General features: G+C 43.4%; 17 non-coding genes across 17 annotated transcripts; 1 reads left to right on the plus strand and 16 right to left on the minus strand.

Annotated features, from left to right (window-relative positions):
• Positions 1-4,032: 4,032 nt before the first annotated feature.
• Positions 4,033-4,114, minus strand: trnas-aga (transfer RNA serine (anticodon AGA)). The gene has a single exon. It is a non-coding gene; the product is annotated as a tRNA-Ser (tRNA).
• A 287-nt stretch (positions 4,115-4,401) lies between these two features.
• trnal-cag (transfer RNA leucine (anticodon CAG)) lies at positions 4,402-4,484 on the minus strand. Its single transcript has one exon. It is a non-coding gene; the product is annotated as a tRNA-Leu (tRNA).
• Positions 4,485-7,220: 2,736 nt separating this feature from the next.
• On the minus strand, positions 7,221-7,302 carry trnas-aga (transfer RNA serine (anticodon AGA)). Its single transcript has one exon. It is a non-coding gene; the product is annotated as a tRNA-Ser (tRNA).
• Positions 7,303-7,591: 289 nt separating this feature from the next.
• trnal-cag (transfer RNA leucine (anticodon CAG)) lies at positions 7,592-7,674 on the minus strand. The gene has a single exon. It is a non-coding gene; the product is annotated as a tRNA-Leu (tRNA).
• Positions 7,675-21,751: 14,077 nt separating this feature from the next.
• trnas-aga (transfer RNA serine (anticodon AGA)) lies at positions 21,752-21,834 on the minus strand. The gene has a single exon. It is a non-coding gene; the product is annotated as a tRNA-Ser (tRNA).
• Positions 21,835-22,122: 288 nt separating this feature from the next.
• On the minus strand, positions 22,123-22,205 carry trnal-cag (transfer RNA leucine (anticodon CAG)). The gene has a single exon. It is a non-coding gene; the product is annotated as a tRNA-Leu (tRNA).
• Positions 22,206-24,958: 2,753 nt separating this feature from the next.
• On the minus strand, positions 24,959-25,040 carry trnas-aga (transfer RNA serine (anticodon AGA)). The gene has a single exon. It is a non-coding gene; the product is annotated as a tRNA-Ser (tRNA).
• A 279-nt stretch (positions 25,041-25,319) lies between these two features.
• trnal-cag (transfer RNA leucine (anticodon CAG)) lies at positions 25,320-25,402 on the minus strand. Its single transcript has one exon. It is a non-coding gene; the product is annotated as a tRNA-Leu (tRNA).
• A 2,709-nt stretch (positions 25,403-28,111) lies between these two features.
• Positions 28,112-28,193, minus strand: trnas-aga (transfer RNA serine (anticodon AGA)). Its single transcript has one exon. It is a non-coding gene; the product is annotated as a tRNA-Ser (tRNA).
• A 289-nt stretch (positions 28,194-28,482) lies between these two features.
• On the minus strand, positions 28,483-28,565 carry trnal-cag (transfer RNA leucine (anticodon CAG)). Its single transcript has one exon. It is a non-coding gene; the product is annotated as a tRNA-Leu (tRNA).
• Positions 28,566-31,298: 2,733 nt separating this feature from the next.
• On the minus strand, positions 31,299-31,380 carry trnas-aga (transfer RNA serine (anticodon AGA)). Its single transcript has one exon. It is a non-coding gene; the product is annotated as a tRNA-Ser (tRNA).
• Positions 31,381-31,669: 289 nt separating this feature from the next.
• On the minus strand, positions 31,670-31,752 carry trnal-cag (transfer RNA leucine (anticodon CAG)). Its single transcript has one exon. It is a non-coding gene; the product is annotated as a tRNA-Leu (tRNA).
• Positions 31,753-41,741: 9,989 nt separating this feature from the next.
• trnas-aga (transfer RNA serine (anticodon AGA)) lies at positions 41,742-41,823 on the minus strand. The gene has a single exon. It is a non-coding gene; the product is annotated as a tRNA-Ser (tRNA).
• Positions 41,824-42,112: 289 nt separating this feature from the next.
• On the minus strand, positions 42,113-42,195 carry trnal-cag (transfer RNA leucine (anticodon CAG)). Its single transcript has one exon. It is a non-coding gene; the product is annotated as a tRNA-Leu (tRNA).
• A 2,684-nt stretch (positions 42,196-44,879) lies between these two features.
• Positions 44,880-44,961, minus strand: trnas-aga (transfer RNA serine (anticodon AGA)). The gene has a single exon. It is a non-coding gene; the product is annotated as a tRNA-Ser (tRNA).
• A 296-nt stretch (positions 44,962-45,257) lies between these two features.
• On the minus strand, positions 45,258-45,340 carry trnal-cag (transfer RNA leucine (anticodon CAG)). The gene has a single exon. It is a non-coding gene; the product is annotated as a tRNA-Leu (tRNA).
• Positions 45,341-48,270: 2,930 nt separating this feature from the next.
• Positions 48,271-48,342, plus strand: trnaa-cgc (transfer RNA alanine (anticodon CGC)). The gene has a single exon. It is a non-coding gene; the product is annotated as a tRNA-Ala (tRNA).
• The last annotated feature ends 23,112 nt before the right edge of the window (positions 48,343-71,454 follow it).

The following is a 71,454-nucleotide window of genomic DNA, read 5'->3' on the forward strand; positions in this document are numbered from 1 at the left end:
TGTTCTTCCACTAACCTCATTGCAACTCCCCTCCAAGTCTCCGACCACTACCTTGTATCCTTTTCCCTCTCGCTCTCATCCAACACTTCCCACACTGCCCCTACTCGGATGGTATCGCGCCGTCCCAACCTTCGCTCTCTCTCCCCCGCTACTCTCTCCTCTTCCATCCTATCATCTCTTCCCTCTGCTCAAACCTTCTCCAACCTAGCTCCTGATTCTGCCTCCTCAACCCTCCTCTCTTCCCTTTCTGCATCCTTTGACTCTCTATGTCCCCTATCCTCCAGGCCGGCTCGGTCCTCCCCTCCCGCTCCGTGGCTCGACGACTCATTGCGAGCTCACAGAACAGGGCTCTGGGCAGCCGAGCGGAAATGGAGGAAAACTCGCCTCCCTGAGGACCTGGCATCCTTTCAATCCCTCCTCTCTACATTTTCCTCCTCTGTCTCTGCTGCTAAAGCCACTTTCTACCACTCTAAATTCCAAGCATCTGCCTCTAACCCTAGGAAGCTCTTTGCCACCTTCTCCTCCCTCCTGAATCCTCCTCCCCCTCCCCCCCTCCTCCCTCTCTGCAGATGACTTCGTCAACCATTTTGAAAAGAAGGTCGACGACATCCGATCCTCGTTTGCTAAGTCAAACGACACCGCTGGTTCTGCTCACACTGCCCTACCCTGTGCTTTGACCTCTTTCTCCCCTCTCTCTCCAGATGAAATCTCGCTTCTTGTGACGGCCGGCCGCCCAACAACCTGCCCGCTTGACCCTATCCCCTCCTCTCTTCTCCAGACCATTTCCGGAGACCTTCTCCCTTACCTCAACACATTGGTTATAAGATTTAAAACACGCTCATCAACTCATCCCTGACCGCTGGCTACGTCCCTTCCGTCTTCAAGAGAGCGAGAGTTGCACCCCTTCTGAAAAAACCTACACTCAATCCCTCCGATGTCAACAACTACAGACCAGTATCCCTTCTTTCTTTTCTCTCCAAAACTCTTGAACGTGCCGATCCTTGGCCAGCTCTCCCGCTATCTCTCTCAGAATGACCTTCTTGATCCAAATCAGTCAGGTTTCAAGACTAGTCATTCAACTGAGACTGCTCTTCTCTGTATCACGGAGGCGCTCCGCACTGCTAAAGCTAACTCTCTCTCCTCTGCTCTCATCCTTCTAGACCTATCGGCTGCCTTCGATACTGTGAACCATCAGATCCTCCTCTCCACCCTCTCCGAGTTGGGCATCTCCGGCGCGGCCCACGCTTGGATTGCGTCCTACCTGACAGGTCGCTCCTACCAGGTGGCGTGGCGAGAATCTGTCTCCTCGCCACGCGCTCTCACCACTGGTGTCCCCAGGGCTCTGTTCTAGGCCCTCTCCTATTCTCGCTATACACCAAGTCACTTGGCTCTGTCATAACCTCACATGGTCTCTCCTATCATTGCTATGCAGACGACACACAATTAATCTTCTCCTTTCCCCCTTCTGATGACCAGGTGGCGAATCGCATCTCTGCATGTCTGGCAGACATATCAGTGTGGATGACGGATCACCACCTCAAGCTGAACCTCGGCAAGACGGAACTGCTCTTCCTCCCAGGGGAAGGACTGCCCGTTCCATGATCTCGCCATCACGGTTGACAACTCCATTGTGTCCTCCTCCCAGAGCGCTAAGAACCTTGGCGTGATCCTGGACAACACCCTGTCGTTCTCAACTAACATCAAGGCGGTGGCCCGTTCCTGTAGGTTCATGCTCTACAACATCCGCAGAGTACGACCCTGCCTAACACAGGAAGCGGCGCAGGTCCTAATCCAGGCACTTGTCATCTCCCGTCTGGATTACTGCAACTCGCTGTTGGCTGGGCTCCCTGCCTGTGCCATTAAACCCCTACAACTCATCCAGAACGCCGCAGCCCGTCTGGTGTTCAACCTTCCCAAGTTCTCTCACGTCACCCCGCTCCTCCGCTCTCTCCACTGGCTTCCAGTTGAAGCTCGCATCCGCTACAAGACCATGGTGCTTGCCTACGGAGCTGTGAGGGGAACGGCACCGCAGTACCTCCAGGCTCTGATCAGGCCCTACACCCAAACAAGGGCACTGCGTTCATCCACCTCTGGCCTGCTCGCCTCCCTACCACTGAGGAAGTACAGTTCCCGCTCAGCCCAGTCAAAACTGTTCGCTGCTCTGGCCCCCCAATGGTGGAACAAACTCCCTCACGACGCCAGGACAGCGGAGTCAATCACCACCTTCCGGAGACACCTGAAACCCCACCTCTTTAAGGAATACCTAGGATAGGATAAAGTAATCCTTCTCACCCCCCTCCTTAAATGATTTAGATGCACTATTGTAAAGTGGCTGTTCCACTGGATGTCATAAGGTGAATTCACCAATTTGTAAGTCGCTCTGGATAAGAGCGTCTGCCAAATGACTTAAATGTAAATGTAAGTCGTGAGTGAGTGTTTGTTTGCATTTGAACAAGTTTAAGTTTGGTTCGTTTTTTCCCCCTTTGCAGTTTTGCTGCTTGGGGGAGAGTTTTTGGGTCTAATTTTTGTTTACTATGACGGACAACATGGCAATGACTAACGGAATGGACAAGGACAAAGAAAATGCTCAACAGAAGAAACATGGAGATGAAGGAGGACTGAAAAATGGCAAAGAATTTACGGTGGCAGTGGAGTTGATGGGAGAAGATAAAGTTACAAAGATGGAGATACTACGTTCGATTAAAGAGGTGTGTGGGGAGGTGGTGGGATGTAGAATGAAAGGAGAAAGCAAGTACGAAATTACAATGCGAAATGGAAAAGGAAAGGATTGTTTAATGGATGGTTTAATGATAAAAGACACAAGGATCATGGCGAGAGATATGTTTGCAAATGAGCTAGTCGTATCTTTCATGAATCTTCCCGTATACATCAAAGACAGAGTTATACTGGATAAGCTGAGTAGCTGGGGTGTAACTGCTGTCTCAGAAATAAGGAGGATAGTTTGGCCAGGTATGGAGATAGTGGACGGGACAAGATTTTGTAAGGTAAAATTCACTGAAACAGTATAATCATTGCCATATTCGACAAAATTTGAGACACTGGAGGGAGGAGAGTATTTTAGAGTAATACATGATAAGCAGGTCAGGGTTTGTCGACTGTGTATCCAGCCTGGGCACATAGTCAAAGACTGCCCTGAGTTTAAATGTTTCAAGTGTGGTAAACAGGGTCATTATGCCAGGGAATGTGTTGGAGGGAAGGAAAGGTATTTTTGTGGTGGATGCCGAAAGAGACTAGAGGAGTGCAACTGTGGAGAGGTTTTGGCTGAAGAGGGGAGTCAGGAACTTTTCGAGGAAGCAGTTGTACCACCGCAAGAAGGAAGAAGATGGAGGAGAGGACGTGGTGGAGGGTGGAGAGAAGGAGAAAAGAAGAGGGGAGAAGATGGAACAGAAGACGAATGAAATAGGGAGCAGTATGGATTCAGAAATAAGAAGAGGGAGTTTTCAGGAGGAAGGGGGAGTGGGCTGGGTGGAGGCACTGGGGACTCACAGGTTTTGGGGGGGCCTCGGGCTATGTGGGTGCCTCGGAAGGAGGTGAAGTGGAGGGGAGTGGGACGCTGACAACGATACAGGAGACGCAAATGGATACAGGGAGCACAACAGGCACATGAAAGAAGATTTTGAGTATTTGGATGAGATGGACTTAGAGTCAATTTCAGATTCAGAAGACATGGAAAAGATTGATAGAACAAGGGGAGACTACAGGAAGAGGAAAGCATCGGTGGAGGTGAAAAAGGACGGAAAAGGAAGAAACAGGTCGAGGATTATGAGAAAATATTTATTTTTATTATTTATTGGAATGGTTCAATTTATGTCAGTCAATGCGAATGGTTTAAGAACAATGGAAAAATTCTGATATTGGTTTAAGAACAATGAAGAATTCTGATGTTTTGTGCCCTCAAGAAACACATTGGGACAATATATGTATTTTAGAATTTAAAAAAAATATGGAGAGATATTATTTTTGTTAACTCATGGTCTAGAAATCCCGTGAGGGGTCAAGAAAATGCATTTTCGTTGTCGGCAGGATTCGAACCTGCGCAGGAAGATCCTAATGGATTTCTAGTCCATCGCCTTAACCACTCGGCCACAACAACAGGCTTGATAGTAGTAAAAGGGCCACCAGGCATAGCCTACAGAAAGTGATAATTTTACAACTGAAAGAAAATGCAGTAACTCATTATAATGCAATAACATGAAATGTTCCCCTCATTCATTTGTTATTAAGTACAGCTGTTTTCTTATTTTCCTTGATCTTTGCTCAGCTCCAGAAGGTTTGCATTTGAGAGACTTTATTAGAAATTATTTTTTCACTGTGAAGTTGTTATTTCATCATCTTATTATTACTGCTAAGCAGCATGACTCCTGAGATGCACTAAACAACTGTCAGAAGTGGGATTTGAACCCACGCCTCCATGGGAGACTGCGACCTGAACGCAGCGCCTTAGACCGCTCGGCCATCCTGACTACAGCACAGTACCTGGGTATCGGGTTAAAGAGTATGGGGTAAAAGTAGAAATAGGCACAGCCTTCTAAAATCACCACAGAGACCAGTAAATTTATGCACGATTCCGACTTGCACTTTCAATAGTCATTTGTTTTTATCAATGAAAAACTCCCGTCATTGATTTAACCTCAATATGGACTTCAATGGAAAAGAGTAGTAAATCGTCATTGAATGAACGCTAAACTGGCCTCAGAATATGGCCATTCTGATATAAATGATAAAATTCCTCAGATAAAACCGAAAAAGTGTCTGGAAATATCAGCAACCATCAGGGTAAGAGTGACAACAGGTCCACATGGGGGAAATCTTAACAAATGGCTTAATTGGTATTTTTAACGCAATCGTGTTATTATTTATTTTTAGGGTTTAACAAGGCAGCTCACCTGTGACTTGACATTAGATGCGGCGACTTCGATTACCCTGCAGACGATATTTTTGTTCTTCCCGCCAATACAATCCACTGACAACGACCGACGAGTTGTGCGTTCCGAGATGCTTTTTGTTATTTGCCTGTTTGTGGCCCGCCTGTGAAATTGGGCGATTCTTGCAATTCTCTATCAGACTCTCATCAACGAGCTGTTTTTGCAGAGTGTTAAAAATACGATAGTTATTCACTACTCATATTAAATACTGGCCTGAGTACACCTGATCTCATCAAATTGTTGATCAGAACTCGGCAGCTAAGCAGGGTTGGGCCTGGTTAGTACTTGGATGGGAGACCGCCTGGGAATACCAGGTGCTGTTGACTTTTTGTCAACAAGGGGGTGGTCTTGCATCATTTCATCAGCATCACTGCCTTGTCGAATTAAAACTCTTTGTCCGTTTTTCCCACAAGGCTGAATAATGTGCCCTCGCTTTGAAATAAGTAAGCAAGCTTTGTTTGTATTTCATCCAATGATCTGTGCTACAAAGTGATGGCTACAGTATATGCAATTTCTTCCACTTTTTGAGTGACAAAAAGATGCTTATCTAATTGGTGAAAACGCAACATCTGTTAATCAGATTCACTTTGACTTTATGTAGTGCACCAAGAGATACCGGCCTGAGTGAGCACTTCCTGTTTGGAAAGTGAGACAGGTGTTGGTGATTAAGTCGTGAGTGAGTGTTTGTTTGCATTTGAACAAGTTTAAGTTTGGTTTGTTTTTTCCCCCTTTGCAGTTTTGCTGCTTGGGGGAGAGTTTTTGGGTCTAATTTTTGTTTACTATGACGGACAACATGGCAATGACTAACGGAATGGACAAGGACAAAGAAAATGCTCAACAGAAGAAACATGGAGATGAAGGAGGACTGAAAAATGGCAAAGAATTTACGGTGGCAGTGGAGTTGATGGGAGAAGATAAAGTTACAAAGATGGAGATACTACGTTCGATTAAAGAGGTGTGTGGGGAGGTGGTGGGATGTAGAATGAAAGGAGAAAGCAAGTACGAAATTACAATGCGAAATGGAAAAGGAAAGGATTGTTTAATGGATGGTTTAATGATAAAAGACACAAGGATCATGGCGAGAGATATGTTTGCAAATGAGCTAGTCGTATCTTTCATGAATCTTCCCGTATACATCAAAGACAGAGTTATACTGGATAAGCTGAGTAGCTGGGGTGTAACTGCTGTCTCAGAAATAAGGAGGATAGTTTGGCCAGGTATGGAGATAGTGGACGGGACAAGATTTTGTAAGGTAAAATTCACTGAAACAGTATAATCATTGCCATATTCGACAAAATTTGAGACACTGGAGGGAGGAGAGTATTTTAGAGTAATACATGGTCAGGGTTTGTCGACTGTGTATCCAGCCTGGGCACATAGTCAAAGACTGCCCTGAGTTTAAATGTTTCAAGTGTGGTAAACAGGGTCATTATGCCAGGGAATGTGTTGGAGGGAAGGAAAGGTATTTTTGTGGTGGATGCCGAAAGAGACTAGAGGAGTGCAACTGTGGAGAGGTTTTGGCTGAAGAGGGGAGTCAGGAACTTTTCGAGGAAGCAGTTGTACCACCGCAAGAAGGAGAAGAAGATGGAGGAGAGGACGTGCTGGAGGGTGGAGAGAAGGAGAAAAGAAGAGGGGAGAAGATGGAACAGAAGACGAATGAAATAGGGAGCAGTATGGATTCAGAAATAAGAAGAGGGAGTTTTCAGGAGGAAGGGGGAGTGGGCTGGGTGGAGGCACTGGGGACTCACAGGTTTTGGGGGGGGCCTCGGGCTATGTGGGTGCCTCGGAAGGAGGTGAAGTGGAGGGGAGTGGGACGCTGACAACGATACAGGAGACGCAAATGGATACAGGGAGCACAACAGGCACATGAAAGAAGATTTTGAGTATTTGGATGAGATGGACTTAGAGTCAATTTCAGATTCAGAAGACATGGAAAAGATTGATAGAACAAGGGGAGACTACAGGAAGAGGAAAGCATCGGTGGAGGTGAAAAAGGACGGAAAAGGAAGAAACAGGTTGAGGATTATGAGAAAATATTTATTTTTATTATTTATTGGAATGGTTCAATTTATGTCAGTCAATGCGAATGGTTTAAGAACAATGGAAAAATTCTGATATTGGTTTAAGAACAATGAAGAATTCTGATGTTTTGTGCCCTCAAGAAACACATTGGGACAAGATATGTATTTTAGAATTTTAAAAAAATATGGAGAGATATTATTTTTGTTAACTCATGGCCTAGAAATCCCGTGAGGGGTCAAGAAAATGCATTTTCGTTGTTGACAGGATTCGAACCTGCGCAGGAAGATCCTAATGGATTTCTAGTCCATCGCCTTAACCACTCGGCCACAACAACAGGTTTGATATTAGTAAAAGGGCCACCAGGCATAGCCTACAGAAAGTGATAATTTTACAACTGAAAGAAAATGCAGTAACTCATTATAATGAAATAACATGAAATGTTCCCCTCATTCATTTGTTATTAAGTACAGCTGTTTTCTTATTTTCCTTGATCTTTGCTCAGCTCCAGAAGGTTTGCATTTGAGAGACTTTATTAGAAATTATTTTTTCACTGTGTGAAGTTGTTATTTCATCATCTTATTATTACTGCTAAGCAGCATGACTCCTGAGATGCACTAAACAACTGTCAGAAGTGGGATTTGAACCCACGCCTCCATGGGAGACTGCGACCTGAACGCAGCGCCTTAGACCGCTCGGCCATCCTGACTGCAGGACAGTACCTGGGTATCGGGTTAAAGAGTATGGGGTAAAAGTAGAAATAGGCACAGCCTTCTAAAATCACCACAGAGACCAGTAAATTTGTGCACGATTCCGACTTGCACTTTCAATAGTCATTTGTTTTTATCAATGAAAAACTCCCGTCATTGATTTAACCTCAATATGGACTTCAATGGAAAAGAGTAGTAAATCTTCATTGAATGAACGCTTAACTGGCCTCAGAATATGGCCATTCTGATATAAATGATAAAATTCCTCAGATAAAACCGAAAAAGTGTCTGGAAATATCAGCAACCATCAGGGTAAGAGTGACAACAGGTCCACATGGGGGAAATCTTAACAAATGGCTTAATTGGTATTTTTAACGCAATCGTGTTATTATTTATTTTTAGGGTTTAACAAGGCAGCTCACCTGTGACTTTGTGGCGAAATCTGCACGGAGCCTTCACCGTGCACTGCCACTTTAAGAGCGCATGAGCACTAAGGAAGGAGGAGATAAAGAGAGCTCATTCAGCTCTTTGGGGAGGGGCTCTTGGCTGGCGCGACAGTTTGATTGTGTGTGCTGTGCTGCAGAAGTTTTGTTTGTTTTTCAGCGTTTGTAGTTTATAAAGTATTTAACTCAATCATCGGTGTGATCGCTTTAGATCGTGGTTGTTTTTGTTTGGGACCGCGCCCGTTATGGATCGCATGGATTAGTAGCAACATTGTTGCGAAGCTTTACCATACAAACCAACAAACCATCGGACAGTCAGACCGTACACCGGCAGGCCTGAAGACCACAGCTAAGATTTCTCTTTTTCTCTCTCTTTCTCTTCCCTCTCGTTCCAGTGCTTTACCCTGCAACAGACTCTCTATTTTTCAAATGCACTTCCCATTGAAGTTCATTAGAGCTGGACTATTATTGCCCTGCCAGAAGTATTTTGATGGATATTTCAATTAAAAGGGAGGTTGCTTGCAAGTTGTGTATTGTTATGTGAACTGTATTGAGGTGAGGTGTACTAATGACATGTGGCAGAGAAGACTGTGGACATTTTTAAGGCCTTTGTTGTGTCGATGAACACCCCCCACATTCATACCCTCTGCACTCATCCACTAGAAAATAATACAGATTATTGCAAATCCTCTGTTGATGACTGGGTTCGTTCTTGTATGAAGTTGCTGTTTAATTGCTCTGCCATTATTAGTATTAGTATTATTGTATGAGGTATTCTTGTTGGGGTTACCCCTGTGCTGTGATGTGGGTTTTATATGGTGTGTATTCTCTTTTCTCTCCACTGGCTATCTGGTAAACAGGCTACACTCTAGGCAGTCTCTTCTGCTGATGTGTGTGGGTCTGGTAGTGGTACTCTCTCTATTCTACTCTTTTCCTTTCGGCATGGTTAATACCTGCCTGGTGCCCGAACAAAATCTTTCTTTACCCCTCTCTAATAAATACCGCTACAGAATTGGCGCCCGCACAGGGACTTGAAGAGAAACACTCATGACACCATCCACACAAGGTTGAATCAAGTCTTTTGTTGGAACCCCATACTGTGTCAATGTGGACACACCTGATGGTAATCATGTTCGGGATTCTTTCATTGTGGAAGGACTTGATGGACTAATGGAGTTGGATAGCACTGACCCTAATCCCCAGGCTTCTGGTTCACCTATAACATCTCCACCATTACCCTCCCCTCAAACCCTTCCGGTTACCCTGTCTAGAGAGACTGGGAGAGGTGTCTCTGTGATCACTGGACAACTGGAACATCAATGGACACACACCAATCATAGTTTGACAATGCAGGAGAATGCCATTCGCAAACTCAGTGAATGTGTGGAGGCTCATCAGACAGATGTGCAGCGGAGGTTGGATTACCTTCCCTGTCAAATGGAGGAAAACCAACAACAAATTGTTCAGAGACAGAAATATTTACAAGATTCTCTGAAGCAGGATATTCAAGGAAAACTGCACCGGTTCAAAACACAAATGGAAACTAACCATCATCAAGTCATAGTCTTTCTTGAGGAGGAACAAAAACAGAGAGCAGAGGAGTCAGCCTCTGTTGTGAAGGGAGTGCGTTCTTATCTGAAGGAAGTTATGGAGGACATGAAGAACTCTCTCACAGGGGAACTACGATTTTTGATTGAACAGACTCAAAAGGACACCGTAATGAGATGGAAAAAGCACAGAAGGCCACAGACCTTCAACTGGAAGAGCTGCACCAGGAGGTAATGCAGTGCTGTTCCCTTCTGGACAAATCTTCTGCACCTCCCTCAGGTTTTACCTCTGCCACTGGCTTGGCCAGTAAGGGAATAGGAACAGGTAGTACTACAAAACCCCTCTGAAGATACTGTTAAACAACAGAACTCCCGCTGCCACTGTCATGCCTCCTCTAGAGCGCTCCCTCCCCATCAAACTACTTTTCCCCACTTTTGGCAGCCCAGAAGATGATGTTGATCCACTGTTTTTCTTATCTAAGTGTAACGATTTTCTTTCTATCCGGCCCCTTACTGACTTGGAGGTTCTTGCTACCCTCCGCAGTGTTCTCCATGGTACAGCAAGAGACTGGTGGGAGATAGCCCGTGAACAGGTGTCAACCTGGGAGGAGTTTCAAAATATATTCCTCTTAGCCTTCCTCTCAGAGGACTATGTGGATGAACTGGCGGAACGTGTTCGTAACAGAGTCCAGGGTGAAGCAGAGCCAATACGGGACTTTGCCTTCTCCTACCGAGTTCTATGTAGGAGATGGAAGGCTGACATTACTGAGCAGGAGATGATCAAACTCCTTCTTAAGAACATGGTTCCCCGCCTTGCTAGTCAACTTCGAGAACGTGTGCAAAATGTGGATGATCTGGTGCGTCTTGGGACTCAGTTTGAGAAGGACTGGAAGCACCACCTCCAAACTAAAAACCCTGTTCCCTCATCCCAGTATACCCATAACTCTCCTGGGGCTAAACCGTCTCAGATATTTGTACCCAAGATCCAGGACAAATGTCCAGTCGTGTGTTAGAGGTGTAAAGTCCAACATCCTCCAGATTCTTGCCCGCTCTACGTCCAGCGTCAGGATTCAGGAAAAGGTCAGAAAGGACCGAAGACTAAAAGTCTAGACAGACGTGGTGGCTTGCATACAATTGGGTCAGCCTTAATGCCCACCATGAAGCCTTTAGACAGCACAGCTAGCGGTCTTATTCCTATTCCGCAACAACTATTGGTTCCTCTGACTGTTAGGAACTGGAGAGGGAAGGCCATAATCGACACAGGGGCATATTACACCCTGATGCAAGAGGCCCTGTGGCAGAACATGGCATTACCTCATGAGGAGCTACAAACATGGGAGGAGGGACCATTGTACTTGGCCAATGGAGAACCTACCACCCCCTTGGGCTGGATTAGTATAATAATAAAACTGCATGGTGAGACTATTAACCTTCCTGTGGCTATTCTTGCAGATTCAAGCATTGCATTTGCTGTAGTCCTTGGCCTCGACTTCCTGTTCTTCAGTGGACTGACCATCTCGATGTCTGAACCCTCCTATCGGCTACACTCTGACTATTCCCAGCTTCATATATTTCAACCTGGTAATGCACTGATTTCAGGTTGGAGCCTGCTACATTATGCAGGGTCCGGACAAGGTCAAGTCAGAGACAGAGAAAATATAAAGAGACAAAGACAAAAACATGTTCCACCAGTGAAGTTCGAGAACCCAACTATCACCCTGATTACCGCCGTACCCCCCCTTCTATCCGAGAGCAAAAACAAACCTGATGCGGATTTCTACATCAAACAAGCAGTGGAACAGGCATGTCTGTCGGATGATGAAAGGTGGCAGCTCTCCCAGATGTTGGACATGAACAGTGAGGTTTGTACTCTTACACTCGGCCGTACAACCGTCTTCAAACACAAAATCTATACCCGGCATGAGGTCCCCATTAAGCAGCGTCCCTACAGGCTGTCCCCCGCCAAACTGGCAATTCTCAATGAACAGCTCAAAAGCATGTTGGAGAATGGAATTGTGGAGCCTTCTTTTTCCGGATGGGCTTCTCCGGTTGTCCTGATTCCTAAGAAAGATGGTGGATATCGATTCTGTGTGGACTACAGGAAGCCGAATGCCATAACAGAAAGCGATGCCTACCCTCTACCAAACATAAATGACATACTGGAATCTCTGGCAGGAGCATCCATCTTTAGTAATCTGGATCTGAACAGTGGCTATTGGCAGGTGTCAATGGATCCCACTAGTCAGGACAAGACTGCCTTTGTCACCCCTGCTGGTTTGTACTCCTTCAAAGTCATGCCTTTTGGTTTGAAGAATGCTCCAGCAACCTTCCAAATGTTGATGGAGACTGTCCTGGGAGATCTGAGGGGTAGAAATTGTCTTGTGTATCTGGATGACATCATAATCTACTCCTCCTCTGTCGCGGATCATCTGCAAGACATTCAGTCCGTCTTCGACAGACTAAAGGCTGCAGGTTTGACCTTGAACTTGAAGAAGTGTCGTTTCTGTCTGCCAGAACTCAAGTTCCTTGGTCATGTGGTTAATGCTGAAGGTATCCATGCAGATCCAGCCAAAGTTGCAGCCGTGCAGGAATTCCCAATTCCCACATCCCTTAAGGCTGTTCAGCGGTTTCTGGGCATGGCTGGATGGTACCACAGGTTTGTGCCTGACTTTTCAAAGGTAGCTGAACCCCTCAACCACCTTAAGAAGAAAGGTGTGAAATTCCAATGGACCCCTGCATGCCAAAGTGCATTTGAAGCACTCAAAAACAGTCTAATTACTCCTCCAGTGCTTGGACATCCTAACCTGAATGCTCATTTCATTGTGTACACGGATGCAAGTCAAACAGGACTTGGAGCAGTCTTGGCTCAACAAACAGGACTTGGAACAGAAGAAGTTCTTGCCTATGCAAGTCGCACCCTTAATTCAGCCGAGAGGAATTATTCAACGACTGAAAGGGAGTGCCTCGCTGTGGTCTGGGCTTTGGAGAAATGGAGCTACTACTTGGAGGCAATGATCTTCACCGTTATCACAGACCATGCTGCTCTGCAGTGGGTTCTGGCATCAGGCAAGACCAACAGCCGCCTTATTCGCTGGTCTATCAGACTGCAGAAGTTTGACTTCATCATTGAGTATCGCAAAGGAAAACTGAACGTTGTACCAGATGCCCTTTCTCGGATTACAGAGACTGCCAATGTTTGTCCTCCCTTGTGCAGTACTTATGCTACCGCTAAATGTCTGGATGATTCCTTTCCTCTGGATGATGAGAGTGTATGGAGAGCACAGCAGAAGGATGCTGCCATAATGGTGATCCACAAGAGTCTGTCTGAAGAAGACACCAAGAGTCGCTTCAATGATAAGTATAGCATAATTCAGGATAAAGTGTATCGAAAAACTCCAAAAGGAGATGGAATACACAGCACCCGTTATCGCGTCTTCATTCCCTCTACATTGTGTGACCAGATAATCCAAGCTTATCATGCCAATCCCATGAGTGGCCATCTTGGAGTTTTTAAAACTTATCGAAGACTACAAGAGGTGGTTTACTGGCCAGGCATGTGGGTTGATACCCGGAAGTTTGTACAGCAGTGTGAAGTCTGCCAGAAATACAAACCAGACATTGGCAGACCTGCCGGGAAAATGCAGCAGACTGTGGTGAACCATCCAAATGAAATGTTGGGAATTGACCTCATGGGACCTTTTCCTCCCAGCCGGGGGACACGGAATGAATTTTTATTGGTGGTAGTGGACTACTACACACACTGGGTGGAGTTGTTTCCCCTCCGCAAAGCCACTGCATCAGCCATTGCTCTAATTCTGAGAAGGGAGGTTTTTACCAGATTCGGGATTCCAGACCAAATCCTCTCTGACCGAGGTCCGCAGTTCATATCAGGAATCTACAAAGAGCTCTGTACCTACTGGGGTGTAATTGCCAAGTTGACCACAGCCTATCATCCTCAGACCAACCTGACCGAGAGGGTAAACCGAACCCTGAAGGGGATGATTGCTTCATTCGTGGGGGATCAGCACACAAGTTGGGATCAGCATCTTCCAGAATTTCGCTTTGCACTGAACTCTGCCGTGCAGGAGACTTCTGGGGTCACTCCCGCCGAACTCCACCTGGGAAGACCACTAAGAGGTCCGATGGACAGGGTCTTGCAAAGTTCGAATGTTTCACCTGACTGCCCAGCGTTTGATGCCGTACAACACCACCACACCTTGCTAGCCCGAGTGGAGGCCAACAAAACCAAAGCCAAACAACGACAGCTGAGAAACTATGACAAACATAGACGAGACGTGTGTTTTCCACCCCAGTCTCGTGTCTGGGTACGTTCACATCATCTGTCAAAGGCATATAAGAAGTTCACTGCCAAGCTAGCTTCGAGATGGAAAGGTCCATACCGTGTAGTGCAGCAGTTGGGACCAGTGAACTACTTGGTCTGTTTGGAGGACACTGGGGAAGATGTCAGGACAGTGCATGTTGTTGACCTAAAGCCCTGCTACCCTACGGCAGAAGAGCTGGATCGCAGGCAAAAGCAACACCTGCAGGACCTCTTCGTGGAGGACTCTGATGATGAGGACTTCCCTGGTTTTGTGTAGCAGGAACATGAACCTGTCAAAGCCTGCGTCCTCTCTGATTCTACAGGCTTAGTTTTTTCATGGGGGGAGGAGTGTGGCGGAATCTGCACGGAGCCTTCTCCGTGCACTGCCACTTTAAGAGCGCATGAGCACTAAGGAAGGAGGAGATAAAGAGAGCTCATTCAGCTCTTTGGGGAGGGGCTCTTGGCTGGCGCGACAGTTTGATTGTGTGTGCTGTGCTGCAGAAGTTTTGTTTGTTTTTCAGCGTTTGTAGTTTATAAAGTATTTAACTCAATCATCGGTGTGATCGCTTTAGATCGTGGTTGTTTTTGTTTGGGACCGCGCCCGTTATGGATCGCATGGATTAGTAGCAACATTGTTGCGAAGCTTTACCATACAAACCAACAAACCATCGGACAGTCAGACCGTACACCGGCAGGCCTGAAGACCACAGCTAAGATTTCTCTTTTTCTCTCTCTTTCTCTTCCCTCTCGTTCCAGTGCTTTACCCTGCAACAGACTCTCTATTTTTCAAATGCACTTCCCATTGAAGTTCATTAGAGCTGGACTATTATTGCCCTGCCAGAAGTATTTTGATGGACATTTCAGTTAAAAGGGAGGTTGCTTGCAAGTTGTGTATTGTTATGTGAACTGTATTGAGGTGAGGTGTACTAATGACATGTGGCCGAGAAGACTGTGGACATTTTTAAGGCCTTTGTTGTGTCGATGAACACCCCCACATTCATACCCTCTGCACTCATCCACTAGAAAATAATACAGATTATTGCAAATCCTCTGTTGATGACTGGGTTCGTTCTTGTATGAAGTTGCTGTTTAATTGCTCTGCCATTATTAGTATTAGTATTATTGTATGAGGTATTCTTGTTGGGGTTACCCCTGTGCTGTGATGTGGGTTTTATATGGTGTGTATTCTCTTTTCTCTCCACTGGCTATCTGGTAAACAGGCTACACTCTAGGCAGTCTCTTCTGCTGATGTGTGTGGGTCTGGTAGTGGTACTCTCTCTATTCTACTCTTTTCCTTTCGGCATGGTTAATACCTGCCTGGCGCCCGAACAAAATCTTTCTTTACCCCTCTCTTGACATTAGATGCGGCGACTTCGATTACCCTGCAGACGATATTTTTGTTCTTCCCGCCAATACAATCCACTGACAACGACCGACGAGTTGTGCGTTCCGAGATGCTTTTTGTTATTTGCCTGTTTGTGGCCCGCCTGTGAAATTGGGCGATTCTTGCAATTCTCTATCAGACTCTCATCAACGAGCTGTTTTTGCAGAGTGTTAAAAATACGATAGTTATTCACTACTCATATTAAATACTGGCCTGAGTACACCTGATCTCATCAAATTGTTGATCAGAACTCGGCAGCTAAGCAGGGTTGGGCCTGGTTAGTACTTGGATGGGAGACCGCCTGGGAATACCAGGTGCTGTTGACTTTTTGTCAACAAGGGGTGGTCTTGCATCATTTCATCAGCATCACTGCCTTGTCGAATTAAAACTCTTTGTCCGTTTTTCCCACAAGGCTGAATAATGTGCCCTCGCTTTGAAATAAGTAAGCAAAGCTTTGTTTGTATTTCATCCAATGATCTGTGCTACAAAGTGATGGCTACAGTATATGCAATTTCTTCCACTTTTTGAGTGACAAAAAGATGCTTATCTAATTGGTGAAAACGCAACATCTGTTAATCAGATTCACTTTGACTTTATGTAGTGCACCAAGAGATACCGGCCTGAGTGAGCACTTCCTGTTTGGAAAGTGAGACAGGTGTTGGTGATTAAGTCGTGAGTGAGTGTTTGTTTGCATTTGAACAAGTTTAAGTTTCCTTCTCTTTTTCCCCCCTTTGCAGTTTTGCTGCTTGGGGGAGAGTTTTTGTGGTCTAATTTTTCTTTTACTATGACGGACAACATGGCAATGACTAACGGAATGGACAAGGACAAAGAAAATGCTCAACAGAAGAAACATGGAGATGAAGGAGGACTGAAACATGGCAAAGAATTTACGGTGGCAGTGGGTTGATGGGAAAGATAAAGTTCAAAGATGCTTGATGCCTTGATTAAAGAGGTTTGTGGGGAGGTGGTGGGATGTAGAATGAAAGGAGAAAGCAAGTACGAAATTACAATGCGAAATGGAAAAGGAAAGGATTGTTTAATGGATGGTTTAATGATAAAAGACACAACCTTCATGGCAGAGATATGTTTGCAAATGAGCTAGTCCTCATCTTTCATGAATCTTCCCGTATACATCAAAGACAGAGTTATACTGGATAAGCTGAGTAGCTGGGGTGTAACTGCTGTCTCAGAAATAAGGAGGATAGTTTGGCCAGGTATGGAGATAGTGGACGGGACAAGATTTTGTAAGGTAAAATTCACTGAAACAGTATAATCATTGCCATATGCGACAAAATTTGAGACACTGGAGGGATCTCCTATTTTAGAGTAATACAATAAGCAGGTCCCTTTCTGCATCCTTTGACTCCTATGTCCCCTATCCTCCAGGGCGGCTCGGTCCTCCCCTCCCGCTCCGTGGTTTAAATGTTTCAGTGTGGTAAACAGGGTCATTATGCCAGGGAATGTGTTGGAGGAAGGAAAGGTATTTTTGTGGTGGATCCGAAAGAGACTAGAGGAGTGCAACTGTGGAGAGGTTTTGGCTGAAAGGGGAGTCAGGAACTTTTCGAGGAAGCAGTTGTACCACCGCAAGAAGGAGAAGAAGATTTGCCAGGACGTCCTGGAGGGTGGAGAGAAGGAGAAAAGAAGAGGGGAGAAGATGGAACAGAAGACGAATGAAATAGGGAGCAGTATGGATTCAGAAATAAGAAGAGGGAGTTTTCAGGAGGAAGGGGGAGTGGGCTGGGTGGAGGCACTGGGGACTCACAGGTTTTGGGGGACCTCGGGCTATGTGGGTGCCTCGGAAGGATGAAAGGTGAAGTGGAGGGGGAATGGACGCTGACAACAACCTGCCCGCAAATGGACAGGGATCCACAACCTCTCTTGAAAGACCATTTGAGACCTTCTCAGAAAGCAGAAACAGGCGAAATGGAGAAAGAAGATTTTGGTATTTGGATGAGATGGATTTAGAGTCAATCAAGATTCAGAAGACATGGAAAAGATTGATAGAACAAGGGGAGATACGTCTTCAGGAAAGCAGGTGGTTTTGAAACCCCTTCGGAAAAAAGAAACTCAATCGAGGATGTCAAAAATATATTATTTTTATTATTTCAAATTGGAATGGTTCCAGGTTTATGTCAGTCAATCCCGCTATGGTTCAGAAGAACAATGGAAAAATTCAGTCATTGGTTTAAGAACAATCATTCAACTGATGCTTTTCTGTATCAAGAAACACATTGGGACAATATATGTATTTTAGAATTTAAAAAGAATATGGAGAGATCGATTATTTTTGTAAACCATGGAGAAATCCCTCCAGGGGTCGAGTTGGGCATTTTCGTTGTTGGCCCAGGATTGCGTCCTACCTGACAGGTCGAAGATCCTACCAGGTGGCGTTTCTAGTCCATCTGTCTCTTCGCCACGCGCTCACCACTGGTGTCCCCCAGGGCTCTGTTCTAGGCCCTCTCCTATTCAGAAATACATAATTTTCACTTGGCTCTGTCAAAGAAAATGCAGTAACTCATTGCTAATGCAATGACAACATGAAATGTTCTCCTCATTCATTTGATTGACCAGGTACAGCTGTTTTCTTATTTTGCATGATCTTTGCAGACATCCAGAAGGTTTGCATTTGAGAGCTTTAACCTCGGAAATTATTTTTTCACTGGGAAGGACTGCCCGTTATTTCATGATCTCGCCATCACGGTTGAGCACTCCATTGTGTCCTCCTGAGAGCACTAAAACCTGTGAAGTGTGATTGGACAACACCCTGTCCATGGGAACTAACATCAACACAGCGGTGGCCCGTTCCTGTAGGTTCATCCTCTACAACATCCTGCAGGTATCGGGTTAACCCTGGCCTAACACAGGAAGCGGGCAGGTCCTAATCCAGGCACTTGTCATCTCCCTCCCTCTGGATTACTGCAACTCGCTGTTGGCTGGGCTCCCTGCCTGTGCCATTAAACCCCTACAACTCATCCAAGAAAAACTCCCGTCATTGATTTAACCTCAATATGGTCTGGTAGTTAAACCTTCATTGAATGAACGCTACCCTGGCCTCAGAATATGGCCATTCTGGATTAAATGATAAAGGCTCCAGATAAAAGAAAATGTCTGGAAATATCAGGACCATCAGGGTGAGTGACAACAGGTCCACATGGGGAAATCTTAACAAATGGCACTAATTGGCCCTACACCCAAACAAGGGCACTGCGTTATTATCCATTTCTGGCCTTTAACAAGGCAGCTCACCTGTGACTTGACTGAGGATACAGTTCCCGCTCAGCCCAGTCAAAACTGTTCGCTGTTTCCCCCCAATGGTGGAACAAACTCCCTCACAGACGCCAGGACAGCGGAGTCAATCACCACCTTCCAGACATAAACCCCACTCTTTAAGGATTACCTAGGATAGGATAAAGTAATCCTTCTTTTCCTTAAATGATTTAGATGCACTATTGTAAAGTGGCTGTTCCACTGGATGTCATAAGGTGATTCTTGCAATTCTCTAATCAGACTCTGGATAACTGAGCGCTGTTTTTGTAAATGTTAAATGTAAGTCGTGAGTGAGTGTTTGTTTGCATTTGAACAAGTTTAACCTCTTACACTTATGGTGGCGCTATTTCATTTTTGGAAGAAAAACGTTCCCGTTTTAAACAAGATATTTTGTCACAAAAAGATGCTCGACTATGCATATAATTGCTACTGTTCGAAAGAAAACACTCTGACGTGTCCAGAAATACAAATATCTTCTCTGTGCGTGCCCTTTAACGTGATTTTCAGGCAAAACCAAGATGACTTGGCATCCAGGAAATGACAAGGATTTTTGAGGCTCTGTCTTTCATGATCTCCTTATATGGCTGTGAACGCAAGAGGAATGAGTCTGCCCTTTCTGTGGTTTCCCCAAGGTGTCTGCAGCATTGTGACGTATTTGTAGGCAGATCGTTGGAAGATTGACCATAAGAGACCACATTTACCACGTGTCCGCCCGGTGTCCTGCGCCGAAATTGGTGCGCAAAAGTCACCTGCCAGTATTTTTCCATGGGGCACAGAGAGAGAAGCAAGCTTCCAGAACTGCATGTCAATGAAGAGATATGTGAAAAAACACCTTGAGGATTGATTCCAAACAACGTTTGCCATGTTTCAGAGGTCGATATTATGTAGTTAATCCGGAAAAAGTTTCACGTTGTAGGTGACTGCATTTTCGGTTGTTTCAGTATCCAGGCGCAATGCAGAAAACGGAACTGATTTCTCCTGGACACAGACGCTTTCAGGAAACACTGCGCATTTGGTATGTGGCTGGGAGTCTCCTCATTGAAAACATCAGAAGCTCTTCAAAGGTAAATGATTTTATTTATTTGGTTATCTGGCTTTTGTGAAAATGTTGCGTGCTACATGCTACACAAAATGCTATGCTAGCTTTGTTTGTACTTTATCACAAATTAGTACACAAATTAGTCATTTTGAAAATCTGAGATGGTTCAAAAGCATATTTTGAAAATTTCTTGAGATGACAGTGATTGAGTTAAAACTGGCCTGAACCTGATCTCATCAAATTGTTGAGAAGCAAAGCAGGGTTGGGCTGGTTAGTATTATTTTAATTTTGACTTTTTGTTGGTCTTGCATCATTTTTCAGAAATCAAGGCTGAATAATTCTTTGTTTGTATTTCATCCAATGATCTGTGCTTTGACTTTATCTGTTAATCAAAGTGCACCAAGAGATACCGGCCTGAGTGAGCACTTCCTGTTTGGAAAGTGAGACAGGTGTTGGTGATTAAGTCGTGAGTGAGTGTTTGTTTGCATTTGAACAAGTTTAAGTTTGGTTCGTTTTTTCCCCCTTTGCAGTTTTGCTGCTTGGGGGAGAGTTTTTGGGTCTAATTTTTGTTTACTATGACGGACAACATGGCAATGACTAACGGAATGGACAAGGACAAAGAAAATGCTCAACAGAAGAAACATGGAGATGAAGGAGGACTGAAAAATGGCAAAGAATTTACGGTGGCAGTGGAGTTGATGGGAGAAGATAAAGTTACAAAGATGGAGATACTACGTTCGATTAAAGAGGTGTGTGGGGAGGTGGTGGGATGTAGAATGAAAGGAGAAAGCAAGTACGAAATTACAATGCGAAATGGAAAAGGAAAGGATTGTTTAATGGATGGTTTAATGATAAAAGACACAAGGATCATGGCGAGAGATATGTTTGCAAATGAGCTAGTCGTATCTTTCATGAATCTTCCCGTATACATCAAAGACAGAGTTATACTGGATAAGCTGAGTAGCTGGGGTGTAACTGCTGTCTCAGAAATAAGGAGGATAGTTTGGCCAGGTATGGAGATAGTGGACGGGACAAGATTTTGTAAGGTAAAATTCACTGAAACAGTATAATCATTGCCATATTCGACAAAATTTGAGACACTGGAGGGAGGAGAGTATTTTAGAGTAATACATGATAAGCAGGTCAGGGTTTGTCGACTGTGTATCCAGCCTGGGCACATAGTCAAAGACTGCCCTGAGTTTAAATGTTTCAAGTGTGGTAAACAGGGTCATTATGCCAGGGAATGTGTTGGAGGGAAGGAAAGGTATTTTTGTGGTGGATGCCGAAAGAGACTAGAGGAGTGCAACTGTGGGAGGTTTTGGCTGAAGAGGGGAGTCAGGAACTTTTCGAGGAAGCAGTTGTACCACCGCAAGAAGGAGAAGAAGATGGAGGAGAGGACGTGGTGGAGGGTGGAGAGAAGGAGAAAAGAAGAGGGGAGAAGATGGAACAGAAGACGAATGAAATAGGGAGCAGTATGGATTCAGAAATAAGAAGAGGGAGTTTTCAGGAGGAAGGGGGAGTGGGCTGGGTGGAGGCACTGGGGACTCACAGGTTTTGGGGGGGGCCTCGGGCTATGTGGGTGCCTCGGAAGGAGGTGAAGTGGAGGGGAGTGGGACGCTGACAACGATACAGGAGACGCAAATGGATACAGGGAGCACAACAGGCACATGAAAGAAGATTTTGAGTATTTGGATGAGATGGACTTAGAGTCAATTTCAGATTCAGAAGACATGGAAAAGATTGATAGAACAAGGGGAGACTACAGGAAGAGGAAAGCATCGGTGGAGGTGAAAAAGGACGGAAAAGGAAGAAACAGGTCGAGGATTATGAGAAAATATTTATTTTTATTATTTATTGGAATGGTTCAATTTATGTCAGTCAATGCGAATGGTTTAAGAACAATGGAAAAATTCTGATATTGGTTTAAGAACAATGAAGAATTCTGATGTTTTGTGCCCTCAAGAAACACATTGGGACAATATATGTATTTTAGAATTTAAAAAAAATATGGAGAGATATTATTTTTGTTAACTCATGGTCTAGAAATCCCGTGAGGGGTCAAGAAAATGCATTTTCGTTGTTGGTCAGGATTCGAACCTGCGCAGGAAGATCCTAATGGATTTCTAGTCCATCGCCTTAACCACTCGGCCACAACAACAGGCTTGATAGTAGTAAAAGGGCCACCAGGCATAGCCTACAGAAAGTGATAATTTTACAACTGAAAGAAAATGCAGTAACTCATTATAATGCAATAACATGAAATGTTCCCCTCATTCATTTGTTATTAAGTACAGCTGTTTTCTTATTTTCCTGATCTTTGCTCAGCTCCAGAAGGTTTGCATTTGAGAGACTTTATTAGAAATTATTTTTTCACTGTGTGAAGTTGTTATTTCATCATCTTATTATTACTGCTAAGCAGCATGACTCCTGAGATGCACTAAACAACTGTCAGAAGTGGGATTTGAACCCACGCCTCCATGGGAGACTGCGACCTGAACGCAGCGCCTTAGACCGCTCGGCCATCCTGACTACAGCACAGTACCTGGGTATCGGGTTAAAGAGTATGGGGTAAAAGTAGAAATAGGCACAGCCTTCTAAAATCACCACAGAGACCAGTAAATTTATGCACGATTCCGACTTGCACTTTCAATAGTCATTTGTTTTTATCAATGAAAAACTCCCGTCATTGATTTAACCTCAATATGGACTTCAATGGAAAAGAGTAGTAAATCGTCATTGAATGAACGCTAAACTGGCCTCAGAATATGGCCATTCTGATATAAATGATAAAATTCCTCAGATAAAACCGAAAGTGTCTGGAAATATCAGTCTGGAAATATCAGCAACCATCAGGGTAAGAGTGACAACAGGTCCACATGGGGGAAATCTTAACAAATGGCTTAATTGGTATTTTTAACGCAATCGTGTTATTATTTATTTTTAGGGTTTAACAAGGCAGCTCACCTGTGACTTGACATTAGATGCGGCGACTTCGATTACCCTGCAGACGATATTTTTGTTCTTCCCGCCAATACAATCCACTGACAACGACCGACGAGTTGTGCGTTCCGAGATGCTTTTTGTTATTTGCCTGTTTGTGGCCCGCCTGTGAAATTGGGCGATTCTTGCAATTCTCTATCAGACTCTCATCAACGAGCTGTTTTTGCAGAGTGTTAAAAATACGATAGTTATTCACTACTCATATTAAATACTGGCCTGAGTACACCTGATCTCATCAAATTGTTGATCAGAACTCGGCAGCTAAGCAGGGTTGGGCCTGGTTAGTACTTGGATGGGAGACCGCCTGGGAATACCAGGTGCTGTTGACTTTTTGTCAACAAGGGGTGGTCTTGCATCATTTCATCAGCATCACTGCCTTGTCGAATTAAAACTCTTTGTCCGTTTTTCCCACAAGGCTGAATAATGTGCCCTCGCTTTGAAATAAGTAAGCAAGCTTTGTTTGTATTTCATCCAATGATCTGTGCTACAAAGTGATGGCTACAGTATATGCAATTTCTTCCACTTTTTGAGTGACAAAAAGATGCTTATCTAATTGGTGAAAACGCAACATCTGTTAATCAGATTCACTTTGACTTTATGTAGTGCACCAAGAGATACCGGCCTGAGTGAGCACTTCCTGTTTGGAAAGTGAGACAGGTGTTGGTGATTAAGTCGTGAGTGAGTGTTTGTTTGCATTTGAACAAGTTTAAGTTTGGTTGTTTTTTCCCCCTTTGCAGTTTTGCTGCTTGGGGGAGAGTTTTTGGGTCTAATTTTTGTTTACTATGACGGACAACATGGCAATGACTAACGGAATGGACAAGGACAAAGAAAATGCTCAACAGAAGAAACATGGAGATGAAGGAGGACTGAAAAATGGCAAAGAATTTACGGTGGCAGTGGAGTTGATGGGAGAAGATAAAGTTACAAAGATGGAGATACTACGTTCGATTAAAGAGGTGTGTGGGGAGGTGGTGGGATGTAGAATGAAAGGAGAAAGCAAGTACGAAATTACAATGCGAAATGGAAAAGGAAAGGATTGTTTAATGGATGGTTTAATGATAAAAGACACAAGGATCATGGCGAGAGATATGTTTGCAAATGAGCTAGTCGTATCTTTCATGAATCTTCCCGTATACATCAAAGACAGAGTTATACTGGATAAGCTGAGTAGCTGGGGTGTAACTGCTGTCTCAGAAATAAGGAGGATAGTTTGGCCAGGTATGGAGATAGTGGACGGGACAAGATTTTGTAAGGTAAAATTCACTGAAACAGTATAATCATTGCCATATTCGACAAAATTTGAGACACTGGAGGGAGGAGAGATTTTAGAGTAATACATGATAAGCAGGTCAGGGTTTGTCGACTGTGTATCCAGCCTGGGCACATAGTCAAAGACTGCCCTGAGTTTAAATGTTTCAAGTGTGGTAAACAGGGTCATTATGCCAGGGAATGTGTTGGAGGGAAGGAAAGGTATTTTTGTGGTGGATGCCGAAAGAGACTAGAGGAGTGCAACTGTGGAGAGGTTTTGGCTGAAGAGGGGAGTCAGGAACTTTTCGAGGAAGCAGTTGTACCACCGCAAGAAGGAGAAGAAGATGGAGGAGAGGACGTGGTGGAGGGTGGAGAGAAGGAGAAAAGAAGAGGGGAGAAGATGGAACAGAAGACGAATGAAATAGGGAGCAGTATGGATTCAGAAATAAGAAGAGGGAGTTTTCAGGAGGAAGGGGGAGTGGGCTGGGTGGAGGCACTGGGGACTCACAGGTTTTGGGGGGGGCCTCGGGCTATGTGGGTGCCTCGGAAGGAGGTGAAGTGGAGGGGAGTGGGACGCTGACAACGATACAGGAGACGCAAATGGATACAGGGAGCACAACAGGCACATGAAAGAAGATTTTGAGTATTTGGATGAGATGGACTTAGAGTCAATTTCAGATTCAGAAGACATGGAAAAGATTGATAGAACAAGGGGAGACTACAGGAAGAGGAAAGCATCGGTGGAGGTGAAAAAGGACGGAAAAGGAAGAAACAGGTCGAGGATTATGAGAAAATATTTATTTTTATTATTTATTGGAATGGTTCAATTTATGTCAGTCAATGCGAATGGTTTAAGAACAATGGAAAAATTCTGATATTGGTTTAAGAACAATGAAGAATTCTGATGTTTTGTGCCCTCAAGAAACACATTGGGACAATATATGTATTTTAGAATTTAAAAAAAATATGGAGAGATATTATTTTTGTTAACTCATGGCCTAGAAATCCCGTGAGGGGTCAAGAAAATGCATTTTCGTTGTTGACAGGATTCGAACCTGCGCAGGAAGATCCTAATGGATTTCTAGTCCATCGCCTTAACCACTCGGCCACAACAACAGGCTTGATAGTAGTAAAAGGGCCACCAGGCATAGCCTACAGAAAGTGATAATTTTACAACTGAAAGAAAATGCAGTAACTCATTATAATGCAATAACATGAAATGTTCCCCTCATTCATTTGTTATTAAGTACAGCTGTTTTCTTATTTTCCTTGATCTTTGCTCAGCTCCAGAAGGTTTGCATTTGAGAGACTTTATTTTTTCACTGTGTGAAGTTGTTATTTCATCATCTTATTATTACTGCTAAGCAGCATGACTCCTGAGATGCACTAAACAACTGTCAGAAGTGGGATTTGAACCCACGCCTCCATGGGAGACTGCGACCTGAACGCAGCGCCTTAGACCGCTCGGCCATCCTGACTACAGCACAGTACCTGGGTATCGGGTTAAAGAGTATGGGGTAAAAGTAGAACTAGGCACAGCCTTCTAAAATCACCACAGAGACCAGTAAATTTATGCACGATTCCGACTTGCACTTTCAATAGTCATTTGTTTTTATCAATGAAAAACTCCCGTCATTGATTTAACCTCAATATGGACTTCAATGGAAAAGAGTAGTAAATCGTCATTGAATGAACGCTAAACTGGCCTCAGAATATGGCCATTCTGATATAAATGATAAAATTCCTCAGATAAAACCGAAAAAGTGTCTGGAAATATCAGCAACCATCAGGGTAAGAGTGACAACAGGTCCACATGGGGGAAATCTTAACAAATGGCTTAATTGGTATTTTTAACGCAATCGTGTTATTATTTATTTTTAGGGTTTAACAAGGCAGCTCACCTGTGACTTGACATTAGATGCGGCGACTTCGATTACCCTGCAGACGATATTTTTGTTCTTCCCGCCAATACAATCCACTGACAACGACCGACGAGTTGTGCGTTCCGAGATGCTTTTTGTTATTTGCCTGTTTGTGGCCCGCCTGTGAAATTGGGCGATTCTTGCAATTCTCTTTCAGCCTCTCATCAACTAGCTGTTTTTGCAGAGTGTTAAAAATACGATAGTTATTCACTACTCATATTAACTACCCTCCTGAGTACACCTGATCTCATCAAATTGTTGATCAGATCTCGGCAGTTAAGCAGGGTTGGGCCTGGTTATTACTTGGATGGGAGACCGCCTGGGAATACCAGGTGCTGTAAACTTTTTGTCAACAAGGGGGTGGTCTTGCATCATTTCATCAGCATCACTGCCTTGTCGAATTAAAACTCTTTGTCCGTTTTTCCCACAAGGCTGAATAATGTGCCCTCGCTTTGAAATAAGTAAGCAAGCTTTGTTTGTATTTCATCCAACGATCTGTGCTACAAAGTGATGGCTACAGTATATGCAATTTCTTCCACTTTTTGAGTGACAAAAAGATGCTTATCTAATTGGTGAAAACGCAACATCTGTTAATCAGATTCACTTTGACTTTATGTAGTGCACCAAGAGATACCGGCCTGAGTGAGCACTTCCTGTTTGGAAAGTGAGACAGGTGTTGGTGATTAAGTCGTGAGTGTTTGTTTGCATTTGAACAAGTTTAAGTTTGGTTTGTTTTTTCCCCCTTTGCAGTTTTACTGCTTGGGGGAGAGTTTTTGGGTCTAATTTTTGTTTACTATGACGGACAACATGGCAATGACTAACGGAATGGACAAGGACAAAGAAAATGCTCAACAGAAGAAACATGGAGATGAAGGAGGACTGAAAAATGGCAAAGAATTTACGGTGGCAGTGGAGTTGATGGGAGAAGATAAAGTTACAAAGATGGAGATACTACGTTCGATTAAAGAGGTGTGTGGGGAGGTGGTGGGATGTAGAATGAAAGGAGAAAGCAAGTACGAAATTACAATGCGAAATGGAAAAGGAAAGGATTGTTTAATGGATGGTTTAATGATAAAAGACACAAGGATCATGGCGAGAGATATGTTTGCAAATGAGCTAGTCGTATCTTTCATGAATCTTCCCGTATACATCAAAGACAGAGTTATACTGGATAAGCTGAGTAGCTGGGGTGTAACTGCTGTCTCAGAAATAAGGAGGATAGTTTGGCCAGGTATGGAGATAGTGGACTGGACAAGATTTTGTAAGGTAAAATTCACTGAAACAGTATAATCATTGCCATATTCGACAAAATTTGAGACACTGGAGGGAGGAGAGTATTTTAGAGTAATACATGATAAGCAGGTCAGGGTTTGTCGACTGTGTATCCAGCCTGGGCACATAGTCAAAGACTGCCCTGAGTTTAAATGTTTCAAGTGTGGTAAACAGGGTCATTATGCCAGGGAATGTGTTGGAGGGAAGGAAAGGTATTTTTGTGGTGGATGCCGAAAGAGACTAGAGGAGTGCAACTGTGGAGAGGTTTTGGCTGAAGAGGGGAGTCAGGAACTTTTCGAGGAAGCAGTTGTACCACCGCAAGAAGGAGAAGAAGATGGAGGAGAGGACGTGGTGGAGGGTGGAGAGGGGAGAAAAGAAGAGGGGAGAAGATGGAACAGAAGACGAATGAAATAGGGAGCAGTATGGATTCAGAAATAAGAAGAGGGAGTTTTCAGGAGGAAGGGGGAGTGGGCTGGGTGGAGGCACTGGGGACTCACAGGTTTTGGGGGGGGCCTCGGGCTATGTGGGTGCCTCGGAAGGAGGTGAAGTGGAGGGGAGTGGGACGCTGACAACGATACAGGAGACGCAAATGGATACAGGGAGCACAACAGGCACATGAAAGAAGATTTTGAGTATTTGGATGAGATGGACTTAGAGTCAATTTCAGATTCAGAAGACATGGAAAAGATTGATAGAACAAGGGGAGACTACAGGAAGAGGAAAGCATCGGTGGAGGTGAAAAAGGACGGAAAAGGAAGAAACAGGTCGAGGATTATGAGAAAATATTTATTTTTATTATTTATTGGAATGGTTCAATTTATGTCAGTCAATGCGAATGGTTTAAGAACAATGAAGAATTCTGATGTTTTGTGCCCTCAAGAAACACATTGGGACAATATATGTATTTTAGAATTTTAAAAAAATATGGAGAGATATTATTTTTGTTAACTCATGGTCTAGAAATCCCCGTGAGGGGTCAAGAAAATGCATTTTCGTTGTTGGCAGGATTCGAACCTGCGCAGGAAGATCCTAATGGATTTCTAGTCCATCGCCTTAACCACTCGGCCACAACAACAGGCTTGATAGTAGTAAAAGGGCCACCAGGCATAGCCTACAGAAAGTGATAATTTTACAACTGAAAGAAAATGCAGTAACTCATTATAATGCAATAACATGAAATGTTCCCCTCATTCATTTGTTATTAAGTACAGCTGTTTTCTTATTTTCCTTGATCTTTGCTCAGCTCCAGAAGGTTTGCATTTGAGAGACTTTATTAGAAATTATTTTTTCACTGTGTGAAGTTGTTATTTCATCATCTTATTATTACTGCTAAGCAGCATGACTCCTGAGATGCACTAAACAACTGTCAGAAGTGGGATTTGAACCCACGCCTCCATGGGAGACTGCGACCTGAACGCAGCGCCTTAGACCGCTCGGCCATCCTGACTACAGCACAGTACCTGGGTATCGGGTTAAAGAGTATGGGGTAAAAGTAGAAATAGGCACAGCCTTCTAAAATCACCACAGAGACCAGTAAATTTATGCACGATTCCGACTTGCACTTTCAATAGTCATTTGTTTTTATCAATGAAAAACTCCCGTCATTGATTTAACCTCAATATGGACTTCAATGGAAAAGAGTAGTAAATCGTCATTGAATGAACGCTAAACTGGCCTCAGAATATGGCCATTCTGATATAAATGATAAAATTCCTCAGATAAAACCGAAAAAGTGTCTGGAAATATCAGCAACCATCAGGGTAAGAGTGACAACAGGTCCACATGGGGGAAATCTTAACAAATGGCTTAATTGGGTATTTTTAACGCAATCGTGTTATTATTTATTTTTAGGGTTTAACAAGGCAGCTCACCTGTGACTTGACATTAGATGCGGCGACTTCGATTACCCTGCAGACGATATTTTTGTTCTTCCCGCCAATACAATCCACTGACAACGACCGACGAGTTGTGCGTTCCGAGATGCTTTTTGTTATTTGCCTGTTTGTGGCCCGCCTGTGAAATTGGGCGATTCTTGCAATTCTCTATCAGACTCTCATCAACGAGCTGTTTTTGCAGAGTGTTAAAAATACGATAGTTATTCACTACTCATATTAAATACTGGCCTGAGTACACCTGATCTCATCAAATTGTTGATCAGATCTCGGCAGCTAAGCAGGGTTGGGCCTGGTTAGTACTTGGATGGGAGACCGCCTGGGAATACCAGGTGCTGTTGACTTTTTGTCAACAAGGGGTGGTCTTGCATCATTTCATCAGCATCACTGCCTTGTCGAATTAAAACTCTTTGTCCGTTTTTCCCACAAGGCTGAATAATGTGCCCTCGCTTTGAAATAAGTAAGCAAGCTTTGTTTGTATTTCATCCAATGATCTGTGCTAAAAGTGATGGCTACAGTATATGCAATTTCTTCCACTTTTTGAGTGACAAAAAGATGCTTATCTAATTGGTGAAAACGCAACATCTGTTAATCAGATTCACTTTGACTTTATGTAGTGCACCAAGAGATACCGGCCTGAGTGAGCACTTCCTGTTTGGAAAGTGAGACAGGTGTTGGTGATTAAGTCGTGAGTGAGTGTTTGTTTGCATTTGAACAAGTTTAAGTTTGGTTTGTTTTTTTCCCCCTTTGCAGTTTTGCTGCTTGGGGGAGAGTTTTTGGGTCTAATTTTTGTTTACTATGACGGACAACATGGCAATGACTAACGGAATGGACAAGGACAAAGAAAATGCTCAACAGAAGAAACATGGAGATGAAGGAGGACTGAAAAATGGCAAAGAATTTACGGTGGCAGTGGAGTTGATGGGAGAAGATAAAGTTACAAAGATGGAGATACTACGTTCGATTAAAGAGGTGTGTGGGGAGGTGGTGGGATGTAGAATGAAGGAGAAAGCAAGTACGAAATTACAATGCGAAATGGAAAAGGAAAGGATTGTTTAATGGATGGTTTAATGATAAAAGACACAAGGATCATGGCGAGAGATATGTTTGCAAATGAGCTAGTCGTATCTTTCATGAATCTTCCCGTATACATCAAAGACAGAGTTATACTGGATAAGCTGAGTAGCTGGGGTGTAACTGCTGTCTCAGAAATAAGGAGGATAGTTTGGCCAGGTATGGAGATAGTGGACTGGACAAGATTTTGTAAGGTAAAATTCACTGAAACAGTATAATCATTGCCATATTCGACAAAATTTGAGACACTGGAGGGAGGAGAGTATTTTAGAGTAAGCAGGTCAGGGTTTGTCGACTGTGTATCCAGCCTGGGCACATAGTCAAAGACTGCCCTGAGTTTCAATGTTTCAAGTGTGGTAAACAGGGTCATTATGCCAGGGAATGTGTTGGAGGGAAGGAAAGGTATTTTTGTGGTGGATGCCGAAAGAGACTAGAGGAGTGCAACTGTGGAGAGGTTTTGGCTGAAGAGGGGAGTCAGGAACTTTTCGAGAAAGCAGTTGTACCACCGCAAGAAGGAGAAGAAGATGGAGGAGAGGACGTGGTGGAGGGTGGAGAGAAGGAGAAAAGAAGAGGGGAGAAGATGGAACAGAAGACGAATGAAATAGGGAGCAGTATGGATTCAGAAATAAGAAGAGGGAGTTTTCAGGAGGAAGGGGGAGTGGGCTGGGTGGAGGCACTGGGGACTCACAGGTTTTGGGGGGGGCCTCGGGCTATGTGGGTGCCTCGGAAGGAGGTGAAGTGGAGGGGAGTGGGACGCTGACAACGATACAGGAGACGCAAATGGATACAGGGAGCACAACAGGCACATGAAAGAAGATTTTGAGTATTTGGATGAGATGGACTTAGAGTCAATTTCAGATTCAGAAGACATGGAAAAGATTGATAGAACAAGGGGAGACTACAGGAAGAGGAAAGCATCGGTGGAGGTGAAAAAGGACGGAAAAGGAAGAAACAGGTCGAGGATTATGAGAAAATATTCATTTTTATTATTTATTGGAATGGTTCAATTTATGTCAGTCAATGCGTATGGTTTAAGAACAATGGAAAAATTCTGATATTGGTTTAAGAACAATGAAGAATTCTGATGTTTTGTGCCCTCAAGAAACACATTGGGACAATATATGTATTTTAGAATTTAAAAAAAATATGGAGAGATATTATTTTTGTCAACTCATGGCCTAGAAATCCCGTGAGGGGTCAAGAAAATGCATTTTCGTTGTTGACAGGATTCGAACCTGCGCAGGAAGATCCTAATGGATTTCTAGTCCATCGCCTTAACCACTCGGCCACAACAACAGGCTTGATAGTAGTAAAAGGGCCACCAGGCATAGCCTACAGAAAGTGATAATTTTACAACTGAAAGAAAATGCAGTAACTCATTATAATGCAATAACATGAAATGTTCCCCTCATTCATTTGTTATTAAGTACAGCTGTTTTCTTATTTTCCTTGATCTTTGCTCAGCTCCAGAAGGTTTGCATTTGAGAGACTTTATTAGAAATTATTTTTTCACTGTGTGAAGTTGTTATTTCATCATCTTATTATTACTGCTAAGCAGCATGACTCCTGAGATGCACTAAACAACTGTCAGAAGTGGGATTTGAACCCACGCCTCCATGGGAGACTGCGACCTGAACGCAGCGCCTTAGACCGCTCGGCCATCCTGACTACAGCACAGTACCTGGGTATCGGGTTAAAGAGTATGGGGTAAAAGTAGAAATAGGCACAGCCTTCTAAAATCACCACAGAGACCAGTAAATTTATGCACGATTCCGACTTGCACTTTCAATAGTCATTTGTTTTTATCAATGAAAAACTCCCGTCATTGATTTAACCTCAATATGGACTTCAATGGAAAAGAGTAGTAAATCGTCATTGAATGAACGCTAAACTGGCCTCAGAATATGGCCATTCTGATATAAATGATAAAATTCCTCAGATAAAACCGAAAAAGTGTCTGGAAATATCAGCAACCATCAGGGTAAGAGTGACAACAGGTCCACATGGGGGAAATCTTAACAAATGGCTTAATTGGTATTTTTAACGCAATCGTGTTATTATTTATTTTTAGGGTTTAACAAGGCAGCTCACCTGTGACTTTGTGGCGAAATCTGCACGGAGCCTTCACCGTGCACTGCCACTTTAAGAGCGCATGAGCACTAAGGAAGGAGGAGATAAAGAGAGCTCATTCAGCTCTTTGGGGAGGGGCTCTTGGCTGGCGCGACAGTTTGATTGTGTGTGCTGTGCTGCAGAAGTTTTGTTTGTTTTTCAGCGTTTGTAGTTTATAAAGTATTTAACTCAATCATCGGTGTGATCGCTTTAGATCGTGGTTGTTTTTGTTTGGGACCGCGCCCGTTATGGATCGCATGGATTAGTAGCAACATTGTTGCGAAGCTTTACCATACAAACCAACAAACCATCGGACAGTCAGACCGTACACCGGCAGGCCTGAAGACCACAGCTAAGATTTCTCTTTTTCTCTCTCTTTCTCTTCCCTCTCGTTCCAGTGCTTTACCCTGCAACAGACTCTCTATTTTTCAAATGCACTTCCCATTGAAGTTCATTAGAGCTGGACTATTATTGCCCTGCCAGAAGTATTTTGATGGATATTTCAATTAAAAGGGAGGTTGCTTGCAAGTTGTGTATTGTTATGTGAACTGTATTGAGGTGAGGTGTACTAATGACATGTGGCAGAGAAGACTGTGGACATTTTTAAGGCCTTTGTTGTGTCGATGAACACCCCCCACATTCATACCCTCTGCACTCATCCACTAGAAAATAATACAGATTATTGCAAATCCTCTGTTGATGACTGGGTTCGTTCTTGTATGAAGTTGCTGTTTAATTGCTCTGCCATTATTAGTATTAGTATTATTGTATGAGGTATTCTTGTTGGGGTTACCCCTGTGCTGTGATGTGGGTTTTATATGGTGTGTATTCTCTTTTCTCTCCACTGGCTATCTGGTAAACAGGCTACACTCTAGGCAGTCTCTTCTGCTGATGTGTGTGGGTCTGGTAGTGGTACTCTCTCTATTCTACTCTTTTCCTTTCGGCATGGTTAATACCTGCCTGGCGCCCGAACAAAATCTTTCTTTACCCCTCTCTAATAAATACCGCTACAGAATTGGCGCCCGCACAGGGACTTGAAGAGAAACACTCATGACACCATCCACACAAGGTTGAATCAAGTCTTTTGTTGGAACCCCATACTGTGTCAATGTGGACACACCTGATGGTAATCATGTTCGGGATTCTTTCATTGTGGAAGGACTTGATGGACTAATGGAGTTGGATAGCACTGACCCTAATCCCCAGGCTTCTGGTTCACCTATAACATCTCCACCATTACCCTCCCCTCAAACCCTTCCGGTTACCCTGTCTAGAGAGACTGGGAGAGGTGTCTCTGTGATCACTGGACAACTGGAACATCAATGGACACACACCAATCATAGTTTGACAATGCAGGAGAATGCCATTCGCAAACTCAGTGAATGTGTGGAGGCTCATCAGACAGATGTGCAGCGGAGGTTGGATTACCTTCCCTGTCAAATGGAGGAAAACCAACAACAAATTGTTCAGAGACAGAAATATTTACAAGATTCTCTGAAGCAGGATATTCAAGGAAAACTGCACCGGTTCAAAACACAAATGGAAACTAACCATCATCAAGTCATAGTCTTTCTTGAGGAGGAACAAAAACAGAGAGCAGAGGAGTCAGCCTCTGTTGTGAAGGGAGTGCGTTCTTATCTGAAGGAAGTTATGGAGGACATGAAGAACTCTCTCACAGGGGAACTACGATTTTTGATTGAACAGACTCAAAAGGACACCGTTAATGAGATGGAAAAAGCACAGAAGGCCACAGACCTTCAACTGGAAGAGCTGCACCAGGAGGTAATGCAGTGCTGTTCCCTTCTGGACAAATCTTCTGCACCTCCCTCAGGTTTTACCTCTGCCACTGGCTTGGCCAGTAAGGGAATAGGAACAGGTAGTACTACAAAACCCCCTCTGAAGATACTGTTAAACAACAGAACTCCCGCTGCCACTGTCATGCCTCCTCTAGAGCGCTCCCTCCCCATCAAACTACTTTTCCCCACTTTTGGCAGCCCAGAAGATGATGTTGATCCACTGTTTTTCTTATCTAAGTGTAACGATTTTCTTTCTATCCGGCCCCTTACTGACTTGGAGGTTCTTGCTACCCTCCGCAGTGTTCTCCATGGTACAGCAAGAGACTGGTGGGAGATAGCCCGTGAACAGGTGTCAACCTGGGAGGAGTTTCAAAATATATTCCTCTTAGCCTTCCTCTCAGAGGACTATGTGGATGAACTGGCGGAACGTGTTCGTAACAGAGTCCAGGGTGAAGCAGAGCCAATACGGGACTTTGCCTTCTCCTACCGAGTTCTATGTAGGAGATGGAAGGCTGACATTACTGAGCAGGAGATGATCAAACTCCTTCTTAAGAACATGGTTCCCCGCCTTGCTAGTCAACTTCGAGAACGTGTGCAAAATGTGGATGATCTGGTGCGTCTTGGGACTCAGTTTGAGAAGGACTGGAAGCACCACCTCCAAACTAAAAACCCTGTTCCCTCATCCCAGTATACCCATAACTCTCCTGGGGCTAAACCGTCTCAGATATTTGTACCCAAGATCCAGGACAAATGTCCAGTCGTGTGTTGGAGGTGTAAAGTCCAACATCCTCCAGATTCTTGCCCGCTCTACGTCCAGCGTCAGGATTCAGGAAAAGGTCAGAAAGGACCGAAGACTAAAAGTCTAGACAGACGTGGTGGCTTGCATACAATTGGGTCAGCCTTAATGCCCACCATGAAGCCTTTAGACAGCACAGCTAGCGGTCTTATTCCTATTCCGCAACAACTATTGGTTCCTCTGACTGTTAGGAACTGGAGAGGGAAGGCCATAATCGACACAGGGGCATCTTACACCCTGATGCAAGAGGCCCTGTGGCAGAACATGGCATTACCTCATGAGGAGCTACAAACATGGGAGGAGGGACCATTGTACTTGGCCAATGGAGAACCTACCACCCCCTTGGGCTGGATTAGTATAATAATAAAACTGCATGGTGAGACTATTAACCTTCCTGTGGCTATTCTTGCAGATTCAAGCATTGCATTTGCTGTAGTCCTTGGCCTCGACTTCCTGTTCTTCAGTGGACTGACCATCTCGATGTCTGAACCCTCCTATCGGCTACACTCTGACTATTCCCAGCTTCATATATTTCAACCTGGTAATGCACTGATTTCAGGTTGGAGCCTGCTACATTATGCAGGGTCCGGACAAGGTCAAGTCAGAGACAGAGAAAATATAAAGAGACAAAGACAAAAACATGTTCCACCAGTGAAGTTCGAGAACCCAACTATCACCCTGATTACCGCCGTACCCCCCCTTCTATCCGAGAGCAAAAACAAACCTGATGCGGATTTCTACATCAAACAAGCAGTGGAACAGGCATGTCTGTCGGATGATGAAAGGTGGCAGCTCTCCCAGATGTTGGACATGAACAGTGAGGTTTGTACTCTTACACTCGGCCGTACAACCGTCTTCAAACACAAAATCTATACCCGGCATGAGGTCCCCATTAAGCAGCGTCCCTACAGGCTGTCCCCGCCAAACTGGCAATTCTCAATGAACAGCTCAAAAGCATGTTGGAGAATGGAATTGTGGAGCCTTCTTTTTCCGGATGGGCTTCTCCGGTTGTCCTGATTCCTAAGAAAGATGGTGGATATCGATTCTGTGTGGACTACAGGAAGCCGAATGCCATAACAGAAAGCGATGCCTACCCTCTACCAAACATAAATGACATACTGGAATCTCTGGCAGGAGCATCCATCTTTAGTAATCTGGATCTGAACAGTGGCTATTGGCAGGTGTCAATGGATCCCACTAGTCAGGACAAGACTGCCTTTGTCACCCCTGCTGGTTTGTACTCCTTCAAAGTCATGCCTTTTGGTTTGAAGAATGCTCCAGCAACCTTCCAAAGGTTGATGGAGACTGTCCTGGGAGATCTGAGGGGTAGAAATTGTCTTGTGTATCTGGATGACATCATAATCTACTCCTCCTCTGTCGCGGATCATCTGCAAGACATTCAGTCCGTCTTCGACAGACTAAAGGCTGCAGGTTTGACCTTGAACTTGAAGAAGTGTCGTTTCTGTCTGCCAGAACTCAAGTTCCTTGGTCATGTGGTTAATGCTGAAGGTATCCATGCAGATCCAGCCAAAGTTGCAGCAGTGCAGGAATTCCCAATTCCCACATCCCTTAAGGCTGTTCAGCGGTTTCTGGGCAAGGCTGGATGGTACCACAGGTTTGTGCCTGACTTTTCAAAGGTAGCTGAACCCCTCAACCACCTTAAGAAGAAAGGTGTGAAATTCCAATGGACCCCTGCATGCCAAAGTGCATTTGAAGCACTCAAAAACAGTCTAATTACTCCTCCAGTGCTTGGACATCCTAACCTGAATGCTCATTTCATTGTGTACACGGATGCAAGTCAAACAGGACTTGGAGCAGTCTTGGCTCAACAAACAGGACTTGGAACAGAAGAAGTTCTTGCCTATGCAAGTCGCACCCTTAATTCAGCCGAGAGGAATTATTCAACGACTGAAAGGGAGTGCCTCGCTGTGGTCTGGGCTTTGGAGAAATGGAGCTACTACTTGGAGGCAATGATCTTCACCGTTATCACAGACCATGCTGCTCTGCAGTGGGTTCTGGCATCAGGCAAGACCAACAGCCGCCTTATTCGCTGGTCTATCAGACTGCAGAAGTTTGACTTCATCATTGAGTATCGCAAAGGAAAACTGAACGTTGTACCAGATGCCCTTTCTCGGATTACAGAGACTGCCAATGTTTGTCCTCCCTTGTGCAGTACTTATGCTACCGCTAAATGTCTGGATGATTCCTTTCCTCTGGATGATGAGAGTGTATGGAGAGCACAGCAGAAGGATGCTGCCATAATGGTGATCCACAAGAGTCTGTCTGAAGAAGACACCAAGAGTCGCTTCAATGATAAGTATAGCATAATTCAGGATAAAGTGTATCGAAAAACTCCAAAAGGAGATGGAATACACAGCACCCGTTATCGCGTCTTCATTCCCTCTACATTGTGTGACCAGATAATCCAAGCTTATCATGCCAATCCCATGAGTGGCCATCTTGGAGTTTTTAAAACTTATCGAAGACTACAAGAGGTGGTTTACTGGCCAGGCATGTGGGTTGATACCCGGAAGTTTGTACAGCAGTGTGAAGTCTGCCAGAAATACAAACCAGACATTGGCAGACCTGCCGGGAAAATGCAGCAGACCGTGGTGAACCATCCAAATGAAATGTTGGGAATTGACCTCATGGGACCTTTTCCTCCCAGCCGGGGGACACGGAATGAATTTTTATTGGTGGTAGTGGACTACTACACACACTGGGTGGAGTTGTTTCCCCTCCGCAAAGCCACTGCATCAGCCATTGCTCTAATTCTGAGAAGGGAGGTTTTTACCAGATTCGGGATTCCAGACCAAATCCTCTCTGACCGAGGTCCGCAGTTCATATCAGGAATCTACAAAGAGCTCTGTACCTACTGGGGTGTAATTGCCAAGTTGACCACAGCCTATCATCCTCAGACCAACCTGACCGAGAGGGTAAACCGAACCCTGAAGGGGATGATTGCTTCATTCGTGGGGGATCAGCACACAAGTTGGGATCAGCATCTTCCAGAATTTCGCTTTGCACTGAACTCTGCCGTGCAGGAGACTTCTGGGGTCACTCCCGCCGAACTCCACCTGGGAAGACCACTAAGAGGTCCGATGGACAGGGTCTTGCAAAGTTCGAATGTTTCACCTGACTGCCCAGCGTTTGATGCCGTACAACACCACCACACCTTGCTAGCCCGAGTGGAGGCCAACAAAACCAAAGCCAAACAACGACAGCTGAGAAACTATGACAAACATAGACGAGACGTGTGTTTTCCACCCCAGTCTCGTGTCTGGGTACGTTCACATCATCTGTCAAAGGCATATAAGAAGTTCACTGCCAAGCTAGCTTCGAGATGGAAAGGTCCATACCGTGTAGTGCAGCAGTTGGGACCAGTGAACTACTTGGTCTGTTTGGAGGACACTGGGGAAGATGTCAGGACAGTGCATGTTGTTGACCTAAAGCCCTGCTACCCTACGGCAGAAGAGCTGGATCGCAGGCAAAAGCAACACCTGCAGGACCTCTTCGTGGAGGACTCTGATGATGAGGACTTCCCTGGTTTTGTGTAGCAGGAACATGAACCTGTCAAAGCCTGCGTCCTCTCTGATTCTACAGGCTTAGTTTTTTCATGGGGGGAGGAGTGTGGCGGAATCTGCACGGAGCCTTCTCCGTGCACTGCCACTTTAAGAGCGCATGAGCACTAAGGAAGGAGGAGATAAAGAGAGCTCATTCAGCTCTTTGGGGGGGGGGCTCTTGGCTGGCGCGACAGTTTGATTGTGTGTGCTGTGCTGCAGAAGTTTTGTTTGTTTTTCAGCGTTTGTAGTTTATAAAGTATTTAACTCAATCATCGGTGTGATCGCTTTAGATCGTGGTTGTTTTTGTTTGGGACCGCGCCCGTTATGGATCGCATGGATTAGTAGCAACATTGTTGCGAAGCTTTACCATACAAACCAACAAACCATCGGACAGTCAGACCGTACACCGGCAGGCCTGAAGACCACAGCTAAGATTTCTCTTTTTCTCTCTCTTTCTCTTCCCTCTCGTTCCAGTGCTTTACCCTGCAACAGACTCTCTATTTTTCAAATGCACTTCCCATTGAAGTTCATTAGAGCTGGACTATTATTGCCCTGCCAGAAGTATTTTGATGGACATTTCAGTTAAAAGGGAGGTTGCTTGCAAGTTGTGTATTGTTATGTGAACTGTATTGAGGTGAGGTGTACTAATGACATGTGGCCGAGAAGACTGTGGACATTTTTAAGGCCTTTGTTGTGTCGATGAACACCCCCACATTCATACCCTCTGCACTCATCCACTAGAAAATAATACAGATTATTGCAAATCCTCTGTTGATGACTGGGTTCGTTCTTGTATGAAGTTGCTGTTTAATTGCTCTGCCATTATTAGTATTAGTATTATTGTATGAGGTATTCTTGTTGGGGTTACCCCTGTGCTGTGATGTGGGTTTTATATGGTGTGTATTCTCTTTTCTCTCCACTGGCTATCTGGTAAACAGGCTACACTCTAGGCAGTCTCTTCTGCTGATGTGTGTGGGTCTGGTAGTGGTACTCTCTCTATTCTACTCTTTTCCTTTCGGCATGGTTAATACCTGCCTGGCGCCCGAACAAAATCTTTCTTTACCCCTCTCTAATAAATACCGCTACAACTTGACATTAGATGCGGCGACTTCGATTACCCTGCAGACGATATTTTTGTTCTTCCCGCCAATACAATCCACTGACAACGACCGACGAGTTGTGCGTTCCGAGATGCTTTTTGTTATTTGCCTGTTTGTGGCCCGCCTGTGAAATTGGGCGATTCTTGCAATTCTCTATCAGACTCTCATCAACGAGCTGTTTTTGCAGAGTGTTAAAAATACGATAGTTATTCACTACTCATATTAAATACTGGCCTGAGTACACCTGATCTCATCAAATTGTTGATCAGAACTCGGCAGCTAAGCAGGGTTGGGCCTGGTTAGTACTTGGATGGGAGACCGCCTGGGAATACCAGGTGCTGTTGACTTTTTGTCAACAAGGGGTGGTCTTGCATCATTTCATCAGCATCACTGCCTTGTCGAATTAAAACTCTTTGTCCGTTTTTCCCACAAGGCTGAATAATGTGCCCTCGCTTTGAAATAAGTAAGCAAGCTTTGTTTGTATTTCATCCAATGATCTGTGCTACAAAGTGATGGCTACAGTATATGCAATTTCTTCCACTTTTTGAGTGACAAAAAGATGCTTATCTAATTGGTGAAAACGCAACATCTGTTAATCAGATTCACTTTGACTTTATGTAGTGCACCAAGAGATACCGGCCTGAGTGAGCACTTCCTGTTTGGAAAGTGAGACAGGTGTTGGTGATTAAGTCGTGAGTGAGTGTTTGTTTGCATTTGAACAAGTTTAAGTTTGGTTCGTTTTTTCCCCCTTTGCAGTTTTGCTGCTTGGGGGAGAGTTTTTGGGTCTAATTTTTGTTTACTATGACGGACAACATGGCAATGACTAACGGAATGGACAAGGACAAAGAAAATGCTCAACAGAAGAAACATGGAGATGAAGGAGGACTGAAAAATGGCAAAGAATTTACGGTGGCAGTGGAGTTGATGGGAGAAGATAAAGTTACAAAGATGGAGATACTACGTTCGATTAAAGAGGTGTGTGGGGAGGTGGTGGGATGTAGAATGAAAGGAGAAAGCAAGTACGAAATTACAATGCGAAATGGAAAAGGAAAGGATTGTTTAATGGATGGTTTAATGATAAAAGACACAAGGATCATGGCGAGAGATATGTTTGCAAATGAGCTAGTCGTATCTTTCATGAATCTTCCCGTATACATCAAAGACAGAGTTATACTGGATAAGCTGAGTAGCTGGGGTGTAACTGCTGTCTCAGAAATAAGGAGGATAGTTTGGCCAGGTATGGAGATAGTGGACGGGACAAGATTTTGTAAGGTAAAATTCACTGAAACAGTATAATCATTGCCATATTCGACAAAATTTGAGACACTGGAGGGAGGAGAGTATTTTAGAGTAATACATGGTCAGGGTTTGTCGACTGTGTATCCAGCCTGGGCACATAGTCAAAGACTGCCCTGAGTTTAAATGTTTCAAGTGTGGTAAACAGGGTCATTATGCCAGGGAATGTGTTGGAGGGAAGGAAAGGTATTTTTGTGGTGGATGCCGAAAGAGACTAGAGGAGTGCAACTGTGGAGAGGTTTTGGCTGAAGAGGGGAGTCAGGAACTTTTCGAGGAAGCAGTTGTACCACCGCAAGAAGGAGAAGAAGATGGAGGAGAGGACGTGGTGGAGGGTGGAGAGAAGGAGAAAAGAAGAGGGGAGAAGATGGAACAGAAGACGAATGAAATAGGGAGCAGTATGGATTCAGAAATAAGAAGAGGGAGTTTTCAGGAGGAAGGGGGAGTGGGCTGGGTGGAGGCAGTGGGGACTCACAGGTTTTGGGGGGGCCTCGGGCTATGTGGGTGCCTCGGAAGGAGGTGAAGTGGAGGGGAGTGGGACGCTGACAACGATACAGGAGACGCAAATGGATACAGGGAGCACATCAGGCACATGAAAGAAGATTTTGAGTATTTGGATGAGATGGACTTAGAGTCAATTTCAGATTCAGAAGACATGGAAAAGATTGATAGAACAAGGGGAGACTACAGGAAGAGGAAAGCATCGGTGGAGGTGAAAAAGGACGGAAAAGGAAGAAACAGGTCGAGGATTATGAGAAAATATTTATTTTTATTATTTATTGGAATGGTTCAATTTATGTCAGTCAATGCGAATGGTTTAAGAACAATGGAAAAATTCTGATATTGGTTTAAGAACAATGAAGAATTCTGATGTTTTGTGCCCTCAAGAAACACATTGGGACAATATATGTATTTTAGAATTTAAAAAAAATATGGAGAGATATTATTTTTGTTAACTCATGGCCTAGAAATCCCGTGAGGGGTCAAGAAAATGCATTTTTGTTGTTGACAGGATTCGAACCTGCGCAAGAAGATCCTAATGGATTTCTAGTCCATCTCCTTAACCACTCGGCCACAACAACAGGCTTGATAGTAGTAAAAGGGCCACCAGGCATAGCCTACAGAAAGTGATAATTTTACAACTGAAAGAAAATGCAGTAACTCATTATAATGCAATAACATGAAATGTTCCCCTCATTCATTTGTTATTAGGTACAGGTGTTTTCTTATTTTCCTTGATCTTTGCTCAGCTCCAGAAGGTTTGCATTTGTGAGACTTTATTATTAATTATTTTTTCACTGTGTGAAGTTGTTATTTCATCATCTTATTATTACTGCTAAGCAGCATGACTCCTGAGATGCACTAAACAACTGTCAGAAGTGGGATTTGAACCCACGCCTCCATGGGAGACTGCGACCTGAACGCAGCGCCTTAGACCGCTCGGCCATCCTGACTACAGGAAAGTACCTGGGTATCGGGTTAAAGAGTATGGGGTAGAAGTAGAAATAGGCACAGCCTTCTAAAATCACCACAGAGACCAGTAAATTTATGCACGATTCCGACTTGCACTTTCAATAGTCATTTGTTTTTATCAATGAAAAACTCCCGTCATTGATTTAACCTCAATATGGACTTCAATGGAAAAGAGTAGTAAATCGTCATTGAATGAACGCTAAACTGGCCTCAGAATATGGCCATTCTGATATAAATGATAAAATTCCTCAGATAAAACCGAAAAAAATCTTAACAAATGGCTAAATTGGTATTTTTAACGCAATCGTGTTATTATTTATTTTTAGGGTTTAACAAGGCAGCTCACCTGTGACTTGACATTAGATACGGCGACTTCGATTACCCTGCAGACGATATTTTTGTTCTTCCCGCCAATACAATCCACTGACAACGACCGACGAGTTGTGCGTTCCGAGATGCTTTTTGTTATTTGCCTGTTTGTGGCCCGCCTGTGAAATTGGGCGATTCTTGCAATTCTCTTTCAGCCTCTCATCAACTAGCTGTTTTTGCAGAGTGTTAAAAATACGATAGTTATTCACTACTCATATTAAATACTGGCCTGAGTACACCTGATCTCATCAAATTGTTGATCAGAACTCGGCAGCTAAGCAGGGTTGGGCCTGGTTAGTACTTGGATGGGAGACCGCCTGGGAATACCAGGTGCTGTTGACTTTTTGTCAACAAGGGGGTGGTCTTGCATCATTTCATCAGCATCACTGCCTTGTCGAATTAAAACTCTTTGTCCGTTTTTCCCACAAGGCTGAATAATGTGCCCTCGCTTTGAAATAAGTAAGCAAGCTTTGTTTGTATTTCATCCAATGATCTGTGCTACAAAGTGATGGCTACAGTATATGCAATTTCTTCCACTTTTTGAGTGACAAAAAGATGCTTATCTAATTGGTGAAAACGCAACATCTGTTAATCAGATTCACTTTGACTTTATGTAGTGCACCAAGAGATACCGGCCTGAGTGAGCACTTCCTGTTTGGAAAGTGAGACAGGTGTTGGTGATTAAGTCGTGAGTGAGTGTTTGTTTGCATTTGAACAAGTTTAAGTTTGGTTCGTTTTTTCCCCCTTTGCAGTTTTGCTGCTTGGGGAGAGTTTTTGGGTCTAATTTTTGTTTACTATGACGGACAACATGGCAATGACTAACGGAATGGACAAGGACAAAGAAAATGCTCAACAGAAGAAACATGGAGATGAAGGAGGACTGAAAAATGGCAAAGAATTTACGGTGGCAGTGGAGTTGATGGGAGAAGATAAAGTTACAAAGTTACAAAGATGGAGATACTACGTTCGATTAAAGAGGTGTGTGGGGAGGTGGTGGGATGTAGAATGAAAGGAGAAAGCAAGTACGAAATTACAATGCGAAATGGAAAAGGAAAGGATTGTTTAATGGATGGTTTAATGATAAAAGACACAAGGATCATGGCGAGAGATATGTTTGCAAATGAGCTAGTCGTATCTTTCATGAATCTTCCCGTATACATCAAAGACAGAGTTATACTGGATAAGCTGAGTAGCTGGGGTGTAACTGCTGTCTCAGAAATAAGGAGGATAGTTTGGCCAGGTATGGAGATAGTGGACGGGACAAGATTTTGTAAGGTAAAATTCACTGAAACAGTATAATCATTGCCATATTCGACAAAATTTGAGACACTGGAGGGAGGAGAGTATTTTAGAGTAATACATGGTCAGGGTTTGTCGACTGTGTATCCAGCCTGGGCACATAGTCAAAGACTGCCCTGAGTTTAAATGTTTCAAGTGTGGTAAACAGGGTCATTATGCCAGGGAATGTGTTGGAGGGAAGGAAAGGTATTTTTGTGGTGGATGCCGAAAGAGACTAGAGGAGTGCAACTGTGGAGAGGTTTTGGCTGAAGAGGGGAGTCAGGAACTTTTCGAGGAAGCAGTTGTACCACCGCAAGAAGGAGAAGAAGATGGAGGAGAGGACGTGCTGGAGGGTGGAGAGAATGAGAAAAGAAGAGGGGAGAAGATGGAACAGAAGACGAATGAAATAGGGAGCAGTATGGATTCAGAAATAAGAAGAGGGAGTTTTCAGGAGGAAGGGGGAGTGGGCTGGGTGGAGGCACTGGGGACTCACAGGTTTTGGGGGGGGCTTGGGCTATGTGGGTGCCTCGGAAGGAGGTGAAGTGGAGGGGAGTGGGACGCTGACAACGATACAGGAGACGCAAATGGATACAGGGAGCACAACAGGCACATGAAAGAAGATTTTGAGTATTTGGATGAGATGGACTTAGAGTCAATTTCAGATTCAGAAGACATGGAAAAGATTGATAGAACAAGGGGAGACTACAGGAAGAGGAAAGCATCGGTGGAGGTGAAAAAGGACGGAAAAGGAAGAAACAGGTCGAGGATTATGAGAAAATATTCATTTTTATTATTTATTGGAATGGTTCAATTTATGTCAGTCAATGCGAATGGTTTAAGAACAATGGAAAAATTCTGATATTGGTTTAAGAACAATGAAGAATTCTGATGTTTTGTGCCCTCAAGAAACACATTGGGACAATATATGTATTTTAGAATTTTAAAAAAATATGGAGAGATATTATTTTTGTTAACTCATGGTCTAGAAATCCCGTGAGGGGTCAAGAAAATGCATTTTCGTTGTTGACAGGATTCGAACCTGCGCAGGAAGATCCTAATGGATTTCTAGTCCATCGCCTTAACCACTCGGCCACAACAACAGGCTTGATAGTAGTAAAAGGGCCACCAGGCATAGCCTACAGAAAGTGATAATTTTACAATTTTACACTGAAAGAAAATGCAGTAACTCATTATAATGCAATAACATGAAATGTTCCCCTCATTCATTTGTTATTAAGTACAGCTGTTTTCTTATTTTCCTTGATCTTTGCTCAGCTCCAGAAGGTTTGCATTTGAGAGACTTTATTAGAAATTATTTTTTCACTGTGTGAAGTTGTTATTTCATCATCTTATTATTACTGCTAAGCAGCATGACTCCTGAGATGCACTAAACAACTGTCAGAAGTGGGATTTGAACCCACGCCTCCATGGGAGACTGCGACCTGAACGCAGCGCCTTAGACCGCTCGGCCATCCTGACTACAGCACAGTACCTGGGTATCGGGTTAAAGAGTATGGGGTAAAAGTAGAAATAGGCACAGCCTTCTAAAATCACCACAGAGACCAGTAAATTTATGCACGATTCCGACTTGCACTTTCAATAGTCATTTGTTTTTATCAATGAAAAACTCCCGTCATTGATTTAACCTCAATATGGACTTCAATGGAAAAGAGTAGTAAATCGTCATTGAATGAACGCTAAACTGGCCTCAGAATATGGCCATTCTGATATAAATGATAAAATTCCTCAGATAAAACCGAAAAAGTGTCTGGAAATATCAGCAACCATCAGGGTAAGAGTGACAACAGGTCCACATGGGGGAAATCTTAACAAATGGCTTAATTGGTATTTTTAACGCAATCGTGTTATTATTTATTTTTAGGGTTTAACAAGGCAGCTCACCTGTGACTTGACATTAGATGCGGCGACTTCGATTACCCTGCAGACGATATTTTTGTTCTTCCCGCCAATACAATCCACTGACAACGACCGACGAGTTGTGCGTTCCGAGATGCTTTTTGTTATTTGCCTGTTTGTGGCCCGCCTGTGAAATTGGGCGATTCTTGCAATTCTCTATCAGACTCTCATCAACGAGCTGTTTTTGCAGAGTGTTAAAAATACGATAGTTATTCACTACTCATATTAAATACTGGCCTGAGTACACCTGATCTCATCAAATTGTTGATCAGAACTCGGCAGCTAAGCAGGGTTGGGCCTGGTTAGTACTTGGATGGGAGACCGCCTGGGAATACCAGGTGCTGTTGACTTTTTGTCAACAAGGGGGTGGTCTTGCATCATTTCATCAGCATCACTGCCTTGTCGAATTAAAACTCTTTGTCCGTTTTTCCCACAAGGCTGAATAATGTGCCCTCGCTTTGAAATAAGTAAGCAAGCTTTGTTTGTATTTCATCCAATGATCTGTGCTACAAAGTGATGGCTACAGTATATGCAATTTCTTCCACTTTTTGAGTGACAAAAAGATGCTTATCTAATTGGTGAAAACGCAACATCTGTTAATCAGATTCACTTTGACTTTATGTAGTGCACCAAGAGATACCGGCCTGAGTGAGCACTTCCTGTTTGGAAAGTGAGACAGGTGTTGGTGATTAAGTCGTGAGTGAGTGTTTGTTTGCATTTGAACAAGTTTAAGTTTGGTTTGTTTTTTTCCCCCTTTGCAGTTTTGCTGCTTGGGGGAGAGTTTTTGGGTCTAATTTTTGTTTACTATGACGGACAACATGGCAATGACTAACGGAATGGACAAGGACAAAGAAAATGCTCAACAGAAGAAACATGGAGATGAAGGAGGACTGAAAAATGGCAAAGAATTTACGGTGGCAGTGGAGTTGATGGGAGAAGATAAAGTTACAAAGATGGAGATACTACGTTCGATTAAAGAGGTGTGTGGGGAGGTGGTGGGATGTAGAATGAAAGGAGAAAGCAAGTACGAAATTACAATGCGAAATGGAAAAGGAAAGGATTGTTTAATGGATGGTTTAATGATAAAAGACACAAGGATCATGGCGAGAGATATGTTTGCAAATGAGCTAGTCGTATCTTTCATGAATCTTCCCGTATACATCAAAGACAGAGTTATACTGGATAAGCTGAGTAGCTGGGGTGTAACTGCTGTCTCAGAAATAAGGAGGATAGTTTGGCCAGGTATGGAGATAGTGGACGGGACAAGATTTTGTAAGGTAAAATTCACTGAAACAGTATAATCATTGCCATATTCGACAAAATTTGAGACACTGGAGGGAGGAGAGTATTTTAGAGTAATACATGGTCAGGGTTTGTCGACTGTGTATCCAGCCTGGGCACATAGTCAAAGACTGCCCTGAGTTTAAATGTTTCAAGTGTGGTAAACAGGGTCATTATGCCAGGGAATGTGTTGGAGGGAAGGAAAGGTATTTTTGTGGTGGATGCCGAAAGAGACTAGAGGAGTGCAACTGTGGAGAGGTTTTGGCTGAAGAGGGGAGTCAGGAACTTTTCGAGGAAGCAGTTGTACCACCGCAAGAAGGAGAAGAAGATGGAGGAGAGGACGTGCTGGAGGGTGGAGAGAAGGAGAAAAGAAGAGGGGAGAAGATGGAACAGAAGACGAATGAAATAGGGAGCAGTATGGATTCAGAAATAAGAAGAGGGAGTTTTCAGGAGGAAGGGGGAGTGGGCTGGGTGGAGGCACTGGGGACTCACAGGTTTTGTGGGTGCCTCGGAAGGAGGTGAAGTGGAGGGGAGTGGGACGCTGAAAACGATACAGGAGTAGATGAAAAAGAAAGACATTACTTACTTTCAGAGGAGCAGCGTAGCACACACCATTGAGGCCCACCAACAAAGCTGTTGGCAGTTTCCTTGAATGCCCCGCTAGACCGTAGCTTGCTCGGTCTGAGCTCAGCATGACAAAAGTACACCCATAATGAAGCCTGGCCCTAAATTGCAGGTGCTGTTGGGTGACAATGGGAGAACAGTTAGGGTTAGAAGCACAATTCGACCTCAGGAACATTCCTGAGGTCCTCCCGATCTGTGCAAGCCTAACCGTGATGAATTGTCAGGAGTTGGTTTCAAACCATGCCTATAGGGGAGTCTGCGACCTGAATGTCTTAATGGTTATTTTCAATGCAATCATGTTTTTTCTTTTTCTTTTAGGGTTTAACAAGGTTTCTCACCTATTACCTGTGGCTTGACTTTAGATGTGGCCAGTTCGATTACCCTGCAGACTTTAAGAGTGTCTTCAGAATATGGCCATTCTGACATGAATTTAAAAATGCCTCAGAAGGGACCAAAAAAGTGTCTGGAGCTCTCCGTCAGGGTAAGAGTGACAACAGGTTTCCACATGTCAAAATTGGGGAAATATTAGCAAATGGGTATAAATTTAAATTTAAAAAAATAAGAAACATTGTTTTCTTTCCCAGAAAGGGGAGGTAGCTCAGTGGTAGAGTGCATGCTTCGCATGTATGAGGTCCTGGGTTTAATCCCCAGCTTCTCCTTTAAAATTTTTGCAATGGCCCATCTCCTACTTTCCAGAATGTTGAAATTCTCAGCAGGAAACAGAGATGTGCTAAATAATTTGCTCTTGTAATCTGAAGAACATGTGTTCAATCCCTGTTCGTACATTTATGGAACAGAAGTGGCATGGTTGCCAACTTCAATTGCATCATTTTCAAAAACTGAAGTTCATGGGTTAGATGACTGTCCATACTTGCTTGTATTTAGAATTGCTGCTATCATTTCATTGTAGTTTCAATGGAGTGGTGTATATAAAAAGTACATTGTATTAATATTGCATTTTATCTGCAAATAAAATGGGATCGAAGCTCAGAGGGGGAGTGCATGCTATTTCAGTATGAGGTCCTTGGTTCATTCCCAAGGTTCTCCACTGAGTATTTGTGTGCCAAATTCACATTACACAACTACTACTTTCCAACTACTACTTTCGCTACATATTCGTGGCCAGACCCACTGACTCCAGGTCATCTTTTTAGTCTATGCTAGGTAAAGCTCCGCCTTATCTCAGCTCACTGGTCACGATAACAACACCCACCACTCGAAACAATAAATACTGGTGTATATATATATATATATATATATATATATATATATATATATATATATATATATATATATATATATATATATATATATATATAGATATATATAGATAGAGAGAGAGAGAGAGAGAGAGAGAGAGAGAGAGAGAGAGAGAGAGAGAGAGAGAGAGAGAGAGAGAGAGAGAGAGAGAGAGAGAGAGAGAGAGAGAGAGAGAGCTCACCGAGCACTGAGGCCCCCACCAGCAGCCAGACAACCACCGTGCACAATCACCATACATTTCCTGAGATTCACCGACAAGGAACGAGTCCTACAGGCGGCAAAAAACAACATCATCACAGTAGGAAACGCCAAACTCGCTTTACACCAGGACCTGTCAGCTGGAATACGCCGAAAGCGAAATACTCAACTGACAGAGGCATCTTCGGGGGATTCAAATACCCAAACGAGCTCAGGATTCTTCACCAAGGAGTCTTGTGACACTTCAAAACTCCCGAAGAGGCAAAACGTTTTTTGAAAGACAATCCTGGTCAATGAGAAACGGACCAATGACAAAATGCGGTTAATGCCATTACTAAAGGAGGTAAGACAACATATAGCCGATATCCAAAGACCCACCCCCTAAATGTCATTATAGCCATCCAATTTATATTTATTTTCCTTTAACTGAGAGGGATGGGCTCTATAGCCTAACCTAGGCCTACTAATGTTTCAGCCTACTTTTATTTCCCTGTTTTTTTTGTTGCTATTATTACTTGGGGTTCCCTATGTCCCTTGGGGGAGGTATATGTAGGCTGGGCTGTTGATTTTATATTTCTGCCCTCTTTTAGTGTGGTCTGGACAAGGGCAACTGTGTCATTTACTCAATGCGGGGTGGAGAGGATGAGGCATTTCTTTGGTGGGGAGAGGGAGACGTTGTGCGTTGCTAACTGTTCCCGGTTTTTGTTTTATTCGGAACACAGAATTGAGACTGAGCGGGGGGTTATAGATCCAACGGGATATGTCGAGGGCTGGAAAAATCTTGGATCATTGCTATTCCAACTTCCGCGACGCATATAAGGCCCTGCCCCGCCCTCCTTTCGGAAAAGCTAACCACGACTCCATTTTGCTGATCCCTGCCTACAGACAGAAACTAAAACAAGAAGCTCCCGCGCTGAGGTCTGTTCAATGCTGGTCCGACCAATCTGATTCCACACTCCAAGACTGCTTCCATCACGTGGACTGGGATATGTTCCGTATTGCGTCAGACGACAACATTGACGAATACGCTGATTCGGTGTGCGAGTTCATTAGAACGTGCGTTGAAGATGTCGTTCCCATAGCAACGATTAAAACATTCCCAAACCAGAAACCTTGGATTGATGGCAGCATTCGCGTGAAACTGAAAGTGCAAACCACTGCTTTTAATCAGGGCAAGGTGACTGGAAACATGACCGAATACAAACAGTGTAACTATTCCGTCCGCAAGGCAATCAAACAAGCTAAGCGTCAGTATAGAGATAAAGTAGAATCTCAATTCAACGGCTCATACACAAGAGGTATGTGGCAGGGTCTACAGTCAATCACGGATTACAAAAAGAAAACCAGCACCGTCACGGACCAGGATGTCTTGTTCCCAGGCAGACTAAATAACATTTTTGCCCGCTTTGAGGACAATACAGTGCCACTGACACTGCCCGCAACTAAAACATGCGGACTCTCCTTCACTGCAGCCGACATGAGGAAAACATTTCAACGTGTCAACCCTCGCAAGGCTGCAGGTCCAGACGGCATCCCCAGTCGCGCCCTCAGAGCATGCGCAGACCAGCTGGCTGGTGTGTTTACGGACATATTCAATCAATCCCTATCCCAGTCTGTTGTTCCCACATGCTTCAAGAGGGCCACCATTGTTCCTGTTCCCAAGAAAGCTAAGGTAGCTGAGCTAAACGACTACCGCCCCGTAGCACTCACTTCCGTCATCATGAAGTGCTTTGAGAGACTAGTCAAGGACCATATCACCTCCACCCTACCTGACACCCTAGACCCACTCCAATTTGCTTACCGCCCAAATAGGTCCACAGACGATGCAATCTCAACCACACTGCACACTGCCCTAACCTATCTGGACAAGAGGAATACCTATGTGAGAATGCTGTTCATCGACTACAGCTCGGCATTTAACACCATAGTGCCCTCCAAGCTCGTCATCAAGCTCGTGACCCTGGGTCTCGACCCCGACCTGTGCAACTGGGTACTGGACTTCCTGACGGGCCGCCCCCAGGTGGTGAGGGTAGGCAACAACATATCCACCCCGCTGATCCTCAACACTGGGGCCCCACAAGGGTGTGTTCTGAGTCCTTTCCTGTACTCCCTGTTCACCCACGACTGCGTGGCCACGCACGCCTCCAACTCAATCATCAAGTTTGCGGACGACACAACAGTGGTAGGCTTGATTACCAACAACGACGAGACGGCCTACAGGCAGGAGGTGAGGGCCCTCGGAGTGTGGTGTCAGGAAAATAACCTCACACTCAACGTCAACAAAACTGAGGAGATGATTGTGGACTTCAGGAAACAGCAAAGGGAACACCCTCCTATCCACATCGATGGAACAGTAGTGGAGAGAGTAGCAAGTTTTAAGTTCCTCGGCATACACATCACAGACAAACTGAATTGGTCCACCCACACAGACAGCATCGTGAAGAAGGCGCAGCAGCGCATCTTCAACCTCAGGAGGCTGAAGAAATTCGGCTTGTCACCAAAAGCACTCACAAACTTCTACAGATACACAATCGAGAGCATCCTGTCGTGCTGTATCACCGCCTGGTACTGCAACTGCTCCGCCCACAACCATAAGGTTCTCCAGAGAGTAGTGAGGTCTGCACAAAGCATCACCGGGGCAAACTACCTGCCCTACAGGACCCCTACACCACCCGATGTCACAGGAAGGCCATAAAGATCATCAAGGACGCCAACCACCCGAGCCACTGCCTGTTCACCCCGCTATCATCCAGAAGGCGAGGTCAGTACAGGTGCATCAAAGCTGGGACCGAGAGACTGAAAAACAGCTTCTATCTCAAGGCCATCAGACTGTTAAACAGCCACCACTAACATTGAGTGGCTGCTGCCAACACACTGACTCAACTCCAGCCACTTTAATAATGGGAATTGATGGGAAATGATGTAAAATATATCACTAGCCACTTTAAACAATGCTACCTAATATAATGTTTACATACCCTACATTATTCATCTCATATGTATACGTATATACTGTACTCTATATCATCTACTGCATCCTTATGTAATACATGTATCACTAGCCACTTTAACTATGCCACTTTGTTTACATACTCATCTCATATGTATATACTGCACTCAATACCATCTACTGTATCTTGCCTATGCCGCTCTGTACCATCACTCATTCATATATCTTATGTACATATTCTTTATCCCCTTACACTTGTGTCTATTAGGTAGTAGTTTTGGAATTGTTAGCTAGATTACTTGTTGGTTATTACTGCATTGTCAGAACTAGAAGCACTAGAAGCACAAGCATTTCGCTACACTCGCACTAACATCTGCTAACCATGAGATAAAAAAAAGGTTTTCTTTACTAAACAGAAATACCATGAGTATAGCAATAGGCCCAGTAGATTGCTTGCTTACCAAATAAAAAAAGAGCAGTCAGAGCGTACAATCACGGCTATCCGAACAGCAGAGGACGAGGTCACATATGACCCAAAAAAGATCAATTTAACTTTTCATGATTTTTACTGCAAACTATACACCTCTGAGAGAAAACACACGGAGGCAGAACTCCACTCTTTCCTAGAGGAAATCTCGCTACCTAAACTATCAGAGACCAACCAAGAAGATCTCAACTCCCCCTTCACTCCTGAGGAGATCCTGGAGGCAATTACCTCCATGCCACCTAATAAGTCCCCAGGCCCAGATGGATTCCCCAGAGTGTTCTACAAAGCTTTTTGGCCCCAGCTCCGCCCTATCTTCATGCCAATGCTGGAGGATTTTTGCAAAAACAGAGCTCTCCCAGACTCAATGCACACAGCCCGCATTACAGTGTTGCTAAAAAAGGACAAGGACCCCCTATCCTGCTCGTCCTTCCGGCCCATAAGCTTGTTGGATTTCGACTATAAAATTATTACCAAATTGCTCGCCAAAAGACTAAACACTCTTCTTCGCAAAATAATAAAACCGGACCAAACTGGATTTATTAGAGACAGATACTCTTCTGATAACATTCGCCGTCTTTTTGATATTATTGATCAAGTAAACGCACAGAAGACTCCTGTCCTGCTGGCTTCACTGGATGCTGAGAAGGCGTTTGACAGGATGGAGTGGAGCTTTCTGTTTTCAGTCTTAGAAAAGTTCAATATGGGCCCAAATGTTATTAAATGGATCAAATCACTATACTCTCATCCAAATGCCATGGTGACTACTAATGGACTGAACTCTGACAGATTCCCTCTGGAACGGGGCACAAGACAAGGGTGCTCGCTGTCCCCCCTGCTCTACTTGTTGGGGGCAGAGCCTCTGACAGAGCTGATAAGAAGCAGTCCAAGTATTATTGGTGTTTCTGCAGGTGGCCTGCAGCACAGGATTTCGCTTTACGCGGATGATGTCTTGCTCTACATATCCAACCCTTAGAAATCCCTCCCTCTCATTTTAGACACAATTGCTCAGTATGGCAAGTTTTCAGGTAATAAGATCAATTTGAACAAATCCACTGTCTGCCCTCTCAATATTACACTCACCAGCTCTATGAAGACACGATGTCCTTTCCAATGGAAAACACAGGGGTTTCAATACCTCGGGATCTTCATGAAAGATCTGAATAGCCTTTTAAGGAAAATTATCTTCCACTCCTGGATCGAATCAAGAACGATCTCCACTCCTGGATCGAATCAAGAACGATCTCCAAACCTGGATCTCCCTCCCAATTAGCTTAGTAGGAAGAATTAATGTCATCCGTATGAACGTCCTCCCTAGACTGAACTACTTATTTCAGATGCTCCCATGCTATCTCCCAGTTTCCTTCTTCAAAACAACTAACCAAAGCATCACCAAATTTATATGGGGCAATAAAAAACCTAGGACAAGTTTTCCACTCTATCGAAACCTGAATCTAAGGGTCTTGCCCTTCCCTCCCTTCAATTGTACTACTGGTCTGCCCAAATACGCAACATGCTAACATGGATCACAAACAGACAAGAGTCAACGTGGATTCAGATAGAAGCCCAATCCTGTGGTTCATTCCCCTTAAGCTCAATTATATTCATTAATAACTTTAGTGAAGTGGGCAACATAGCCAAAACCTTTGTGATTTACAGCACCCTACTAGCGTGGAGGGACTGGAAGAAATACCTGGGCATTTCCTCCCAAATATGTTCTCACTCGCCTATAGTAGGCAACCCAGACTTGCCAAAAGCCCTGAGGGATGCCAACTTTAATCTTTGGCATACTCTAGGAATCAGGACCTTTTCAGACCTCTTTCATCAGAAAACCACTACACTGAAATCCTTTCAAGAGCTCTGCAGTGAATTCGATGTGCCAAGATCCATTTTTTTTAAATATCTTCAAATTAAACATGTAATTTCCTCATTTACCTCCAAGAGGAGGTTTAGAACTCAGTTGAATGAAGTTGAAACCCTTCTTGTCACAGCACAATCCATTAAAACCTCTTAGAGATCAGGCTACTTTTTTCAACATTCTGTTAAAAATCGCGCAACATTTCAACGTCCTGCTACTCATGCCAGGAATATAGTATATGCATATGATTAGTATGTGTGCATAGAAAACACTCTGAAGTTTCTAGAACTGGTTCAATGGTGTCTGTGACTATAACAGAACGAGTTCCGTGGTCAAAATCGCCAGAAAACCTGGTCACTAAATCAACGGAGAAAAATCAATCCGCCAGTCCATGTATTGTCTATTGGAAGGAAAAATACTTAAGGCTGAGGATACAGTTCCTATAGCATCCACACGATGTCGCCAGTGTTGTGATTTCGATTCAACTAAATCGTTGGTCATCTGAGTAATAGCCACAATGTTTTATATTTTATTTCTGCGTTTTGTGTAGCGCCGGCTACGCTAATTCCTTTGTTTACGTCCCCTTCTGGTATTTCGGCGTGTTGCCTGCTATCAGATAATAGCTACTCATGCTTTCGCCGAAAAGCATTTTACAAATCTGACTCGTTGGCTAGATTCACAACGAGTGTAGCTTGAATTGACTACCCTGCATGTGAATTTTAATGACTCATTGCGAGCTCACAGAACAGGGCTCCGGGCAGCCGAGCGGAAATGGAGGAAAACTCGCCTCCCTGCGGACCTGGCATCCTTTCACTCCCTCCTCTCTACATTTTCCTCCTCTGTCTCTGCTGCTAAAGCCACTTTCTACCACTCTAAATTCCAAGCATCTGCCTCTAACCCTAGGAAGCTCTTTGCCACCTTCTCCTCCCTCCTGAATCCTCCCCCTCCCCCCTCCTCCCTCTCTGCAGATGACTTCGTCAACCATTTTGAAAAGAAGGTCGACGACATCCGATCCTCGTTTGCTAAGTCAAACGAGACATCTGGTTCTGCTCACACTGCCCTACCCTGTGCTCTGACCTCTTTCTCCCCTCTCTCTCCAGATGAAATCTCGCTTCTTGTGACGGCCGGCCGCCCAACAACCTGCCCGCTTGACCCTATCCCCTCCTCTCTTCTCCAGACCATTTCCGGAGACCTTCTCCCTTACCTCACCTCGCTCATCAACTCATCCCTGACCGCTGGCTACGTCCCTTCCGTCTTCAAGAGAGCGAGAGTTGCACCCCTTCTGAAAAAACCTACACTCGATCCCTCCGATGTCAACAACTACAGACCAGTATCCCTTCTTTCTTTTCTCTCCAAAACTCTTGAACGTGCCGTCCTTGGCCAGCTCTCCCGCTATCTCTCTCAGAATTACCTTCTTGATCCAAATCAGTCAGGTTTCAAGACTAGTCATTCAACTGAGACTGCTCTTCTCTGTATCACGGAGGCGCTCCGCACTGCTAAAGCTAACTCTCTCTCCTCTGCTCTCATCCTTCTAGACCTATCGGCTGCCTTCGATACTGTGAACCATCAGATCCTCCTCTCCACCCTCTCCGAGTTGGGCATCTCCGGCGCGGCCCACGCTTGGATTGCGTCCTACCTGACAGGTCGCTCCTACCAGGGCTCTGTTCTAGGCCCTCTCCTATTCTCGCTATACACCAAGTCACTTGGCTCTGTCATAACCTCACATGGTCTCTCCTATCATTGCTATGCAGACGACACACAATTAATCTTCTCCTTTCCCCTTCTGATGGCCAGGTGGCGAATCGCATCTCTGCATGTCTGGCAGACATATCAGTGTGGATGACGGATCACCACCTCAAGCTGAACCTCGGCAAGACGGAGCTGCTCTTCCTCCCGGGGAAGGACTGCCCGTTCCATGATCTCGCCATCACGGTTGACAACTCCATTGTGTCCTCCTCCCAGAGCGCTAAGAACCTTGGCGTGATCCTGGACAACACTCTGTCGTTCTCAACTAACATCAAGGCGGTGGCCCGTTCCTGTAGGTTCATGCTCTACAACATCCGCAGAGTACGACCCTGCCTCACACAGGAAGCGGCGCAGGTCCTAATCCAGGCACTTGTCATCTCCCGTCTGGATTACTGCAACTCGCTGTTGGCTGGGCTCCCTGCCTGTGCCATTAAACCCCTACAACTCATCCAGAACGCCGCAGCCCGTCTGGTGTTCAACCTTCCCAAGTTCTCTCACGTCACCCCGCTCCTCCGCTCTCTCCACTGGCTTCCAGTTGAAGCTCGCATCCGCTACAAGACCATGGTGCTTGCCTACGGAGCTGTGAGGGGAACGGCACCGCAGTACCTCCAGGCTCTGATCAGGCCCTACACCCAAACAAGGGCACTGCGTTCATCCACCTCTGGCCTGCTCGCCTCCCTACCACTGAGGAAGTACAGTTCCCGCTCAGCCCAGTCAAAACTGTTCGCTGCTCTGGCCCCCCAATGGTGGAACAAACTCCCTCACGACGCCAGGACAGCGGAGTCAATCACCACCTTCCGGAGACACCTGAAACCCCACCTTTTAAGGAATACCTAGGATAGGATAAAGTAATCCTTCTCACCCCCCCCTTAAATGATTTAGATGCACTATTGTAAAGTGGCTGTTCCACTGGATGTCATAAGGTGAATTCACCAATTTGTAAGTCGCTCTGGATAAGAGCGTCTGCCAAATGACTTAAAATGAACGTTTGAGTTTTAACGAGTGCTATTAGCATTTGGCGTAGCGCATTTGCATTTATTGTTGGCAGGGGGTGCGATTGCATCCCGGGTGGGCCAGACAGGTTAACCTCTTGAAACTCCCCATCCCGGATCCGGGATTGTGACTAAGCCTCAGGCTCATTAGCATAACGCAACGTTAACGATTTCTGAAAATCGCAAATAAAATTAAAATAATGCGTTTGCTCTCAAGCTTAGCCTTTTCTTAACAACACTGTCATCTCAGATTTTCAAAATATGCTTTTGAACCATAGAAATTGACTAATTTGTGTAAGAGTATGCAAAGCTAGCATAGCATTTTGTGTAGCATGTAGCACGCAACATTTTCACAAAAGCCAGATAACCAAATAAATAAAATCATTTACCTTTGAAGAGCTTCTGATGTTTTCAATGAGGAGACTCCCAGCCACATGCCAAATGCGCAGTGTTTCCTGAAAGCGTCTGTGTGTAGGAGAAATCGTTCCGTTTTCTACATTGCGCCTGGCTACCGAAACGAACCGAAAATGCAGTCACCTACAACGTGAAACTTTTCCGGATTAACTACATAATATCGACCGAAACATGGCAAACGTTGTTTGGAATCAATCCTCAAGGTGTTTTTTCACATATCTCTTCATTGACATGCAGTTCTTGGAAGCTTGCTTCTTCTCTCTGCTCCATGGAAAAATACTGGCAGGTGACTTTTGCGCACCAATTTCGGCGCAGGACACCGGGCGGACACGTGGTAAATGTGGTCTCTTATGGTCAATCTTCCAACGATCTGCCTACAAATACGTCACAATGCTGCAGACACCTTGGGGAAACGACAGAAAGGGCAGACTCATTCCTCTTGCGTTCACAGCCATATAAGGAGATCATGAAAGACAGAGCCTCAAAAATCCTTGTCATTTCCTGGATGCCAAGTCATCTTGGTTTTGCCTGAAGCTCACGTTCTAGGGCACGCACAGAGAAGATATTTGTATTTCTGGACACGTCAGAGTGTTTTCTTTCGAACAGTAGCAATTATATGCATCTTTTTGTGACAAAATATCTTGTTTAAAACGGGAACGTTTTTCTTCCAAAAATGAAATAGCGCCACCATAAGTGTAAGAGGTTAAAGGCAAAATATCTTACGTCTATAGACTCCTTTCTGAGAAAGGAAGCTCCTCCTTTACTCCTCCATTACATACATTTTTTTGTGAAATCATAAAAATCTGCCATTTCAATGAAAATACAGTACTGCGTTCAAAAAACCCATCTCGTAGAATTTGATTGGAGAGTAGAAAGGTTCATGTTCCCTTATGGCTGCGATCCCCGTACAGGGACCAACATCAGGGGAAATTTCAGAGTGACAACTAAAAATACAACTTCGTAACATTAAACATTCTTGAAAATGCAAGTGTCTTACACCCTTCAAAAGATTAGAATCTTGGTAATCAAACTACGTTTTCCAATGGCTATTAAAATGGCTATTACAGAGAACAAATCCCATGCTTTTGTTTGAGGTTAACATTTTGTGTAAAGATTTATAGGGTGAAAATGCAAGCTTGTATAAGTTAGCAACACACACTGTACGCATTAGGGAAATTTGAGCAATATACAATTTACTATGGCAAAGAAATTCAACATGTCAATTTAAGATGATTGTATTTGTTGCCTACTCACAAAGTATTACCAAAGACTTATTACTTTGTTTGTTTGTCACCCGAAAATTCAGTCTCAGCCAATGATTGTTAATATCCTCAATTCCTTACCTGACCTTTACAGACGCAGATGCCTGACCTGAAGACATTCAAACAGCACTTTGAGAGCAAGCATCCCAAGTCCCCAATGCCACCAGAGCTGGTTGATGTTGAGACTTAAAACGATGACACACACAATGGACCTACAGCTGGAGTAAGATGCAGTATACAGTGGGAAGAAAAAGCAAGTGAACCCTTTGGAAATACCTGGATTTCTTTTATTTTTTTTTTTTTTTTTATATACTTAGTTTTTTTTTTTTTTAATTACTTAGTTTTTATTGTAGGAACACAAAGAAAGTACAAATAAAGCCAAATAAAAGAACAACAACAAAAAAAGATCTGGCAGTTACAGTGCATTTCATACCATCATATTAGTTACATTGACATCTTTGAATTAGACCTTTTCCAAGTACAAAACCCATTTTTCCCAGTATTCTTGACCTCTCTCCTGTTGAGTTCTTAAGGCAAAGGTCATACGCTCCGTGTGGTGTATTTCTTCTACAATGTCTATCCATTGTGTCACTGTGGGAGGGTCTTTTTGTAGCCATTTCCTAGTGATAGCCTTTTTACTGGCTGCCAGTAGGACCTTCAAGAGGTACTTTTCTCTATTGTGTAAGTTATCAGGTATTTCACCCATGTACAAAGAAATTAATGTTTGTTCTATGTCAAATCCCATTATTTTTCCAATGTTAGATCTTATTTCTCCACAGTAAGTTTAGATTGCGGGGCAATTCCAAAAGATATGAGAGTGGTCCGCCCTCAATAGACCGCATTCTCTCCAACAAGGGTGTTGTGAGCCAGTCTGTTTTGATTTCAGTTTAGGTGTTATGAAGAAACGTATAACATTCTTCCAACAGAATTCTCTCCATGACCTTGAGTTGGTGGAGCTTTGTTGAGTCTCTAATATATTCAACCATGTTTCATCAGTTATTTCAATGTTAAGTTCCTCCTCCCATTTCTTTTTAATATAGTTTGTAGAATGTTTCTTTGAGGATGGAATACCCAAGTAGAGATTTGAAATAGTTTTTTCGTTACTCCTCAAGTTGTATGCATTAGTGAATACTTGGATTAATTTTGGAGGTGCTCGAGGGTCAGTCACTTTTATCTCCCTTACGAAATAGTGTCATACTTGTAGGTATCTGTAAAAATCTTGTTTATCCAAGCCATGTTTTTTACTTAGGTCCTGGAAGTTATCTAGGTTCCCATTCCTTATAATTGTACTGAATGACATGATGCCTTTCTGCGTCCATTGTTTAAACCTGCTGTCCTGAGTTGCAGGGATGAAGCTGGGGTCATATGCGAGCCAACTCAGCAGTTTGATCTCTCTGTCTAAATTATTTTGCTTAACTACCCTGAACCATGTCTTCAGAGAGAAATTAATCCACTGATTTTGTCAATTGTATATTTCTTTTACCATCTCCTTATTTCCCAGTACTGACTGTATGGGTATCTCTGTCAGCGTAGTCTCGATGTCTTTCCATTTGGATTCGTATTCTGAATTGCACCAACACACCAGGGGTCTCAATTGGGCTGACACATAAATCTTTTAGGTTTGGTAAGGCCATACCCCCACAGTTTTTTGGTAACTGTAATGTTGTATATCTAGTTCTTGGTATCTTACTGTTCCGTTTATCCCATTCCCTAAACTGTTTAGGTGGGATTTCTATGGGCAGTGATTGGAACAAATACAGTAACCTCGGCAGGATGTTCATTTTGATTGTTTCAATTCTACTACTAAGATCTAAGGGAAGTGAATTCCACCTGTCTAGGTCATCATATATTTTATTGTTAATGTGATCGTAATTCATACAATAAAGTTTGGGTATATCTTTTGGTAAATTTACTCCCAGATATATAATGGATGAATAGGTCCAGATGTAGTTATACCTACACTTCAGATTTTCCTGTGGGGTATAATTATATACTAGGGCTTGGGTCTTGTGTACGTTAAGCACATACCCTGAATATGTTCCAAATGTTGTAAAACATCCATCAATCTAGGTACACTTGAGCCTGGGTCTTTAAGGAATAACAGAACGTCATCAGCATACATGCATATCTTATGTTCACTGCCTCTTATTGTTATTCCCTCTAAGGTTGGGTCCTGTCTTATTGCCTGTGCTAATGGTTCTAGGTACAAGGAGAAGAGCATGGGTGATAGATTACAGCCTTGTCTTGCCCCTCGCTCCAATTTTATCGTTCGTGTCAAATGTCCATTTATCTTTATTCTAGCGGCCGGACATGAATACAGTGTTTTGATGCACTGTATCACTTCTTTGTTGAAACCAAATCTTTCCATAACTTGGAATAGGTAATCCCATCCCACTGAATCAAATGCTTTTTCTGCATCTAGGCTGATTATTATTGCACTTGTCTTATTCTGAGTAATGTGGTCCATGACATGTAGTGTTCTCCATATATTGTCCTGTGTCTGCCTATTTTGTATGAAACCAGTTTGATCTCAGTCAATCAATTCTGAGATTATGTTCTCCATTCTTTTGTCTATTATTGATGCATATAGTTTATAATCTGTTTTAAGAATTGCAATAGGTCTATATGAACTGCATTCTTTCTTATCTTTACCCTCTTTTGGGATTACCGATGTGATGTCCTCTCTCCATGAGGGTGGGAGACCTCCCTCCCTCAGAGTCCAGTTAAAACAGGCCTTAAGTAGAGGTGCTAATTGTTCTCTGAAGGTCTTGAACCATTCTGAAGGGAAGCCATCAGTGCCTGGAGACTTGTTGGCTTTTTGCTGAGATATTGCTTTATTAATTTCTTCGGTGGATATTTCTGAAGATAGTCTATTATTGTCCAAATTTAGGGGAGATCGAGTGAGTTCAAAAAGTGCTCTATTGTCTGTGCATCTGCCTTCTCTGGTTGCTTGTACAGATTTTTGCAATATGATTCAAATGCATTCTGTATTTCATCTAATTTGCATATGATCTTTTTTGTTTTGGGGTCTTTTATTTTGATAATGGTATTCTGTGCTTGTTGTTTCCTGAGTCTCCGTGCTAGTAATTTGGTTGCCTTTGAGCCTGCTTCATAATATCGTTGTTTCAGGTACCTAAGCTTTTTCTCTACTTCTTCTCTATAAATCTGGTCAATTTCATGTTTTACCTTTTGAAACAAAACTTTATATTTCTTGAGGAAAGAGCATTGTTTGTGTGAGCCAAACTTTTTTATATATATATTTATTTTATGGCAGGGAAATTTGCAATGACTCTTAATGTTAGCTTGATGGCTATTTGTTTTTACCAATTTATGGTACAATGTTATTTGTAATTGTATAAATATATATATATATATATAATTTAGGTCAACCACTTGTGTGGTGCAAAGGACTGTTTTTATTTGCAACTAGTAAGATTTTTGATTTGATTGGATTGATTTTATTAGGATCTCTTTTAGTCCCCGTTTGGACTAATCTTCCAAGAGTCCTTAACATTAAAATACAATTTATAATACAAACACACTTTCACATATAACACACTATTACAAACATACATAATACACTAGCATAATGACCCAATAAATACTCAATCTAAAGAAATATTGATTCTTCATCTACTATAGTCCCACAACATTTCTATATACTCTATTTAAAATGTTTTTAAATAATGTTTAAACTTATATATTGAAAGGTTTCTAGTTTGCTCAGTTAATTTATTCAATTTCTTTATTGCTCTAAATCGAAATATTATTTTGTGAGACCCTGATTCATGTGAACGTATACAAGTTTAATATATAGTCACCGTGATAGTAAATGTCCATTTCTGTTTTTTCTATTAATGCCAGGCGAATCCGTAATATTTTTAAGAGACCGGAATGAGGTTTCTAAAGCAGTTTCCTGTATTGAAGACTTTTCCTTAGTTTGGGGTTGGAAAATGAATACCAGTAAGTCAGTCTTATTTCCACTCAAGGATTGTGTTTTACAGGAAGTACAGTGGGGCAAAAAAGTAATTAGTCAGCCACCAATTGTGCTAGTTCTCCCACTGAAAAAGATGAGAGAGGCCTGTATTTTTCCACATAGGTACACTTCAACTATGACAGACAAAATGAGGAAAAACAATCCAGAAAATCACATTGTAGGATTTTTAATGAATTTATTTGCAAATTATGGTGGAAAATAAGTATTTGGTAAATAACAAAAGTTTATCTCAATACTTTGTTGTATACCCTTTGTTGGCAATGACAGAGGTCAAACGTTTTCTGTAAGTCTTCACAAGGTTTGCACACACTGTAGCTGGTATTTTGGCCCATTCCTCCATGCAGATATCCTCTAGAGCAGTGATGTTTTGGGGCTGTTGCTTGGCAACACGGACTTTCAACTCCTTCCAAAGATTTTTTATGGGGTTGAGATCTGGAGACTGGCTAGGCCACTCCAGGACCTTGAAATGCTTCTTACGAAGCCACTCCTTCATTGCCCGGGCGGTGTGTTTGGGATCATTGTCATGCTGAAAGACCCAGCCACGTTTCATCTTCAATGCCCTCTCTGATGGAAGGAGGTTTTCACTCAAAATGTCACGATACATGGCCCCATTCATTCTTTCCTTTACACGGATCAGTCGCCCTGGTCCCTTTGCAGAAAAACAGCCCCAAAGCATGATGTTTCCACCCCCATGCTTCACAGTAGGTATGGTGTTCTTTGGATGCAACTCAGCATTCTTTGTCCTCCAAACACGACGAGTTGAGTTTTTACCAAAAAGTTCTATTTAGGTTTCATCTGACCATATGCCATTCTCCCAATCTTCTTCTGGATCATCCAAATGCTCTCAAGCAAACTTCAGACGGGCCTGGACATGTACTAGCTTAAGCAGGGGGACACGTCTGGCACTGCAGGATTTGAGTCCCTGGCGGCGTAGTGTGTTACTGATGTTAGGCTTTGTTACTTTGGTCTACAATTTTGTTTCTGGTGTCCTTTGACAGCTCTTTGGTCTTGGCCATAGTGGAGTTTGGAGTGTGACTGTTTTGAGGTTGTCGACAGGTGTCTTTTATACTGATAACAAGTTCAAACAGGTGCCATTAATACAGGTAACAAGTGGAGGACAGAGGAGCCTCTTAAAGAAGTTACAGGTCTGTGAGAGCCAGAAATCTTGCTTGTTTGTAGGTGACCAAATACTTATTTTCCACCGTAATTTGCAAATAAATTCATTAAAAATCCTACAATGTGATTTTCTGGATTTTTTTTCTCATTTTGTCTGTCAGAGTTGAAGTGTACCTATGATGAAATTTACAGGCCTCTCTCATCTTTTTAAGTGGGAGAACTTGCACAATTGGTGGCTGACTAAATACTTTTTTTGCCCCACTGTATATGGTATCCCATCTAAAGATAAGGTTACTTATCTTGAAATTGTTATATGCAAGGATGAAAAACAAAGGAGTGAATTGAACTTTAACTCCATTGAGAAAACAAAGAACAAATTGAACCTCTTGTTGATGAGATTTATTTCGTTATACGGTCGGGTATTATTATCCAAAGCTGAAGGGTTATCCAGGTCGGTTTATGTCTCGTTATCACTTGACTTACCCCCTAAAATTGTAAAGGACTTAGATAAGATTATTTATAGTTTTATTTGATTTGATATCCACAAAAATGATGTGGATATATTGAAGCAACATCTCAAGACATCAGTCAGGAAGTTATGGCTTGGTCGCAAGTGGGTATTCCAAATGGACAATAACCCCAAGTATACTTCCAAAGTTGTGGAAAAATGACTTAAGGACAACAAAGTCAAGGTATTGGAGTGGCCATCACAAAGCCCTGATCTCAATCCTATAGAAAATTTGTGGGCAGAACTGAAAAGGCGTGTGCGAGCAAGGAGGCCTACAAACCTGACTCAGTTACATCAGCTCTGTCAGGAGGAATGGGCCAAAATTCAGTCAATGTATTGTGGGAAGCTTGTGGAAGTCCACCCGAAATATTTGACCCAAGTTAAACAATTTAAAGGCAATGCTACCAAATACTAATTGAGTGTATGTAAACTTCTGACCCACTGGGAATGTGATGAAAGAAATAAAGCAGATATTAATCATTCTCTCTACTATTATTGTGACATTTCACATTCTTAAAATAAAGTGATGATTCTAACTGACCTAAGACAGGGATTTTTTTACTAGGATTAAATGTCAGGAATTGTGAAAAACTGAGTTTAAATGTATTTGGTTAAGGTGTATGTAAACATCAGACTTCAACTGTACATAGAAGTGCACACTATTCTTATTATTTTTTTATGTATCTTAAAAGTAAAAGTAATATAGTCAACTATACAACTTCTACTACTACTACTACTACTACACATTATATCATCCAATAATATATAATGAAAAACACTCAACATGAAGAATTAATACAATTATGTTAATTTCAAATATTTATTTTGAAATATAGATTAGGTGCTCTTCTTTTTATAGCAGGAAGTAAAGGGACTGGACAAGGCTTTGCCTATAGCTGAAAACATCCTGGAAATGAGCGAACGCTTCCTTGGTTTCTTCTTGGTGGAGCATACACTCTGTTCGGCAGGATTCTTGATCATTGACAATTGCTGGGGGAAAAAATGTAAACATAACATTTTCTTTAACTGACCCTAATTAGTGTGAAGAATTAGTATTGCATTATTATTATTTAAATTGTAATATTTTACATAATTTCCAAATGTAGGGCGGCAGGTAGCCTAGCAGTCTCAATCCGCCTATTTAACACAGTAGTGTTACATAGGCTACCCCCATGGCTTAGGCTGTTTAGTGCCAAAAAGAAGGGGATAAAAACATGCAAAAATATATATACATATAAATATATATATATATATATTCGTCAACTTTGTTATATCTCTCAGATAAGAAGGGGATAAAAACATGCAAAAATATATATACATATAAATATATATATATATATATATATATATTCGTCAACTTTGTTATATCTCTCAGATTTAGGACAGACACTTTCCATGTAGTGAATATGTTATTCAATGCATTTGTATCGACTTTTAGCAGTAAGGACGATACAAACACCTCGGCCTAGACAGGGCTTAGACTCTTGTGGGTTAAAAAGCATGATCATTACAAAGGTGCAACTCGTGCTGTGGACAATAAAAGGCCATGCTAAAATGTGCAGTTTTGTCACACCACACAATGCCACAGATGTCTCAGGGACAGAGACTGAGAAAAATAGGAGCAAGGAAAAACGCTGGTTGACTTGTTTTGAGGGAGCGTGCAATTGGCATGCTGACTGCAGGAATGTCCACCAGAGCTGTGGCCAGAGAATTGAATGTTTATTTCTTTACCATAAGCCACCTTCAATGTCGTTTTAGAGAATTTGGCAGTATGTCCAACCGGCCTCACAACCATAGACCAAGTATATGGCGTCTTGTTGGCTGTAGGGTTATGGTGTGGGCAGGCATAATCTACGGTCAACGAACACAATTGCATTTTATCAATGGCAATTTGAATGCACAGAGATACCATCACGAGATCCGTAGGCCCATTGTCGTGCCATTCATCCACCGCCATCACCTCATGTTTCAGCATGATAATGCATGGCCCCATGTCGAAAGGCCTGCATACTCACCAGACATGTCACCCATTTAGCATGTTCGTGTACAACAGCGTGTTCCAGTTCTCACCAATATTCAACAACTTCACACAGCTATTGAAGAGTGGGACAACATTCCATAGGCCACAATCAACAGCCTGATCAACTCTATGCGAAGGAGAAGTGTCACGCTGCATGAGGCAAATGGTGATCACACCAGATACTGACTGGTTTTCTGATCCACTCCCCTACCTTTTTTCAAGGTATCTGTGACGAACAGATGCATATCTGTATTCCCAGTCATGTGAAATCCATAGATAAGGGCCTAATGAACGTATTTCAATTGACTGTTTTCCTTATATGAACTGTAACTCAATAAAATCTTTGAAATTGTTGCATGTTGCGTTTATATTTATGTTCAGTACACATTTGAGTGTATTGACTTACCTGTTTCACTGACGGCAGGGGTCTGGTTCTGGGAAGGTGTTGGAGTGCAGTGGTTCTCCTTGTTGTCCTTCTTTGTACACTGGGTAACAAACAGTCATTTATACAGTAGGAGAAATTGCACACAAAGGGTATCAGTGTTTACCATCATACTGTACGTAATGAATAAAAATAATCTTAAAAATGTGTATTTTGATGACATATGTACCTTTGGGTTGAGTCCACAGAGAGCGCTGAATCTTCCTCTCTTCTTTTCCTTTCTACCAGTTGTTGGAAGCCCAGAATTACATACCTCGTCACTGCCAAGTGCATTGTGTGATGACAACTGGGTCATGGAGGGAGGTGAAGAGCTAGCCTCATTGCATTTAGCTAGTAGTTCCCTAGTTAATGATTTGACCAGGGCATCGTCAAATGCATAATCCGTTGACTTCATTGCAACCTGGAGCATCTTCTCTGACCCGAATTCTTGAAGAAGCCCCATGTAGACAACCTTGAAAATCTTTTTGATATTCAGATTCTGGGGATAGGCTTGAGTTTGTTCAGGGCCTGAGGTGCCACAGAACTCAGACAGAATCCTCTTTGTGAGAACTCTTGATGTTTCACCAATGTCAGAGGATTCCAGTAATGTGATAGGGGTGATCATTGACAGCAATCTAACAATCAGTAAAAGTACCAAAGAGGTGTAGTCATTGCTAGTGGAGTCAAATGATGCATGTGTATCAGAGTCCATGGCTGATGAAGTTGATGGATGCACAGAGGCACTAGACATCTCCAGATCTTTGTTGTCCATCTTGGATTCCACCTCTCCTAAAACTTGAATATCCACAGTTCCACCATTGTGTGTGCTGCTGCCAGACAGAGATGGTCTAGGCAATGATTTGGCACTAGACTGGCGGCTAGTGGTCATGAGAGCCGGTCTGTCAGAGTCAAGTGTTTCAGCATCAGTTGGGGACAACCCATTGATAATGTTCATCAACTCTGATAATTCTTCTGATTAATTGGAGGCCACAGAACAGGTATCCATGACCTGATTGACCATTATATTGGTGAAAAGGCTCTTTGTGTCACAGTAAACCTGTGAGGAACTAATGGAGATGGCAGAAGAGTTCGGGATAAGCTGACTTGTTTCCTGCAGAGAACCATCAGAGATGATAGTTTGGCAGAAATCGGATCCTTGTGACGGTGGAGGAAGCCAGAAGACAATCTGCTGTAGCAGACGTTTTATTGACTCCGTAGCAAAGGAGTACACAAGGTCAGATGGAAACTCCCTGGATTCTTCAGAAGCATTCAATCCTGTCTTCAGCTTCAAAAGAATAGAGTCAGACACGGTCTTGCCAGCTGGCACAAAAAGAGCCTGGGGGGTGTTGTGACTTTTTATGAGCTCATAAACTTTGTCAGTGAGTTCATGTGAGAAGTTCTGAAGACCGTCCCTGGGGCTGAGTCTCGCGAGCCTTCTTGTAAAAGAAGTGACATCATCTGCAGTGGCTATGTGTTCCGTATCTTCTCTTGGAATGACCTCCATAACAATGTCAACTATGGCAGAGATGGTTTGCCTTGTGTAATTTGTTGACTCTTGTGAATGAGTTGAGGAGTCACTCATATCAATGACCGAACTCCTAATGATAGGACAATAGCTTAAAACAGGCCACTCATCGGGGACTGGAGTGCCTGGAAGAGAATTTGTAAAATCACTCTGGGAGTGATTGGACAGGGAGGACGTTGAGGAGGATGGCCGGTGTATCTCGTGTCTATCAGTTCTCACCATGTCAACATCCTCCAACATGGAGCCCACGATGGAACGAGTCAAGAGGCCTTTCTCTGAGGTGCTCATCCTCTCTGACATAGACACTCTCCTCTGGATTGTCATCAGAGTCTGACTAATTAAGGCTTTGGAATAATTTACCATGCTATTCTGGCTGCCTTCATGTTCACTGTAAGTCATTTGTGTAGAAGTAGCTGTTCTGCATATGGATTCGGCATGTTTGGGGGCCTCAACCACATTGTCTAGGAGGACCGGTTGTTGCTGGGCAAAAAAGTCCTTGACCGTGGTGAACACATTGTTGAACAGGTTAACAGTGCCTGGCCAAATGATCTTTCCTTTCACATTGGCCCCGTTGTGAACACTGACAGGAAGGGTTGAAGCTGACAGGGATCTCTCTAACTGGCCAGACACTGAAGCATCAGACATTTTAGTCATCTGGGTGAAGCTATTAAGGTCTTTAGTGATGCTTATGACGATGTTGGATGCTGCCGAATTGGTGTGCAGAGAAGAGGTGAACAAAGGTGGAGTTCCACTCTTCTGAAGGATTTTGACATCTCTATCATCACCATCATTACTGGACTCTGCACAAATGTCTGCACTTCTACCATCAAGGTTGGTAATTACAATGCCAATCAACCCTGATTGAAGGATCCCACCAGCCATATGTGAGGCTTTAGTTTGAAACTCCTCAGTACATAGTTTGTCAAAGGCTGTGGATTTAAGACTTCTAGAGGATGCCTCCTCCTCATCATTGTTGATCTCACCATGCAAATTGTCCTGTGTATTGACAGCATAGTCATCAACAGATAATTATGATTTGGAGGCGGCAAGGACGTCAATCTGAGAAACAACGGCATCCAAAAGCTTGGACAGGTCTTCTGTATCTCCTTTTAGGCTAGAGAGGCATTTCTCCATGGATTCTTCAGATTGATACACAGTGAGGATCTGACTAATGACCTCCTTGGTACAGGTTTGAAGGTCTGCTTGGATTTCAAGAGAATCACTATTACAAGTCACCTTTCACTAGGAGCCTGTTTGAGTCTCATCATGTATTGGTGTAACACCATCGATGACCTTTACAGAGTCTTGGCAGGGAGTGAGAAACCGCCTCAGCATTTCTCTAAATCTATGATATAAAATAAGATCAGCAGAAAGGGTGCTCACTTTTGAAATTCTGACATTTTCAGAGTCATGTGCCTGCATGGACTGAACAACAGTCTCCACATCTGTTACAAAAGTGTCCAGCAATTTAAATGCTTCAGAGTCTCCCAGTAAGCTGTTTGTAAAGGGGTTGACATATCTCAGAGCTTCACTCACTGCCTTTCTAGCTTCTGTCTGGAAAGACACACCGGAGAGTTTCTTCATATTTATAACTGGAAGACTGGGTAGATTCACTGTTGGTGGTGCTGTCCTGCAGACCAAGTGTAAAAGTGAGATGGGAGAGACATTGTTCACTGTCTAACAACTCAGATGGTGAGGGGGAACAAGAACTGGTGAAATCATGACTGCTAAATGACTTAAATGTAAATGTAAAAAATCATTCAAGTCAGACATGATGCCATCCACAAATAGAATGGCCTCCAGAGACTTCAGAATCACACTCTCCAACAGAAGATGAGAACTTCTCCATCACCTCAGTCTTATACAAGACTAGAACCTGGCTGGCAATCGCTTTTGTGGTGTCAAGGAGGACTTGGTCTTGCAAATACTTGTTGAGAGCCAAGAGAGGTTTTGGGGTCTCACTTTGTCCTTTTTGTTCATTAACCTCTTACACTTATGGTGGCGCTATTTCATTTTTGGAAGAAAAACGTTCCCGTTTTAAACAAGATATTTTGTCACAAAAAGATGCTCGACTATGCATATAATTGCTACTGTTCGAAAGAAAACACTCTGACGTGTCCAGAAATACAAATATCTTCTCTGTGCGTGCCCTAGAACGTGAGCTTCAGGCAAAACCAAGATGACTTGGCATCCAGGAAATGACAAGGATTTTTGAGGCTCTGTCTTTCATGATCTCCTTATATGGCTGTGAACGCAAGAGGAATGAGTCTGCCCTTTCTGTCGTTTCCCCAAGGTGTCTGCAGCATTGTGACGTATTTGTAGGCAGATCGTTGGAAGATTGACCATAAGAGACCACATTTACCACGTGTCCGCCCGGTGTCCTGCGCCGAAATTGGTGCGCAAAAGTCACCTGCCAGTATTTTTCCATGGGAGAGAGAGAGAAGCAAGCTTCCAAGAACTGCATGTCAATGAAGAGATATGTGAAAAAACACCTTGAGGATTGATTCCAAACAACGTTTGCCATGTTTCGGTCGATATTATGTAGTTAATCCGGAAAAAGTTTCACGTTGTAGGTGACTGCATTTTCGGTTCGTTTCGGTAGCCAGGCGCAATGTAGAAAACGGAACGATTTCTCCTACACACAGACGCTTTCAGGAAACACTGCGCATTTGGCATGTGGCTGGGAGTCTCCTCATTGAAAACATCAGAAGCTCTTCAAAGGTAAATTATTTTATTTATTTGGTTATCTGGCTTTTGTGAAAATGTTGCGTGCTACATGCTACACAAAATGCTATGCTAGCTTTGCATACTCTTACACAAATTAGTCAATTTCTATGGTTCAAAAGCATATTTTGAAAATCTGAGATGACAGTGTTGTTAAGAAAAGGCTAAGCTTGAGAGCAAACGCATTATTTTAATTTTATTTGCGATTTTCAGAAATTGTTAACGTTGCGTTATGCTAATGAGCCTGAGGCTTAGTCACAATCCCGGATCCGGGATGGGGAGTTTCAAGAGGTTTT

Source organism: Oncorhynchus masou, unplaced genomic scaffold, assembly GCF_036934945.1.
Source record: "Oncorhynchus masou masou isolate Uvic2021 unplaced genomic scaffold, UVic_Omas_1.1 unplaced_scaffold_1027, whole genome shotgun sequence".
Classification (NCBI taxonomy): domain Eukaryota; kingdom Metazoa; phylum Chordata; class Actinopteri; order Salmoniformes; family Salmonidae; genus Oncorhynchus; species Oncorhynchus masou.